Genomic DNA, 60,948 nt, shown 5'->3' on the forward strand with positions numbered 1-60,948 from the left:
TGTAACAAAGGAAATCTTTCTCCCAGTAACTGAATGGTTGATGATGGGCAAAGTGCTGCCACACTGTTAAAATAGCAGCTCTGCTATGATTGAAATAGAAGGGAGAGGAAGGAGCACTGACTTTTTCTCCACAGCCCTGCAAAAAGCCCAACACCATGAATGTTTTCAAGAAAAGATGTGGTTTCACATCTTGCCCCTTTCAGACAGGAGGCTTTTCATGATGCCTTTAGTGATGTTTACAAAAAACATTGAGTTTGGCTACATAATTGTGGATTAGTTAGAAGATAAATAATTCTTGGATTATGCATCTATGATTTTTCACATTTCATTTTCATTTATCGGACTATTTTATCAATGCATTCAAATGAATATATCATGTTATGCCATATATAAATATTTCTTATATAAAATTACTTACTGAACACTATAATAATAAATCCCTCCCATTGTCCATTCCTGGTCTTTACAGGACAACTATGCATTTCTGCCAGCAGTAAAAATAGTTGTAAATCAGGATGCAGGAAGCAAAAGCAGGAAGATGCCTCCATGCCAATGTGTAATTGAACGAGTTATCTGGGTTTCTCATAATCATAACCCAGTTATGGTGTTCACATAAACCAAGCCAAAAACTGGGTTACTGCCTGTCTCTGTATTTCCCTTCACACTGAATAACCAAGATGACTGACTGACTGAATGACTGCAAAGTGGATTGGGAAGACATATGTACAGATTGTTACTGGCTAACTGAGCAGCTGACTGACGGAGCAGCTTATTGACACCGTGTCTCTGTGCTCCCAACGTCTGTTCTGTATTAAACAGAATGATTCATGGCGATGTCAGGTGTATCACAAAAAAGTTGCAGAAAAAGTTTCTCCCTTTAAAAACTTGTAGTCAGGTGTCTGCAGTCAAGCCGCAGCTCCTGCACCTCTTTTATGGTTTATTCATAATGAGACTTCACACCCCCAACTACCAGTGACCGGACTATCTGACGGCTCCGTGAGTGTGTGTTTGCCGTTGTCTGTCTGTCTGTCTGTCTGCTGTCTCTCAGGCAGTGTGGACGCTGTTGGCTGCTTTCAGATGGCTAGTCCATTCTGATGGAAAGGGGGGGCTTGGGTTTGTACTTGTCACACGCACAAACACACTCACACACATACACACACACACACAAGCTGCTCCGTGGCTGACATTCTCCTTTTTTCACCTCTAATTGGTCCTCTGGGAGTTGTCAGAGGTCTCAGTGGCTGTCTGCAAGGTGACAACACACGAGCGTACACACACACACACACACACACACACACACACACACACACACACATGCTTCCGCAGACACAGCCCCGCATCAGGAGAGGTAGATGGAGGTAACAGCGGAGCAGAGGCGCTGTGATAGTCACCTGAAGGTCATGAACATTTATCACTGTTTGTAAAGTTGAAGGGTGGGGAGATTAGAGAGGAAGCATCATGCTGGCCTCGGCTGCTGCTCCAAACTCAGTGAGACCCTTGTATGAATCCCAGCTTCTTTAATAACAGTCTCACCATGGTTGTGGGCATATCAACTTGTATGCTGCTGAGTTATATGCCTGTTTATTTGAAAAGGCAATGGGGTTCTGGCAGTTTTGTTTTTGCTGCCGCCTATGGAGCCTTGCATGGGACGTGTGGAGCTCTCTGGTGGACGCGCTGACTGTGAGTCTAATTCAAAAGCACAAGTGTAGGTGTAATTAACTAGACTGAGGATGTTATTTCTGTGCACATGTTGGAAGTCATTTCATTACATGGACTCTGTATTTGTTGGTTCATTAGGCAAGTGCTTTGGACATGTGGCATTTAAAATAGGCTATGAAATTACCATCAACATTGTTTTCACTTCTAGTCAGACATTTCTGGGAATGCTTCAACCACAGATTAAGCATGTTTCCCCTGCTTGAAAAATATGGCATTTTAGTACCACTTTATATTTATGTAAACAAACATTCCATTACAAAGTTCTTTACAAGCATTTATTGGCTCTTTATTAATAATCATAAAAAACGTATATATATTCTGCATGAACATATTCTCCGACCACTAGACCAGTAAGTAGGCCTATTCGTTTTCCCTCAAAACCTCTTAATTACTACTTATTGGTATGATAGGAAGTTGTACACACATTAGTCAATAAGCAATATGCTTTGCTCAGTATGGTCCTTATAAGGTTGAGCATTCATTCTCCATTTATAATACTTAGTAATTATGGTCTATTGTATTGTTATAAAACAGAAAATTGCAAATGTTATTAATATGATATATTAATTATATACACTCTAAATCTTTATTACTCTTGAATCAATATTTATCCATCAAAGAATTCCAGAAATCTCTGTTTGTCTGTCTGTCTGTTTGTGGAACTGTTTATCTTTTCTGCTTCACACTTGACATGTGTATTATTAAGGGCTCGAGGAAGTTTTGAGTTTGGTGAAATTTGGACACTTGACACTTTCAATATTAACCGTTGAATAAACAGACAAGCAGTGCTCTCTGTAGCAGCGCCCGAGAGTCATCATCATCAGTGAAGTTATGGATCACAACAAAAGTGCATTCTTGATAATGAACCTGTGCACGACAACAGCAACTACAACTGATTCGGAATTCTGCGTACTGAGTCGAGCTTCGGTGAAGATTGAATAAACAGGTGAACATATCTTTGTGCAGCAGCTGTGGGTGCGGGAACAGGGTTCTATGGACTGAGTCTATAAACAGGTCTTTATTTGCTCAGGCTTAATGACTATAAGTCACTTTCACAGTTTCACAAATAACCAGCATCACTACAGGCCAAGGAAAAAACACTTATTTATTTTCCATCCCCCATTTGTATATACAGTAACCTCATATCCACAGTCATGGAGAAGCCTAAACATCCCTCCACTCCGCCCTTTCTTCTGTAATCTTAGCACCACTAATCATTGTATCCCCATCATTTGTTTACATTCAGTTCCTGCAATGGTCGCATTTGTACAGTTAAGCCATTTGAGCAGATGGCGCTCAAGATCAGCTTCTGATTGAATGAAACAACTGCCGAGATACGGATATTTGTACAGCAACACCCTGTCAACAAGTTCGAAAGCTCCTCTAGACTGAAGAGGAAGCGTGGCAGATTATTTGGAAACTTTCCAATCTAGTAACCGGTGTGATGATCACACACAATTAGCCTGCTGGGGAATGAGCAGGGCTGCAGGATATAATGTTTGATGTAGCTGCACTTCAGCCCACAGACTGCACTTGTGTCAATTACTGCTTCCCACTATATAGAAGCATGAATATTTCTGAAACCTCTTCAGGTTACACTGAGCCATATCACCACACTCATAACCTTAGAAAACATTCGTCATTATTTACCTTCTAATAGATCTAGAGAGATAAAATCCTTTGAAATCATTGGATGCATACATTGGTTACCTTAAGAGAGGGGTACATTCAGACTGTGGTATGCCCTATGTGAGTAACTTTAGTTCTTTGCCATACTTGACTGTCTGAGGTATTATATTAGCTTGAAGACTTCAAACGGTTCGGTGGAGAAACTGTACGTCAAGGCTTTGATGTCTGTGGCTTTTTGACTGCTATAACATAAGTACCAAACAAATCTATTGTATTGAGAAGAATGTTTTAGGGTGATTGTTTATGTTATTTAGAAGTCAATAAATCAATTTCCATGATTTTTTTTATTGAAAAATAATTATCTGCAGACGTGAGAGTTAATTTGTGGTGATTCTGGACTGAGGCAGTACATCTGTGATTTTTTAAAGAGCATTTTTGGGGCTTTCCACAAACTCAACACACACTAGAATAACAAGGCGATGGATGGAGGGGTTCTCTTTGAACCGGAAAAGTTGAAGGCTCCAGCCTCTTTCCCTGATTGATAATGGAAGTGGTGAGGCTCGTTAAAAACGGAGTGAAGGCAGAATCAATTAGTCTCCTGTGTGCTCTTCATCGGATTCAATTAAAGCCTTTCTATAAAGCACTGACTTAATGGGACTAATGCAGTACAGACACAGAGCAAGCTGGAGCCAAGGACAAAGAAGCCAGGGAAAGAATGAGCAAAAATGCTTTGCCATTCATCAGTTAAAGGTTAAAGAGCAGCAATGACTGACTACTGTTTGATCATGTTGAACAAAATGTCTTTATAATGTGAACATGAGAGTCATGTTGGTGCAGCAGTTGACTGGAAGAAGGTGGTTGTGTTGGAACATAGGACTGGCCCTCCTTTGGCCATGCTATGGAATGCATCCCCGCAGTCACGCAGTGAGATGACTGCTTGTTGAAAACCATCGTTGCATGTCAGGGTTGCTCCCTAGTGCTGGGAAGATGAACTGATGTGGTGAATCCAGTAAACAATAAGTGTGTGTCACCACTTTTTATATATTTGTTTTAATCAGTGCACTCGAGATCATGTTTTTTTTCTCCTTGATGAGCAGCTTTAAAGAAATGCATTCTCACTCTGCATTGTCCCAGAGTCTCTCAGAATCCTGAAAGTATGAATTGATCTGGTGTGAACAAAGTGTTGCCATGCAGTGTCAACAGATTGGAACGGGTCATATTTGTATCAAAAGAGGCACAGATAAAAAAAGAATATTATTTTTGCTTGTTGCTGCAAGACATTGACAGAGCTCTGTGTGGGAAGATTAAAGCACATTTCCTTTCAGTGTTGTAATTGCTGTGTAAGAGTTTCCTCCATATCCTTCTTATTGATCCAGTGCAGTATTTTAGTCCACACAGCCTCTTTTGGATGGTGTTTTTTGGATGCTACAGCGATTGAGTCAGTGTTCAATTTGATTTGTGAAGAAAATGTGTTTTTTAAACCAAGAACCTTTGTCGCTGAAATGATGCAGCAGCAGAGAGAGGCACATTTGTAAATAGTGAAGGAGCTGTGCTGTTGAATATTGACATACTGAATCTAAACTAGTGGTTTCCGTTATCCTCACAGCTACCACCTTTTCACAACAGTATCGCGTAAAGCCTGCCCAAGACTGGAGGACTTAGATATTTTAGGATATAAAAATTCTGATATTGATATATTGGCGTATATTCTTTCAGGGCAAGCTATGTGATAGCCCAATTCCTAAATCACCCCTAGTATCTCTTTCAACTTCATGTTCTCTAATAAAACCATTTGAATCCATGCATATGGGTGATTGTGGCTATGGAGGTAGAAGTGTCCTTTGGCAAGACACTAAATTCAACAGTTGACACTTAAACTGGGAGGCGTTGGATAAGGACAAGTACAAAATAAATTCTACTACCCACATTAAGTTCAAAATCAGCTTGAATCATTCAAATGGAATTTCTGCTAGTTCCTGCTATACTTTCAAGGCTATTTCTTTTTCAAATATTATGATTTTCAGAAATAAATCTTAAATGGAAAACCTTTTAACCAACTTCAAAAAATCTAAGTCACAGGCACTTTTATGAAAAAATAAACTGTGAAAAAAACTGAATCTCATCAAACAGAATTAATCGATTCATGATGCACATGCACTAGTTACAGGTTACATAAAGAATACCTACGATTTTGAGATAATGAACTTCATTGCAATCAACAACCTTAATGGAAGCATCTGAAAGAACATTGCGATTGCTTTACTAAAGTCAAGCAATCATCTGTATCTCTCGTCTGTCCTCCTTGCTGCTCAGGTCTGAATGGTTCCATTATATACTGTCCTCACACTGCTTTTCTATGAAATGTGGATTTCATGTCTGTTCCTCTCGTTCTCTTACAGCTTCTTTCTCCAGTCAGTCAAAACCTGAAGGACTATGACCGGTACCTGCAGCTGCCTACTCGAGGTGATCCAGCTGGGCAGATAGAGCAGTTGTGACCTGTAGATCCTACACTTCCTCCTGGAAAATGAGGACTATCGTACTGGGCCTCACATGGCTCTGTCTTTGCCTGTCTCTGGATGCGTTGTCTTTGAGGGGACGGAAGACAGACGCAGTTGATGGAGATGGAACTCAGGCAGCAATCACAGGAGAGAGGCCACTAAGAAGAGTGAGACGAGGCTGGATGTGGAACCAGTTTTTCCTGCAGGAAGAGTACACTGGCAGTGATTACCAGTACATTGGCAAGGTAAGAGCTGTGCCACTGCCTCCATGTTTGTGGTTACACAAGAATGTTGACATTGTCCTGTATGCTGTCATATGAAATTCACTTGATTTGTTGGAAAGAGATCCATTAGTCATGGTTGTCCTGTTTCAATTAATTACTGGATTTGTTTGTTTGTATTCTTGCTCAAAGTGATTACTCTGCACATTTTGCTCATGACTTGCATGCATAATGAACGTGCTTGATGATCATGACAGGAGTGTTATAAGTTGGTGCACACATGTGCTACTCGATATAGTTTTAATTTGAAAAATTACATTAAAAAATTAACTGTTTGGTTTGGGTTCTGTACATTCAAGTACATTTGGTACGCTTTTAGTATTGCAAAAAGTCAACAAGGATCCTTTGAATTATAGAATTGTAGAGGCATTCAATACAATGCAACTTTATAAATCCTGAAGGCCATTTGGTTTAGAGAAGAATAAACAAGATACAAACATGCACTGACAAACATACGCTAACAACAATAACACATCAAAAAAATAAGCAAAATATATTCCTATGTATTCTTGAGTCATGTTTGACCATTAAAAGTTAGATTTTGATTGGGTACAATGACTTTTCATACCTTGATTTTTGACCTATTTTCAATCTGTAACTAATTAAGCCAGTTCAACTTTTACTGCAGGATCATCTCTCGTTCATGATTGGAGCAAAAAAGTCATGTGGCACACATTTTAAGTTACTTTTGGAAGAAGACAAAAAACATCTGTAAGCAATAAAACTTATAATATATCCTTACTTGTTTCATTACTCTCTTAGCTTTTGCTTACCCAGCATCACAGGTCTATAATGACACATTGCGTATTAGCTATGATGATGATTACTTTAGTAAGTTATTTCTGATTGACAATACAGAGTCAGTCTGGTTGTAATTCTTCAATTTTCATACTACTGGTACACCATGTTATAGCATTACCTTCTAGCACTTGTGGCAGAACTCGCCTATTTCCAGCAAAAATAACATCTCCTTGGTTTGACACAGCTCTAATTCACATTTTTTTACAAACACTTGCTATGAAGCGCTGCTTGACGTGACGAGTCCAGAGGTCAGCTTTTTCAGAAGGTACTCTGTTGTTTTGGTTTCATGGCCTGCAGCTTTACTTTTGAGTCGAGTCTCAGTGCTGCTGTCAGCCTGATGTACCCACTGTTTGCTAGCTGCAAAACACCAGATAGAAGAGATATATTTGTAGCAAGTACAAGGTGAACATCATTGAAAAAAAACCCAGAGATTTATGAATAGTTGTCTCACAAGAACATGACCTCAGGTAAACAAAAGACACATTTGTGTAATACTACGTAAATTTGTCCAGTTACATGGTGGTTCGCACCGATGCAAATGCTGAAATTAAACTGGATTCCAAAACACCTGGACCTGAACCCTGTGTTGTAAGAGAGAGACCTGCTGATACACAAATGTTCTCGGCACAGACTTGTGTAGTTGCTGTGGAGAGCAGTGAGAACACGGCTGCTGTAGCTCTTTTTCCGCTCGACTGTCACTGCTAGAGGCTTTCACAGCGCTCTAAGATTGTTACACTGTGATATTTCTGCTCATCCAAACTGTAAAGACTTGTGTTGATGTTTGCTCAGCGACTGCACTTTGCAGTACACACTGAGTGCAGAGAGGTGGGGAAGGCTGACAGGGGAAAATGGCAGGATAGGCAAAAAGACAGGATGAGCCGTGTGGAGTGAATATATCAGGAAAGTGTTTTCTCATAAGATGCAGAGAAATGTCTGTGTGCCATCCTGTTAATGGCCAAAAGTCTGAGAGTCTAAGAAATGGCCCGATCATATTTTTATCCCAGTGTCAGTTTGTGATGTTTTAGTGTTAACACAAATATAAAAATAAAGAGTTCACCAACCAATAACCTGAGTTTTCAATAAACAAAACAACAAAGTGCTTTGAGATATATCCATTTGATTTTCATTTTACTTTTATGGTGCCAAAATCATAACATACATAGAATACATTGATGAAAAAAGAAAAACTTAAAAAATCCTCTTCATTTTACAAACCACCACATTGGACATTAAAAAAAATTTGAAATGCAAAAGAGGAAGAAGATATACCGATGATATTGTTACACTTTTTCTCTTTCTGTTCATGCTTTATTAAGTTAGGGAAGTGGAAAAGTGCTAAAAGTGAATCAGTTCATGCAGCTCCAGCATCTGTGGGCTGGGCACGTGTTCGTCACAGCGACCAAAAGGGCTACAATAAATGAGAGGAGAAACATGAAAAATTCATACAGGGCACGAGGTCTCACTGCCTCAACATTTCACTGTGAGACTTTGTTGTAGTTTCATTTCATTTTTTGAATTACATAACTAAGTTTGAAGAAAATAAAGATTAAATTAAAATCAATTGAGAAAAATACTTTTTGCATATACTTTGCATATCCCATAATTGATCAAAGCTGCTGCTTCCAGACGAGTTTCTCATATTCTAGATGTGGGTGTTCCGCTTTGTTTAATGTAAAGTTTCTTCGGCAGTGTCATGATGTTAATTAATGACTATCATGAAAAAAGCCTGGTATCTATCAACATCGCATGTAGTGTTTACCATTAGTTAACTTGAGTGACCTATGTGTGTTTCTGTTATCGCGGTAGATTGAATTGTGAGAAACACTGCAGTGATTAAGTGAATACAATACACATGCCGAACTTCATACTGAAACCATATGGAGAGAAAAACATATCTATAAAACCAGTCTTTCTCTAGATCCTCTGGCCAAAGAAGTGTTTCATCCATTCATTCATAAGTAACGCCCTGAGTGAGGCTGTGCATGAAACATGCTGTTTGATGATGGTTTATTGCACTTGTAATGAGGTGTATAATGTTCACTTACCTTGTGCAGAGATAGAAGGGCTACGTATGGATTTTTCATCTAACTGGCTGCTCTGTTTAATATCTAGAGGAGATAGTGGGCCCATTAGTGAAGTTAGAACATAGTGATGATTGTTGGTGCCGTTCTGTTTGATCAGCAGCCAGATGCCGGGAGGTGTTGTGCTGCTCTGTATGAAGCCCGCTGTCTGACAGCACAAAAACAAAGTAAGCTTTGAAACAAACAAGAGTTTGCTGCGATTGAGGTGAACACAGAACGAAGCGAGACAGAGTCAGCAAACTCTCCCTTCGTGCTGGGGTGTTGCCTTCACTGCAAGGGTTCTGCCTGGTGGCTCAGATATGCTTTAGTGACGACAGAGACAGATTAGCAGGGACTGGAGACTGTTCTGCAGAGGCAACAATAAGGCAAGGCAAATATTAACATGTTTTTACCCCTGATACCATTCAAGAATCATAAAATACAGAATATTAATGCAATCCTGATCCAAAATGTTAATATTCAGGGATACAGCCAAACAGCAAGCATCACCTTTAGATACTCTCTGCCTGCTGAGGACTAAGCTGCCTTCATCACAGCCCAATCCGCCTTGTAGCCAAACCCCAGTATTCAGAACAGGAAGCCCAAAATAGTTTGTTGTGATGTGGCCCAGTTGTATGTTATTGATTATGTTGCACTCATCCAGTTAATTACTGGGGGTCAGAACACAAGGTCACAGGTTAGCCACACTCAAATCCATCACAGTTTACAAACCCAATTCCTGCTTCAACTTTGACCTATTGTACTTACCATAATTGTGGATGGGCAATTCTCCAGTGGGACTTCTACTGACCTTTAGGTTCTGCTCACTTTCAGTTTCACCTCCAGACAAAGTTATTTAGATAACATGGGTGAACAGATCATCTGACGGCTTATCTTTCTTGACCTGTTGGGCTTTGGTTCACAGATGTCACAAGGGAAATTTGTATTATAGATCAAATCACCAGAGTGATGCAACTAAGACACCAGTTGGTACAAACCAGAATTGTCTTCTACCTGGTTCCCCAAATGATCACGACTGAAAATCAGACCTGTAAAATAAACACACAAACTAAAATAAGTGATCATGGGTTAAGCATAATTTGCAGACCTATAATCACATAGTTGAAACATTGACAGACTGACAGAAACATTGTGGAGGATTTAGAAGTTTTGAGATGCATCAGTAGTTGACACAAATAGAATCTTTGTGAATGAATCCCCCCATAAGCTCAAACACCACTGATATATGGAGCGACCCCTGCAAGCTACTTGAGGCAGCCGACTCCAGCTGCGCTGCTCCAATCATGTGACATACATCATGTGACATACCTCACTCTCCTCAACCATCTATAATACACACACCCCTTACCAGGTGTTCTATTTAAGCAGAGATACATTTCCCATCATCCCCTTTTCCCACACTTTTGCTGCTGCAGTATTGCTACCAGTTGATTCAGCCCCTCCACCACCCCAGCATCCACCTGTTGGCTCTGACGGGGGGTGACAAGTATTTGCTCATCAATCCCAGCATTCCTGTGTAATCATATTGGGGAGTGATTAAGTTGGAGCCTAGACACCAAACACTAAACCTGTTCTACTGCTGCAATAAATGTTTGAACGTGAGTTGTCTGACTGAACTATGGAACCACCAATCTCACACTAAGTAAACCACATTAGCTCCAGTGGAATTTTCTCTAATAGAGTCAACAACACTGACCCTCTTAAAGAAAACATACAAACTACTACATTTTCCCAGATTGTTCACACAGTGTCATTTGTTTTAGGATCAAATCAAAAGTGTTTAACTGAATAGTATAACAGTCGTATTTGTGTGAATTTATGTGTAAGTACTACAACCCTCAGAAAACCGTTGTCCCTGAGGTGTTTGGATATGGATTTGATGAAGCATGAGTTACATCCATTTATGGATATTGTTGTTATTATTATTGTTGTTCGTGAATATTAACTCCTTTAGAAGAATATTACCCACACATTTACACAAAGATTACACAACATCGTACACAGTAAGTGTATCTTTTTCCACCCACTGCTGCACAGTAAAGTCAGAAACAGCAATGAGCAGTCTACCAAATAAATGAGGTGCCATTGTCTGCATGAATATGATTGTGAGAAATCTCAAGAGACAGCAGTATGGTGCAGGTTTGGTAGCGGAGACAATGATCTGGGACACATAAGGACTCCGGAAAGCATGCTCTGCTCCGAAAATGTGCTGTGGTGAAATGTCCGCAGGCTTCGTCAGCTCGTGTTAGGTAAAAGCATGGAGGTGTTGCAGCCCTGCAGACTGACAGATCAAATCAGACTGAACACTGCTGGAGAGAACAGGCAGCAAGGATCAAAAGGAGAGAGGCAGGCAGGAAGGGCAAGACAGTCAGAGAGTGAGGGGGGAGAGTGGAAAAGAAAGGGAAGCAATGGGAACGAGGAAAGAAAGGAAGAAACAGAGGAAATGTGGGTTTTGTAACGTGGAAAATATTCACTAAAACGGTGTAGTTAAAGGAAACGTGAAGACAATGAGGACAGGTAGAACAAAAGAACAGCAAAGAGACAAGACAACAAAAGTCAGCTACACAGAGAGGAGGAGGGGAGGGGCAGCAGGAAGAGAAAGGAAACAGAAGTGCAGAGAGAAAAAGGTGGAGCACTGCAGGTCGATTAAAGGAAGTGAACACATGACAGGAGCTCACTGCTGGAACCATGTTCCTCACATCACTGTTATACAGCAAATACTGAGGTTGTTGGATGATTCAGGCGCTACTTGGTGAATGCAATAGGCTTTGACTGATGTGCTGTGTGAGCTGTGCTCTTTGATAGAAAGTTGTGTGGTTAGGTGACATGTTGTCCAGATGATACAAGAGCAGTGTCACCTTATATCAAGGTCAAGCTGTGGCGTGGACAATATACATAAAATTGTTCTTTTTTTTCTGTAGCCCGGCTCTAAAAGTGTAGATGTTTATTGTTGTTTACATGATGCTAAATGGACCATTATTACGTATAGTTGTAATATGGGTGGATGTTGGGCCATTCTACCGAATTGGTGCAAAGTATGGTCCCCCAACAAGAAAAACTATTAACAAAACAATTAAAGTATTCAGACATAGATATTTACTAAGAATATGTTATGGTCTATTTAAACCCAAGACATTAAATGAGATAGGGATAAGCTAAATATATACAAAATCATCATTTATAGGGTACTTTCTATTGGGAAGTAGCTGTCCCCCACCCTGACATCTAAATTTCAATATCTGTAAATAACACTTTTTACATTTTTTTGATTTTTTTCAATGATCTTATTTCAAAGATCTTTATGATTAAGTTTAAACAGAACTTGGAAGATTTAGATTTATGGTGGGTTTAATTTTTAAATTAAAAAACTATACTCAAAAAATCATGTCCCCAGTTTTCATGTCAATACCGAAAGAGTTTTAGTCCATTGGCTGAGCCTGGTTTTTAGCCACACCCCTGCATTTTTGACCAGGCAGTGACACTGCATCCCTGTCCCTCATGGCTGAATGGTAAGCAGCTAAATCCCATAGTTTTGATATAAATGTGTTCCAAAGTCTGAAAATCAGCGTGTAACCTTAAGAATTGTCACTACCGAACACATATTCTCTTCAATTAAGTAAACCTTTTTGGGGTTTTATGCAAAGTATTATGTTTTTATGTGTGTACACCTCTTCAAAGATGTGTATACTAGCCATGTGCTTGCTAGCATTCTTTAGTTATGCTCAAAGTTAGCTATAATTGTCACTACCGAAACAGTCACTACCGAAACATACCGTCACTACCGAAACATAAAGTTCCAACTTCAGGCCTAGTTTAACTGCACATTATTCAACAGTCTGAAGCTGATCTCACTGCTGCAATTTGCCAACTGATGAGATGCTAGTTCTGCACAAATACTTTAATGCTGCAAACTGCTCACAGGACCATTTTGACATATCCATTATACAATTTTTCCAATTCTATGATCAAAATTCACGCACAACATTGGGCGAAACCACCAGAAAACGTCACACAGAGGCATATCCAGATCACCCCAAGAGTGTTCACCGCAGTATGTGAAAAGTTAAAATTTGTGAATGGATTTGTGATGGTGTCTGACACTAAACCCCCTTAAACATACAGTACAACATAATATCAGTTATTTTTCAATGTTTTCTTCTATTTTACTGAACCCAATTGGGTAATGTTTGTACTTTAAATGGTTTAAATTGTTATGTCCTCAAGAATCAAATTATTCTATTGACCACAAAACATTTGTGTTTTTAATATTCCCAACCTATAGCATGTTATGAGTTAAGATTAAGCAATAAGGTTGAGGAAATATGATACAACCCTGCAAACAAAATACTGTGGTCACTACAAAAACAGTGCAGTCACTACCAAAACACTGGATGTTTTGTAAAAAATAAAGTATATTGAGTTATCAACTAAAATGTCATGGTACTGATTGGTTTAATGTATGTTCAATTTCATCAATCATCAACTCTGGAATCAATATGGTCAGTATAAAAATTTCATTTTTATTGATTCAATTGTGAAAACCTTCAAGAAATATTTTTAAAAATACTCTTCAGCGAAAGGAAGGAAACACAATTTTAACAGTTTAATGATAATACTTTTTTTCTATAGTTTATTACTATGTTTCGGTAGTGACAATTTTTGGGAGAGGAAAAACATTCCAACACAGTCTGTAAATACAACATAAAAATTGACGGTTCTTTTACTAGATATGTGTACTTTATATATGGTACAATATATATACGGAAAAAGTTTTGGGAATAAAACATACAAAATTTCAAAATATTTCCAACCTGACTTTGCACCAATTCGGTAGAATGGCCTTAGGTAAAGTGGCTTGGGATGCTGACAGTGTTGATTATCTGGTGGTTCCTCACGACATTTTGAAACTGTGCTAACAGCTTTAAAAAAACGACATTTAACAAAATCACAGGCAACATTTTTTTCCAAAAACTCTCCCTGCTCCTTGCGATAATCCACAGAGGAAGAACACAGTGTGAACCTTAAGAGAGGCTGTTTTCTACATGTGAAAGTATCTCTATGAAAACTGAACTCAGTACCCTGATGGTGTAATGATATCCATCTGATTCCATCTGATTTAATTCTGTAAAAAAAGGAGTATTGGTATCCTGTTAACATGTAAACATGTGATTGTATTGTGTAAATAATCCACCACCTGTAAAGTTGTTTCTTTCCATTGTGATGGCGTAACTTTACACTCCATCCACTCTATCCCCCATTGTTTCTCTCTCTCTCTTTCTCTGTCTCTTCGATCTAGAGAGAGAGAGAGAGAGAGAGAAAGAGAGAGAGAGAGAAAAATATAAATATATTTATTTTTCTCTTTTTCTTTTTCACATTGAATGTCCATTCGTAGGCCTGAAAGTTTTATCTATAACCAGAAAAAAACTAAAATCAAGCAAACAAAAGAAACTGCTCTGTTTGACTATGATCTCCTTCCCTCTGCCTCCCTCTCAGCGGGCCCCTACACACAAACAGCGCAGTCGGAGTGTTGGTTATAGGAGATGGAGAGACATAAAACGATACACACGTTTAACTCATCTTTTAAACTGACCATCTGCATTCATCAAGATCATCATCTAACTACACAACCCTAGTAGTCGTTAATATTTTAGAATTTTTCTATAGCGTAATAATATGCCAAATTGACCCCATAACTGTTATTATTCAAAAAAATCTGTTGGCTGAGAAAATCGTTGGGTACAACTCTGGTATTGTGACAGTGAAACCTAAAATCTTTGTTTCAAACACCTGGATAAACATGTCCCGGTTTTGAGAGACCAGAGAAAGCAGCTTGGAGGCCTTCAGTAGAAACTGGGATACGGGTCGTGGTGGCCCCATTTTCTATCGACTGTCCCTTGACTCCTGTCAAGTAAAGGTAGAAAAGTCCCAATAACACTATTACTGTCACACTGCTCTTCCATTACTGGTTATAAGATGGAGAGGCTCAACCCAGCAGAGTCCCCACAGCCAGAGACTGCACTGAGTTTGTCCCCAGCTGCTGAGACCACTCAGCAGTGAGCAGTTGGTAAACAAATGACACTGATCTGAGATGACATGAGATTTGCTGGGTTTGCAGGAGACAGAGACACACCTGCACCTCTGCACACATCCAACAGCATCATTAGCATCATGTATTCAGGATTCTTTGAACGTCATGTCATTCATATGACATACCTCTCACCTCTGCTGCCCTGGGATTCCACCTGAAGTTGGACGGTTGGGTATCTCCCACTAGAGAAACAGCAAAGGGAAATAGGCATATGAAAATCGAGATCAGTCACATTACTACCATTGTCCTGATTGCTGTAAAAAGTTGGTGGTGTTAAAATGGCATACAGTGTTTATACGACACTCGCTGCATCTGCTCAGCAATCATCCGCTCAACAATTCCCTCAGCTCCCAAATTCAGAATAGGAAATAACAACTCAATTTTCCAAAATAATCCCTGTCAGATTTGGAGAGAAAAAAGGACATGAGCAACTAGAAAATCCAATCGAATTTGAACGTCTGACTCAGTGGGGAAGTCCTACACCAAATAACCATTGGTGCTCATCTCAACGTAAAGGTCCAGTGGCTCTGATTAAAAAATCAGACAGAGTTGCCATTTAATTAATCTGTCCGAGCCAACTTTTTGTTTAGATTTTTTCTTTTTCTTTTTCGGCCCACTATTCTGCCATTGTCCTATTCAGTCTACATGTAAAACTCTATTAGTGGTTGCTGCCTGTCTCTATTTTCATGATAATTTTCTGTCGCCGTCTCTCTGGCTTTGGCCCCATGTGAAGTGTAGCTGCTCTAAATGTTTTCATTGCAAATCACTGGCTTGTGAAGACACAGAACATTATCTATGTGTTTAACTCAGTGACACATTTTTTCCTGTTCATGCACCAGAACCAGGCAGATGAAGTGTGACCCATCCCTCCACACTGTTGATTTGAAGCGTTGTCTTATGCGTGTGCGTGCGCGTGTGTGTGTGTGTGCTTATGTAGGGGGTGGGGATGGAGAGGGAGTTATCAGCAGTGAGGCAGGAAGAACCTGAGGGAAAAATTGCTTTTTTGCTGTCTTTGAAAAGTAGTGCAAGTGTAGAGGAGTCTAATTATCCCCTCAGTCGCATCGGAGTCTTGCAAATGTCTTTTCAGAGCGTTCTAGATGTTCCCAGAGTCACACAGCAGCCACCAAAACAGCATGTCCACTCTAACCCCAGACTTAAGTTTTATTAAAAAACATTATTCTCCACTAGCGAAACCATTTTAATTCGGTTCAGTGCAGAGATGCAGTATTTTTCTCATTTCTTCAACTGCGGCACTGCATTCAGATAAGGTTTTAATGATGCTTATATAGACAGGTGACAAATGAAAGAGAGACTCTTCAGCTTCAGCTGAACAACAGTGTAACTGCAACAATAATTCATAATCAAGGCAAAGGCCAAAATGCTTTATTGAACTGCCAGATTTCTGAGCAGGGTTCAGTGGGACATTGAGTGTGAGATGTTTAAGTATATATAGATATATATACACATCTTAAAAGATTTGACATGTGGGTAGCTTCTCAGAATCAAGGACATGGCCATGTGCTCACCAGGTATGATAAACATTTGGGTCAATGCTACAGCATAACTGCTAATGGTAAATGCTCTGTATTTATATAGCACTTTTCTAGTGTTGATGACCTCTCAGAGAAAGTTTTTTGCCATTCACACATTCACACATTCATACACTGCATTGTATATTCGTATATATTTACTATAATTTTCACCTTTTCTATGAGAACATCGTGGGGAATGGGGGAAGACTAGGATCGAACAGCTGACCGTCTGGTAAGAGGACTACCGGCTCTACCCCCTGAGCCACAGTCTAATGCCTTTCGTGCTTTAGCCCTGGCACGAATCTGATCCTTCTCATCCCTGTCCTACTGTGTGGACTGATGTGTCTTTTCAGACTTGATGAATATACTGATGTGGTATCTTCCTACATTGACTTCTCTGAAAATGTGATTATATACAGCAAGTCATGGTTCAGTAAAGAGATAAAACAGTAATGGGAAAAATAAGCACAATGCCTTTAAGGATAAAGAAAGGGAGCTGTACAAGGCAGACGAATCAGATTTTGAGAGAGCTGGCGAATTATTTTTAGAAGGTTAGAAATCAAACTTATGACAGCAAGGGTGTATGGCAAGGCCTTGAACAAATCACTAACTATAAAACCAATGTGGCAGTAGTTGGTGATGACCAAAAGCTGCCTGACAGTCTTAATGACTTCTCTTGTCGCTTTGATAACAATCAAAGCCTCATGAGACAGCAATAGTAGACACTCCCCCAACTCCCGTCTTTGTAATAGAGGAGCATGAGGTGAGCAAACTGCTGTGAAGCCAGAAAAGCAGAAAAGCAGCAGGCCCTGATCTTGTATCCTGTCTTGATGAAATTTTAGGCTGATGAACTTGCTACTTTCTTCACTCATATCTTTAACAGGTCTCTGTTGGAATTCAAAGCTCCAGCATGTATTAATAAGTTGTCATGATCGCTCTGCCCAAGATGTCCAACATCACTAAGTTTAATGATTACAGCTCAAGCACCTGCAATAACAAAAGTCTTTAAGGAAACTACTTAGTACAGGATGCTTTTTCCCTTTGTCTCCATTCCATCCCGCAGCATGATGAGGCTCTTGCCACTAATGCACAAGTTCTTTGTTCCATCAGTACTGGTGCCCCATGGGGTTTCATTCTGTCACCTCTTCAATATGCATCATATACCAACTCAATGAGACTTTGTTCAAATGTTCCTATTAGCTGACGACACAACATTTGACAGTAATAAGGTCTTTCTTCTGAACTGAAGAACTTGTGGTAAATTTTCGACTCATGAACACCACTCAATAGTCTGGAGGTGACCTTCAGCTTTGGGTTTCTTGGAACAGTGATCTTGGATGACATCTCGGTATGTGTTATCAAAAAAGCCCAGAGAAGACACTTTTTCCGTACTATCTCAAAAAGTTGGGGTGTCCAGAAAAAACCTTTGCTACATCTGTGTGGTATGGCATCTCGACAGCAGAGGCTGCAGCTGCACGGAACAGTCTGCTCTGCCTCAAAAATCATCAGCCGCAAACTCACCCCCATCCCTGACATCATAAAGATCCGCATCTGGCGCAGAGGTCTAAAAATACTACAGGACTGCATGCACCCTGACAACCCGCTCTTAATAAGTCTCCCCTCAGGGAAAAGACTTGGGGGCATCAAAACTAAGACATGTCTTCTCCTCACCAGTACTTACTACAGAACCAGCATGTTACTAAATCCCAATTCTGCATCAGCACTTCACGGAGGACAAAGCACTTATAACTACTAAAACACCTGGCATTTAATTTTGTATTATATACAACATATGCAGCTGTTTATAATGTTTCATGCAGCAGGATTATCTGTTTTTATTTCTTATTAGCATAATGCTGGTATTGTTGTACTGTCCGGTTGACAGCACACTGAGGCAACTGTATTGCAATGAAGCCTTGAAAAGGTATTTTTAATTTTGATTGTTTGCATGTGTATTGAAACATGTGTTTCCCAACATCTCAGATATTCTGTTGGTTTCCCTTGTTATTTGTGACCCATCTGTTGGGCACTTAAGCATAAATCGATTAAGTGTCAGCAAAAGAACAGGCAGGGCAGCACAAACATCCAATGCCCAGAAAGACAGTACCTTCAGTATGTTTTAACACAATATAATAAATACATTATTATTATTATTACATATATTTGTATTAATTTTAATAATAATAATAGTAATAATAATGTGTTGGGAACAGAAAGTTCTTCAGAGAAAACCTGCTTTCAGGCACATTTCAGAGGGTTTCTGCATTGTTATAACATCAATAGCCTATGCAGACCTTGGATTTTTTTTCTTTTGCTTCAGAGGCACAGGACTTCTGTAGGGACAGAGATACTAAGTTGAAAGGAAAATCCTCTCATTGACAACCCAGCAAAACTCCAACAGGCCAAGTCTGCAGATTTAGATTTTTCTTAGGAGGAAGAAGAAGAGGCTGTGAGTCAGCACTCTTGTTTCCCATCAAGGTTCATTGGTATGGGCAGTGAAGTGAGTTTGTGAAGTAAAGGCCAGAAAGCTCAGAGAGTGACCCAGTCATTGAGTTCTTGGTTGCTGGGGAGGCAGAGAAGAGCTTGCTTATTTCTATTTTTATGTCCCACATAATGAGCTGCAGGTTCCTTAACATACAAGGACAATGAAATGATGTAAAGCGGGTCTGGTGTTTTACATCATTTATTGCTTTCTTATAATAATATAAAAATGTGATATGTAATGATATAATAGCTTCATCTCACACACATACACACACACACACACACACGTGTTCACATGCGATCAAAGGCTTCAGCCTCACACCTGACCTAAAGCAGTAAAGCAGGGTAGAAGGGATGAAAGGTGAACAGTGATCCCCTTGAGGTCGGCAGATACAGACAAAGACAAGAGTGAGAGAGAGAGCGAGAGAGCGAGAGAGAGAGAGAGAGAGAGAGAGAGAGAGAGAGAGAGAGAGAGAGAGAGAGAGAGAGAGAGAGAGAGAGAGAGAGAGAGAGAGAGAGAGAGAGAGAGAGAGAGAGAGAGAGAGAGAGAGAGAGAGGTTACTGCTGCAGGTATGAGAGTAAAAGATCTCACAGCAGATCCGATAGATGTTTACTCCTTCAGGCACAACACGAAAACTGGCTTTCTGCTGCCTGCTGTTCGTTTTCGACCACGGTTTCCCCCCCTTCAGAAGATTCTTGTGTTGATTCTGAAGCTGACTCTTGGTCTTTATTCATGTGTTTGTCTTTGCTCTTCTTTGCTTGATCTTATATAAACCTGTCACCATCACTCGCTGGCTTTTTTAACTTTGCAGAACTTTTACATACACAAAAGGTGAGTATAACAGAGGCAAGAAAGACTGAACAAACTATATGTCTCCTTTCAAAGTCTCTCAAACTAAATTAATTAATCACCCTCCGCGCCAAACTTTTAAGAGTGCTGTCAAAAATTATAATGCTTTTAGCAAGATGATACAGCTGCTAATATTCCAGAATATAACTGGCATCAAACCCCATGCAAACACACAATGCAACAATGTCTTAGTCTGTCTGACTCCTGTAACTTGTCTGTAGCACTCGGCCTCAGTCCCACTTGATCCTACTGAGGACAGTCATCTTTACAAAGCCTTCTAAATATGTAGTTTTATTTGTTTATGGCTCATTTAAGTCCTAGTGCAGGATGTGCATTTGCTGGGGACTATTTTCAGTAATAGATTAATCCACACTTGCTTTTGTCTGTGGTTGGCTGAGTAACCAGCTTCAACTTAAAGAAAAAATCATTAAACCAAACCACACTTTTTGTTCAGCCAATAAATAAAAATGTCATGTTACTTGGATCAAGTTCAGTCTACATGTCCACAATATTGTTTCCAGTCATTAGTAGATGCATTTGAAGATAGTTAGGATACATTTAGATGTGCACAGGTTGCAGAAAGTCTCTGTATCTTACAATTACTTTGAATTATGTTCAGTTATGTAGCTTAAATATGTGTGTGTGTCTCTGTGCAGCTCCAGTCAGACCAGGACAACGGCAACGGTTTAGTCAAATATGTGCTGTCTGGTGAGGGGGCTGGCGCCCTCTTTGTCATCGACGAGAATAATGGGGACCTGCACGCCACCCGCCGCCTGGATCGTGAGGAAAAGGCTTTTTATATCCTCAAAGCCACAGTGGTCAACAAGCACACAGGTCTGAAGCTGGAGCCAGAGACAGAGTTCATCGTCAAACTCCACGACATCAACGATAATGAGCCTCACTTCAGCAAAGAGGTTTACACCGGCAGCGTACCTGAGCGGTCTGACATAGGTACGGGCTCTCAAAAGGAATAGCACTCTTTTGACTTGGTGTTCCTCTAATTTTGAAATAATGTGCAAATTTCTAAATAGGGATAACCCGGATTGTGTACTATTTGTCTATAATAACCATGTGGATGTGTATCCCTCAGGTACATCTGTCATGCAGGTGACAGCTACAGATGCTGATGACAGTATGTATGGGAACAGTGCCAAACTGGTCTACAGCATCAGCCAGGGACACCCATACTTTTCTGTGGACCCAAACACAGGTAATAATGATGGAATCCATATCGTGAACCAGTAAAATGTTCTTATAGTGTTTGTCCTTTTAAAAAGCGTATTTACCTAAGAACAAATAAATATAAAATAAAATAAATACTGAGCCCCACCTCTAACACTGTGGTTATAGGTTGTTGCAAGTTTCCTTCAGCTCTTTGCCCCCTTAATGTATCTGCTTTTGTTTCATTCATGCCCTAATCATTGGATTGAATCATCCAATAAATAAATATTGTCCATATTTAGTTAAAGGTTTGAGGTTCTACATCACTGGATCAAAAAGAATACACGTTTCTGCACTGGTGCTTAAGTAAAGTAAAATGTTTAATACTGAAAAGAAAAAGAAAGAATCAAACTCAAATTTAAAGCTTGAAGTTGTTAAGCCAGTGAAACATTTTAATGTGAAGAATCAGCAACCGAGACACACAGACATGAAACTAAAGATCAGCCATTCCGTCTGACTCCGTTGAGATATTAACATTTGAAGGGGAGTCTTCCTTCAACAGTGTTTAGCACCAGTCTGCTAGCTTGACAAAGCAGAATAAAACAGCAGCAAAATAGCAAATTCTAAAAGCAGGGTCACAGGGTCTATGAGCTAAAAGAAACTAATAATAGGTGAACTGCCCACACTCAAATATTGCATCTCATTTTCCATTGGATTGCTGACTTTAAATCTCTCCCTCGAAAGTGGCACTTTTGAGTCTCACTCCTCCATATTTATTTTATTGGAATCAATTAATGAGATCCTTTTCCACCACTGTCTGTACTCAGAGCAGAATTTAAAGTGTGTGAGTGTGAAAGAAGTAGCATGAATAGGAGGCTCTTCTTTGTTGCAGCTCCGTATCTCAGTGTAAGACAGTACAACTGTTTTCCGTCTACATGAAAAGCTGTTAGAAAAACTAGTAAGGAAAAAAAAGTAAATACACAAGACACCTTCACCCTGCACATTTATGTTATCACTACACTGAAAAAGGAAGAAAAGAGAAAAGGGATTTGTTGTAATGTCTGCTCAGCTCAGCCCTTCACTGATCTTATATACTTTCTATGTAAATAAAAAAAGTCAGCCGTCCATTTAGACAATCGGCACAGTAATCTCCCTCTGTCTGCTCATCTGACAAACAAATAAAGGAGTCAGGGCCATGGTCAGATTACTGCTGGCTGTGGATTACACAGCAATGATGGACCATGGTCTCTAATGCAGAAAGAACAAAGTATAGAGAGAACAAAAGTATTGACGCAGATGATGAGCATGAACATTTACTGCAAAAACAAAGACAGTCCTTATCCTGTGGCTACTCAAAGGCTGCCTGTATTTTGGGATTTAAATATTTGCAACATTAAGCAGCAATGTTAAATGATAAAAAGTATTTGATAAAATTACACTGTACTACATGAATGCATCATCCATCGTATCTTATTGTATTTCCTTTTAATCTCCTGTGTGTGTAAAATGGAATGGTGCACCATTAACAGTTTATTAATTTCACGAGACGCTTACTGATGGAGAAGATGAAGACGATGGGAAGAGCAAAGCTAAAGCTTGTCTGATGTGTTTTGCTCAGGTGTGATCCGGACAGCCTTGGGTCCCGGTGACATGGACCGCGAGCAGAGGGAGCACTACCAGGTGGTGATCGAAGCCAAAGACATGGCCGGGCAGAGAGGAGGGCTCACAGGGACCACAGTGGTTAACATCACACTCACTGATGTCAACGACAACCCGCCCCGCTTCACTCAGAGTAAGTTAACAGCACTGAAGGAGGACAAATGATGAAATACTGAGTCACACATGCACACACATTAATAATGGAGTTCAGAGGCAGAAAAGGGGGCATCATAACTGCTGTTTTTTTTCATACCTTGTTAGATATGAACAACTTTCCCACAGGAATCAAACAACGTTTCAGTAAACCTTCAACTGCTGTTAACGTTCAATTGATCGACACTTAACTCGGCTGTGAAGAGAACAAGCTGTGGGAACACCAGTCACAGGATGGCAGAAATGTTACAGAGTTTATATCCACAAATCAAGTTTCCCCCCCAGGAATCAATAAGGTGTGTCGCATTCAAATGGCAGCACAAGCTACATTATATTAAAAATGAGCACTAGAGGCAAAGTCACAAAAAAATAACCATAAACAGGCTGTTTCTAAGAATATTCGATATCCTACCATTTCCTGAGAAAATGTTATGGATTTTACAAGAGCAGCACAATGTGCAGACACTAATGGAAATCTTGGCCAGTGTGTGTGGAGTGACAGATGCTTTTAATCACACACAGTACTCACTACTAAGTGGAGCAAACGGTGTTAAGATAATGGTGCATGAGGGAGCTTCTCTGATATTATTGATTCAGAACTTTGCAGATTCTGACAGCTGCAGAGTGTTTAAGATCGTGTTGAAATGGAACAGGCTGCTTCGCTTTCAAGCCCCCCCAAAACAAACACAGCAACAGTCGGCTGCATATTTCAGCAGGGAGGCTGAGGTTGAGCAAGGAAAGTTGCCCTATGCCGCCCCCCAAAAGCCCACCATCTCTGAAGTAATTACTGAGAACTGAGTTAAGTTATGCAGTGTAAGCAGACAAAGCGTTTTGGCTTTTAGACCTGCAGGTGTAAGGGTTAGGATTCTGTGAGCAGATGAGTGTCAGCAACAGCAGAAGCCAGTAGAGAGATAATGCAGCTGCTGTTTGCCAATAAATATGATTTTTTAACTAGACAATGAGATCATATTAGGTGCTGTAGATAGCAGCACCATGTGGTGTGTGGTTCAGAGTATCAGGGGTAGGCAGGAGCGGCTGCCTCCAATTAAAAATACAACCCCTCTGTGTCTGAAGCAATGTCAGGGCTATGTCAGATAGACCAGGCAGTCCGGAATAGTGATTCAAAGGCAACACACAGGCTGATAACTGTCATTCAAACGTCACCACGTCCGCAGGCCAGGAGGAGCCCCAAGCTGCAAGGTGTCGTCAGAAATATGAGATGAGACTAACACAGGCTGTGTCCCGCTTCAAGGGCTGAGGTCTATGGACACCTTCGTTGACAGATCTGACATGAGCCAGTTTGGTTTAGGTTATATTTCGGTAGTCTCTTTCCTATTTTCGTCAGCAGCATGTCCCACTCTTACCGTTGCATTCAGCTACTTTGAGCCGCTGCACTGACTGCAGGTAGGACTCCTGCTTAGCTAACTCTTCAGCTTCATCTTTGGCGGGTTATGACTCCTGGGATAGGTTATCCTGAAAGGGGTTCCACCTGTTGGATCCCTTGTTGCCCGGGATTGGATGCAGTTGAAGGAGCCTTTGAAATGGGACAGCCTAGTCACGCCCTGTGATGAAATCAATCTTCAAATGCAGCCTCTGAAGCATGTGGCTCCTGAATTGGGACACAGAGCAACAGTGGCACCCAGTTTAAGTTTGGCATTCAAGCTGCGATGGTTTTAATTTTGAGCATGTACCACTGGTCCATGGATTAAAGGTCAGAGGGAGAGTCCAAGATCCAAAGGTACAAGTATGTTCCGAGATAATGATAGAAAAAAAAACAATGGTGGAAGAGGTAGGTGATCTGTGGAGATGAAGATGATTGGGGTCAGGACATCCAGTTGGTCAAGAAGATCTAGAGGTGACCCAGCAGTGAGAAGGTCAAGGAGTAAGGATCAGTAATTTACAGAGGTTTTCCTTACTAGTTCCCTGTTGAGCTGCTTCAATCATGGATCACAACCCACATCACTCAAAATAAAAACACAATGTCAATGCTGCATTCAGCATGAACTGAAAGTTTCTGCTACAGACATACCAGTCGACCTAATGTTGCCTTTAACCAACACTTTAAGTCCTGTCCATCACAGCAGGAGCACCATTCACTCCCAACATGCTAATCTAATCACCCATTTCCGCTGGAGAATTCAGACAGCTTTTCTCTGTAAAATTATTCTCTGGATATGTGTGTCTTTCCACGGGAATTCATCAAAGTAACACTAATTTGTTCTGAAAGCCTTCATAATTAATTTAACCTAATTCATCCTTAATCACAGAAACAGTCTCACTGTAAATATGTGGGCTTCGTACCAAACTCTCTAAAGACCTTTGCTGTGTTAGTTTCAGACAGGCCCTGCATATTATTAATATAATTTACATACATATATATATATATATATATAATTTCAACAGCCAGTGTGTGTGGCTGCTCATACAGCATTTTTGCTATGTTAAAGTATATCCTGCCGACTTTGTTTTCAGAACAATCAGTCAATCATTTTATTCTAAATGACTATATTCAGATTACTTGTTTTGTCTAACAATCAGTTCTGAAGTTAAATATATTCAGTCTACAGTCATAGAACACCGAAAAAAGCAGCAACAGCTCACATTTGACAGGTTGGAGGAAGCAACATTTTTTTTTTAAATATTAGTTATTGCAAAAAATGAACATTCTGTAACTTCTTTTAGAAGTAAAAAGTCTCTTCATATCCTCCACTGATGTAAGAAACAAAAAGAACATGCATCAAAAGACATGATTTAGTGTAGGTGGGCTGGGGCGCAGAAGGTAAAGCGGGTATTCTACTAACTACAGGTTCGATCCCTGTCTCCCCCTTTCTGCGTACAAGATACCAAAGTCCAAATTACCCCTGACCACTATGCCCCTAGTGTGTGGTGGGAGTATGAATAAGAAAATTGCTGCAAATAGATATGCTGTATGATTATTTGTGTGCATTTGTGAATGGCAAAACCATACTGTAATGCTCTTTCTGTATAGAAACACGGACCCTTTACAATACAAATCAGAGTTTGACAAAACAAGACCCATTGAGGCAGCATTGCAACCTCCACGTCCCGAATACTGTGCCCTTCAATGGGTTCTCTAGTGTATATCAAAAAGAAAGGGCGGAGTGACATGAAGTTTAATCCCTAGTACAGCCCTTAAAGACACTGCAACATTTCTAAGAGGCAACTAATATCTTTCATGAGTGTACCTTGTAAATCTAATGCAGACTGTCTCTTTACAATAAGCAGAGACAACCATGACGGTGTCATCCCTCCACAGCCACACCACACATTATAAAGCTCATGACAAGTAGATTGGATTTGGCAAATGATCGGGTTTAAGTTGTCATGGTTAAATGGATGCTTTTGGGAGAAAACAATGAAAAGTGGCAATTATGTAATGATTTGTGTAGACACACATGTCCATTAAAAGTGCAATCTCTCCTTCAGATAAAAAATTATATTTGAATAGGCCTACTAATTCTGGCAATGATTCCCATGGCAACAGATCCACTGTGGTCAGCACTTGTGCATATAAATACATTTATGGATGTAGAATAGTCCATTAATTACAGCTGGTGTTGAGAGTGAAAGCAGATTAACCTGTCCAACATTACAATAATGTTAAAGGGTTTTTCAGCAAAATGACAATTTAATTTAATGAACCTTTATTTGAATATATACTCATGCATTTATCTCACAGTAACAGGTGTCAGTGAAATGACTTTTGGCTGAACAAACAATCCGGAGGATTGTCCGGAGCAACAACAGCAGTGTCTCTGGCCCCAAAAAATATATTCCTGCTGAATTTTGTAAATGTCATTGTTCACTGCTGTGTGTCAAGACAGGACCAGGGTAAAGCAGGCAGCTGCCCCCAAGGGCAACAAGCCCTCTGGGGTCTCAAAGGATCCCTGTGTGGAATATTTGGCATTATCCTCCACGAAAGCACAGTATATCCTGAAGCGACAATGGCCTTGGGGTGGGCTCTGCATTTTTAAATAATGTTAAGGGTATCTTTAGTTTTTCATACTTTTGTGTTTTGAGTGGAGGTAATTCAGTTCATATGCTTCATTAAAAATAACATTATTCTCATGCAATATTTAAATTGCATATACTTATACTTATAACCTCACAGTATATAAGCAATACTTTTATATATGCGGAAGCAGCCACAAAAAGATTCATGCTTAATCATCTCAAAGGGATGATGATGTGATTGAGAACTCCTATCTGAAAACTGTGATGAAAGTATTCTCAGCTGCCGTTTTTCAAGATTAAAAACTTCAGAACTCATCTTTTTTATCCGACAGTGACAAAATATACATAAATATATAGTTAAATAGAGGTTCAAGGCGACCTCATTCCATAGGTTGTGACCATCGCTCACCAACATGGCAGTGACTGTCAGAAGCATTACGTGTGTGGTGCAGTGCAGTTTAATTCAGTGCTAATCTCACGTTAGTAGAAGCTTTACAACAGTTGAAGTTTGTACGTAGCAACAGCTGGGGAAAATGTGTCAGCTCATCAAGAAGCTGTACCCGTGTGCACGTGGCAGTGCTTGTGTGTGCGTGTGGGTGTGTGTGTGTGTGTGTGTCTGTGTGGGTGTGTGTGTGTGTCCAGCGGCAGTGTTTCATAGTTGTGTTTGCCTCGATCAGATTGTCCATGCTCCAATCCCAGTGAATTGACACAAAGGCGTAACATCCTGACCTTGGTTCTCTGGATCTGGGACTTTCTGTCTTTACTCATTGTCAAGGTGTTTTTCCCTCTGCATCTCTATCTCAGCCGTGGTCAATCACGGTCACTGTATCAGAGCATCAGAGCCTCCTTCCTCCTGTCAACACTACTGCCTATTCACCCATTGCTGAGATCACCCAAGGATATGTCCAACAGACTGCATGCGGCTTTATCATTTTGTTTAAGTCACACACACACACACACACACACACACACACACACACACACACACACACACACACACACACACACACGCACACACACGCACACACACACACACACACACACACACACACACACACACACACACAAACATACACACACATACACACACACACACACACACACAAACATACACACACATACACACACACACACACACACACACACACACACACACACACACACACACACAAGATGAGGAGCAGCCATTCATTACTATATATGACACTGTATGTTTACTGTCTGCAAACCCACAGGTCAGAACCTGGTTCTCACAAAGGTAGAACTCCAACGCAGTCATACACACACGTCAATTCATTTCACTTCATACTGTGACTCCAATCAGTGTTGTCGGAGTCGGAGCCGAGAGGAAACACAATCTCCAATCAGCCGGAAAGAAAGCTGAGTGGAGATGAATTCTGCCTCTGCTCCCTTTACTTCTGTCTCTTATGGGTTTCACCAAGCCCCCACTTGTGTGTCTTAGTGTTCTGTTAACACATAAATAAACCGATTGACCACCACAGGTACTGGAGTTGCACAAGTAAAATTGCTTTTGTGGTTATATTCTGTCAGTATGGGTATATGTAATTTGTAGGTTTTAAGTACACCATTTACAGAGCACCAATCACATCAGAGACAGTAACATAAGACACTGTTGGATGGGTTCTTTACGGTCTTGTGTTACATCTGCTTGCCACATTGCATTTTAATCTTAAGTCAATCAAATCAAAGCTTTGAATAAGCTGCTGATTGGCTGCTTGTTGCATCTGAACTTTAACATATGTGACCCCATTCACATGAGAAAGCATTTCATTCAGAAGGGACTAAAAATCTTACAGAATAGACTAGTGTACTTCAGAGCTGTTGATATAATAACAATTTATTATATTTATTTTCTTGTTTATTTACATATTTATTTATATTCAGTTTTATTTGTTCAATATTAAGTATATTCTAAAGATAAAACAAAAACTATTTTGTGTTTTTGTAATTACCTATTTTCTCACACATTCACCCTCACATTGTCAGTGTATAGAGAAAATATCTTCACAGATTTTACTGTCCTCAGTCGGCACACCTTGTCATATCACTGCCAGTGTTATGCTCATTGCCCTCTGTGGAAGACACTGTTGTGTGTTCGTCGTTGGTTTGGTTTTGCTCAGTGTGTTTGGCTTAATTTGGCTTGTTTGGCTTGTTGGTCAGTGGTTGCTAATTGGTTTAGTGGACCAATTACACTCACTGAAGTGAACCATAGTTTAACAGAGTCCACTGCTGTGGGACCATAATTTCTCACTGCTGATATTTTCAAGAAATGAATATACACACATGATCTGAATAGGGAGTTTCATAATAAAGTTTATTCACAGGCTTTATCACTGCTTTCCTTGGACAGTGGCACCATCTGAGTCTGCATTCTCCTCAGACTGCAACAGACTGTCACCAGAATAACCCCACAGCAAGTGGACATGCTGCCGTCTCTGAATAAAAATCAGTGCCCAAGCTGTCCATAAGCCTGGCCTGTTTCTTTTATTATCCGCTCTGAATAATGCAACTACAAGTTGCATTTTTGTTTATAGACGTTATTTATTGTTTTTCTATAGTGAAGGTGCCAGTCATACACAGCACACTCAGAGGTCGAGGAGGATTGAACATCTGTTCATTAACCTTTACTATAAGAAAATGTTGTATTGGTATTTTCTTAAATGTGTTGCAGACACTGGTCCACTCTAAATATACTATTTTAATTTTGTTGGCTTTTGATGTAAAAAAAGATTTTGAATGAACATCCCTAAATCTGAGAGCCAATGCAGCTGCAGTGGAGCCATTGTGTTTCCCCCTACCCTGAAATTAAGTGTATTATTTATCATCCTTTATCTCATCCTCTCTCTTTGGCTACACTCACGCAAACACACCTAAATATACCCAAACAGTGGCGGATTGAGTTCTGTCTTACTGCCAGAGTGTATGACACCTGCTGTGTCTCAGTAGTATATAATTACTAACTTGAGTGGTTTATGCACCACAACATCTCTGAGATGAAACACATGCACACACAGACAGACAGACAGACAGACAGACAGACAGACAGACAGACAGACAGACAGACAGACAGACAGACAGACAGACAGACAGACAGACAGACAGACAGACAGACAGACAGACAGACAGACAGACAGACAGACAGACAGACAGACAGACAGACAGACAGACAGACAGACAGACAGACAGACAGACACACGCACGCACACACACACACACACACACACACACACACACACACATACACACACTCAGTAAAGGAAATATGTTGATATATGTTAGGAAATGCATCAGGTTCAAGCAGCACAGTGGAAAATCATTTGCATTCATTTAGGTGTGTTTGTGTTCCTGGACTTTGTTTCGTGAGTTATTTGGTACAAACTGAATCTACTGTGGTTTCACAGTAAGGGTCAATCTGAGTAACAGCCAGCTCTCCTCAGCAACAAACTGAAAGCAAAATACAGTGTTAGCACTTACTGCAGAGAACAAAAGGAAGCATCATACTCACAAAAAATACATTGAAATGCTGTTTTTTTTATGATTGTCAGCAGTTTGGCAGAGAGACATTATTCCCGCACCTGGCTTCCATCATCAGTTACATTATTGTTTTGTCTTTTTTGGGGCTTCTTTTGTTCTTGCAGTCTACCCAACTAACAACAAAGACAGAGTTTTTCTATTGAGCATTTATGCTGTGATATGTTTTTTATTTATTTATTTTTTTTAAAAGACACACTTTCTCCTTGTCTTTGTTTGAGAATATGTGATGTATTTCATTTTCTGTCTGTGGTTTTAATCACTCTGACTCACCCTTATGAAAGGGTTGATTAACAGGGTTCTTGATCAATACCTGTCGTCCACTTAATGGCTTAGGTGGTGATGTTGTGACTGTATGTAAAGTCAGGTTTGTTTGTGCAGCTCGTTATTCCAGTAACAGTATGAAAGGGTCTCATGGGGCCACATTAGACAAGAAACACAAACACCAGCTAAAGTGGATGGTGAACATTTTCAAAGAAAAAAAACACACGCTTTTCCAGTGTTAAAAGGTTGAAATAAGCAAATGACAAGGTATAGGTTAATTGAAACAATTTAATGTCGCTAAACAGCACAGATATGAAACCAGCAAAGGTAAGAACCAGAGTCTTAAAACAGGAACAAATTCTTTACTCAGACTTTTAACCTGGACCTTTTACTCCTATCAGGAGAAATAAGATAAATTAGGCATAGGTAATGCAGAAGACTTTACAATAATGAGCTATCACCAGCGTGACAGAATTCACACTGGTGGTAGCTCTCTGCTACAGTGAGATCTGGAAACTGTATGCTTGTATTAAATGCACAGTAAAATCACCATCTACTAATGTTGTGCCAAATTCTGCCTGTTAGCAGACAATGGAAAAGCTTTTATGGGTGTTTTTACAGGCCACCAACACGGGTAGTGTGAGAGAAAGAGAGAGAGGCAGAGAGAGAGCCCCACCCTAAAGCTTCCTGTAATTTCAATTGGATAAAATGCAATCCTCGTTAAGTACTACAGACTTTTAGGGGGATGAAAAGACTTCCATGAACTTGTAGCCTGGTCTCTGCGGAACATTTAGTTCCTGCAAAGGTTCCTAAAGTTCGTGGAGAAGGTTCCTGTGGTGGAAACACAGTTTATGATGAAGCTGGATGAAAACAGCTGTCCACAGCACATAGAGATCCCGACTCTTGTCACTGCATGTTTGTCATGTCATCACCCAGATAGACTTTATAAAAGTATGGCAGACTGTTGTCTGAGTCTCTTTCTCCCGCAACCACATCCAACAGTGATATAATGGTGTCATGGATTACACCTCTACATCTACAATCTCTTCGGTTGTTTGTGTGATGTAGTTGGATTAGGTCTTGAGTTTATCTTGTTAGTCATTGATTGGTATCTTGTTTTTACTGGTTTCATTTGTGTAGCATTCTGGGGAAATTCCAGTATTTTTCAGGTTTTAGGAGCATTCTGTGGGCTTGTATGCAGTGCCGTCAGAATATGTGTCCCAGTTGGGTTTTTTATGGCAGTTTGTGGCGCTGCCTGTGGGTTGTTAACAGTCAGCTCTGTGTGCTGTACACAAACCAGCTACACAATGGTACCAAAAGGTTTATGGATATGCAAAAATAATACAACTAACCTTTCCAGTAAGGTGGTTGAAGGAATGTAAGAGAGTGGCCTTGTTTGCATGGTCGAGCAAGTCCAACAGCGGTGAAAGTCTTTTCACAAAAATAATATCTCAAATGGATCCCTGCGCAATGAATCGAATATACTCGAATATTCATTTCCATTAGCCATATATGAAGCATAGTAGGGGCAAAGACCAGAAATGTTGTGCCCATAAAGGCAGTGACTGAACACAGTTTTTATGAGTCCATATTGCAGTACATTAGTTTCCCACCGTGGACATTCAACTGGACAGCCAGCCGATTTAGAAGTTCACATTCACGTGTTATGAAGGCTATGAAACGACCTTTGACAGAGATTCAGGATGCTGGCAGCTGCAGATGTGGCAGTGTTTTTCCATCTCCCCTGATGAAATGTGTATTCTGAGCACATCCTGCTCAGGAGCAGCAGCTGTAAAGTAGCATTTTGAATTTATATATTAAATATTACCTATCTATCTGATATGGCTCAATGGGTAGAGTAGATAGTTCCGCTTCCCCTACCTTTATACATGAAGTTTATGAGTGTACTAACAGAATCACATTTTACAGATTATACTGACAGCTTGCTATTCAACAGCATGTTTGTGGACCAGCTCTCACAGACATTAGTGTCATGATGGACAATTATTCACTATACACTTTCAAGCTTTTAATTGTTCATACATTTACAGATACCTCTGACTGGTAGATAGTGAACTCAGACCATAAATGTATTATAATCTGAGAGGTGATCCGCCCAGAGTGATTTAGCTTCTCTGTTAATTCACGTGTTTAAAGACCTTTGACGGAAATTCAAAGCTCTTTTTGATTCTACTCATTTACATGTGTCTGGTGAGTGGTCTGCATTTATATGCTTTTCTAGCTGGGGATCAAACCAGTGTTTCCGGTTAGTGGATATTGATGCTATAGAGGACACCCATCAGGTGAGGAGGTGTTTGATTGGTGTTTACAGTGAATGTGCGTCATGGCCCTGCAGCAGAGTTCACAGTAACTTGCAGCTCAACAGTACACGACTTCTCACCACTGACTTTGCCAATGCAAATTAATTGGACAGAGTAGGTCCTTGTGCACTGGCCGCTAATGGGTAAAATGTATAGTCATGAGGAGGGAATACAAAATTTGAGAAATCTTTATCATTGGAAACAAAGTGAATAAATGATAATGAGGGCAGACTCGTCAAACTGTTTCACAATAAGGGAACACATAGTTGTAACGTTTTTTAATTTTCTTTATTTCATGGGGCCTTTAAATAATTGTATGTGATCCACACTGTCACACAGACTTTGTTGCAGGATGGTAAAATAAAGACTAAAGCATACAGTGACGATGCATTAAATCACCCTGTGGGCTAATTGTTCTGCGGCCATAATACGTAACTACTAACATTAATATGGGAGTAATGAATCAAGGTAAATACTTACTGTTAATGCATTGATTGATTGACATTTCAACCCACACATAAAAAACACTTGACGTTTATGTGAATTACAGTTATTACAGTCATAACTCACACACAATAACATGTCAACATTAGACAAAAAATAAATTGAAACTGTGAAATGTCAATGACATAAAGATTGAAGTGTACCTTAGTCTCCTCACATGGATTTACATGACGGTGCAGACACCATACAGCTGACAGTCAGGGATGTTTTCTGTGTTTTCAGGTATTTACCAATTCAGAGTTCCCGAGTCATCGAAATCTGGCATCCCAGTTGGGAGAATTCAAGCCACCGACAGAGACACCGGGAAAAACGCAGAGATGTATTTCACCATCGTCAGTGGAGACGGCATGGACATGTTTGAGATCTCCACTGACAAAATCACCCAGGAGGGAGTGATCACTGTCAGCAAGGTGAGAGGGAGCATGACCAAAATGTGGACCCAGACCACTTATCGCATTTGTAGCACTTATCTGAAAACCAGGTTTTTAAAATTACTTTTGAGTGTAAGGCACAAAAGATATTTCAATCAGGTGAGACCAATTGAAGATGAACAAAATGCATTGTCATTGAAAAACCAATTCCATTGGATTACTATAAACATTCAACAGTCAGCTGATTAAGTGGGGGTGGGGCAAGTGAAAGATAATTGCGAATGAATAACACCATCATATCCCAGTTTCCTTTGGCATATGTGGCAAAGTCTGTCACATCAGTGTCCCAGTGTCATTGCTGTTACTTTTAGATGGAAACTGAAAGCCATAAAGCTGTCACTAAGACTAAAAATGTCTTAGTCAGAAAACAAATAATAATAATTAATACTGTGCATAATTAATGATTGCTGAATTATTTGTGTTAGTAATTTCATGGGCTGGATTTTTGTAGTATGGCATATTTGATAATAATAATAAAAAAACATCAATGTAGCATTTAAATATGGATTTGAACAAAAATAAGCTTAGACGCATACACACACATGCACACATACACACAGTCCTATATTAAATCAGTATAAATAATAAATTAATAAAATGTTTGCATGGCTCTTTTCCTATTTTGGTTGGGGGCTGAAAAGTTTGGAACCCCCTGTTGTGTTAGATCGTTGTAAAAGTAAAATAAAAAGCTGAATAAACTTCAGTAGCTGCACACCGAATGGAGCAGAATGAAAAATCACGAGTGTGCATCTATTGTTGATTATAGATAAATCTGCTGCTTTTCTGATGCTCATGTTCAAATAAGGCAGGATTTTAATTATCTTGATATTTTTCTCACGGCATTGGTTGAATCAAATTAATTTGAAAGTAGTGATTCAGCAGATCCCACACTTTCTACTCATACGGATCCTGCCCACGTAGTCTGTTTTACATGTACTGTTAAATATGCAAAGCCCCGGCATGCTTGACAGATGAAAGAAACCAAATTAAACTTCTTCATCTTTACCTTCACAACCCTGTGCAGCAGACACTAATGCACCGGACTGGAGCTTTTTATGCTGCTGAGTTTTGAAAATGATTCACAGTGTCCTCACCAAGAGTGTGTTTACTGAAGTTCCTCACAATTGATATTTAGAAATTATTTTGTTCCTCTTGCTGACACAACCTCAGAAAGTCTGCAGGCTTTAACAAAGAAGTAATGATGTTCTGTCAGCAGGATGCGAGATGAGAACAATATCCAGGATTTCTTCAAGGAAGCAGAGGCAGTGCATGTCGAGCTGTTCAAGTGAATCTGAAGCTTTGTTCTTCTTTGAAACAACAACCATGCAGCGTTGCCACAGTCGACGTCAAGGAGCAGATTTCTCCAATATAATTTGCACTTTTGAAAAACTATTATAATTTGTCATCAGATTGAATCTGTTGGCTGCTTTCATCACAATTTTATTAATGTTAAATGTTCCACTCTAACAACATGTGCTGTTCTCATTTTGTTATCATTCAGACAGACTGTGTCAGATGTGCTCTAACATTCCATAAATCCTGCCTCTGATGCTCAACTTTTCAGATATCAATTTAGATCATATATTGAATCAAATAGTTTTTAAACTATTCTATATAAGCAAAAAATTATATAATAACAATTCAGTCTTTTTCAGTCCAGTCTGATTCATTATTTAACATGTTTTATTATGATATCACACTCATAAAAACAGGTCTAGACTGGCTACAAACATAAAAAAATCACACTAATTAACAGTTTCATAGCAATGGATCAAATTACTAAGTTCTGTGAAAGGTGTCTCTTGTAGTGATGAGCCCACAGAGAATCAGGTACAGTTCTGTATCGTCATCAGCATGTTAGCATAGTCTATAACATATAGACAGGAGGTTCAGATTCAACTTTGCCGTTCACTGTTGATGTTCCTGTTACTTCCTATTACTGTAAACAGCCCTCTTACAACCCTCCTGTGTTGGCGGTGTTCATCTCTTTCCTCTGCAGCCTCTGGACTTTGAGAAGAAGCCATCATACACTGTAGAGATCCAGGTCCAGAACACCCAGGTGGACCCTCGCTTCATGTCCACAGGCTCCAAAGACATGGCAACGGTTCGTATTGGCGTGGAGGACGTGGACGAGCCGCCACTGTTCGACAAGGCCAGCTATCTGATGGAGCTGAAGGAAGATGCTGAGGTGGGCGTGGCCGTGGGCTCGGTCAGCGCCATGGACCCCGATGGAGCTCGCAGCATGGTTAAGTAAGGCCAAACCTCAGAACTCTATTTTAGCTTTTTTTTTCATGCCTCATTGACTTTTAGATGTGCTGTCCTTTTGAATTTTTCAAAGACATTTGCAGTCTCACTGCACATTCCCTTGACTGCAGATTAGATGTAGCCTTCAGCAAGTGTCGCATTATAAGACGCCTTTTAATGCATTCGGTTTAACACGAATTTGGGTAAAAGGCAGGTGATATTTTTTTCCTGGAAGACAAAAACCAATATGACCCCTTCCTACTCGGCCTCTGATTGACTTACTCTGATATTCTGATCATTACTAGGCAGAGTAATGCGGGTTATGCTTTCACTCTTCGGGGATTGACTTGCTATCAACATCAGGAGGTAGGGAAATCTGAACAGATGAGGTGAATCCATGAAGTGTTACTTAGTCCGGATGGGATGTTTCTGTTTTAACCACATTTGTGACTGAGATGAATTGGGCTGTGAATTATTTTTTTATCCATTTGAAGATCCAACTGAAAATAAATGTCAGTCCTTTAATATTTGCTCAGTAAATAACTCATTCTGTACTCCAGATGGGAAGCTGATAGCCAATCAAATCAAGTGTATTTGCTTAAAGCTGTATTGTCAATGTTCCAGATCATGGTCACACTTTCCAACAACAGCAGGAAATCAAACACAAGAGCTACACATTTGAACAGAGGAACCTCCATTTTATCTGCCAATAGCTGGTAGGCGACAAACAGTTAGCAAGTCAGGTTTGTATGTTTGGTCAGTCCTGCCTCTACCGGGTCTCAGCCTGCCGCTGCAGCCGTCTGTAGAACCCACTCAGACACCTGAGAGAATTTTGATTTTATAAAATTGTGAAGGCCAACAATTCCCAAAATGAGAAAACTTTCTTTTAACAGGAAGAGCCTCTGGAAGAAGCAGAGTTGGGGCGAGCGGAGAAAAAAGGGGGAGAGTCAGAGGAGTGGCGGTTTGAAAAGAGGGGAGAGAATAGAGATAGAGGGGAGGCAGGAGAAGTTCTGTAACTTACATATTTGAGCTATGTGACATAAGACTTTTCCTCCAAACCTCCCTGTGTTTATCCATCTCAGTAAGATAAATAAGGAAGAGTACATCTGCAAATCACTTTGTCTCAGTTAAGGCCGTGTATCACTGAAACTTGGAAGACCATTTCCGCAGCGCAGGGCTATCATTTTTGAAAGTTTACATATCTCTGCTTTTTGCTGTTCTTTTTTAGAAATCTCAGCTAAACTATACTGTAGTTGGATAAAGTTTTACTTCAAATGGTCTTGGATTCTCTAAAGGCCTACAAGGGTTCTGATAAGAGTGTGAAAACTGTGTAAACAGAGGAGAAATGTGGAGCAGGCTAAAAGATAGGAGGTACAGTGATCACTGTTAAGATTATAAACCAAGTTGTCTGTGGAATATACAGATGTGTGTAAAAACTGCTGAGTATATACACAACTGAGACCTGCAACTACAGGCTGTATTCAAACGCAGCTGCCTCCCTGCAGCTCTTTTCATTATTGATGCTTGGCATTAGGGTAGTTGGAGCTCTGTGGCTCTCCTGTTAGTAATTGTCCATTTCTCAAATGGCATCAGTGCATCCTGGGAATTTTCTGATGTTTACAAAATAAAAAGCCTAAGGCCCCTTAGTAATTTGCTCTGCTGCTGCGGGTATTGATCAGGAGTTACAAGACTGTTAAGATAAGTTGAAACTTTCCTGATCTCTGAAGGCAATTTGTGCTGTTGCCGAAAAGAAAAAGTAATAGGACACAGCTATGAAAAAAATATGGATCTAGAAAATGGAGCAGTGTAAATAAAGAGGGGATGAGGATAAAATAATCATAGAGTTGGATTGTGCACACAATTCAAACACCAAGCAACTACATCAGCATGTTGAAAAAACTTTTCTTGTCCACAAAGCCAGTAACATCATGCTACTCAATGCTAACAACACAAGCTATCATATAAAAGGCCAGACTCCACTGATTCTAACCGGAGCCTATCTTTATTATCTTTCTATGACCAAAGCTCACTGACCCAGCAGCGAAAGAAGAGAAAATAAAGCGACATACATAAATGATGTCTTCACGATGTTGTTTTGACACAATAAGTTAGTCCAAAACTAAACAGTGGCTGTGTGAAAATGAAAGTGTCCATTCAGCAGCAGAGCAGACAAGTAAAGTATCTACGCAATTGACAGACATAACATAAAGAGGATTCGGTGTCAAAAGGCATCTAAAAGGTTCTAGATGTTGTAAACTAGCCAACATGGGCAACACAACGACGACAACAGGGGCACAGACAAAGAGGTTCATGTCTTTGAAAGAAAACAAGCTAGCGAGAATGGTGTCACCACACAACAAACAACAAATGCCTACTTAGATCATATATTACAAGTCTTAAACTATTTATGATTAGTATGAAACTTAATCTCGGCCACATTTTAAATTATGTCGTCCTGTGACACACAGTGACCACTGAGCAGTAGCCTCCATAGTTTTATGAATTAATGCAAGCTTTGATGCACAAAATCTGAATTGAGGATTATTTGTTAACGAGTCTCGAGTAATTTGTTTCAGCCCTATAGTGTGTTGTGTAGTGCAGTGAAGTGTAGTGAAGTGTGGTGTGGTGCGGTGTGGTGCAAGTTGAGTAAAAAAAGGAAGTAATCATGATGTATGTATGTCAGCATAATGAAGTGGAAGCTGCCGGCTGGAACTCCATCTTTATTTCTCGACATTCAAAGCCACCGAAGTGATGAGGAACATATTCCAATTAAAACAAGCATGGGTCCATCGAGTGCTCTTAAAATGATGTGTCACAAGAGGACACACATACAGACACACACTTAAACCCAATTCCAATTATGTCTGTGTTGTGCATTTGCGTATGTGACTACATCATCTATTCACACTGTGTCAGTGAACTGTTATTTTACTACTGAGTGCTTCCTAATTATGACCAAGCTCGGATGTACTCAGACAATGTTTTCTTTCATATATCTCCATATGGGAAACAATAATTAAGATTGAATGGTACACAATTAACTGCTGATAGCTGTTTGATGATATGTTTTTGAGTGCTTTGTGAAACTAGCCTTGATCCAGGCACTGACGATGTTCACATGGAGTACAATGTGAAGTTCCTGTTCACAGAGCAGTATGCCACCACTTTGACAGGCAGGCAGAAAAAGACAGAGGCAAAGGCGTCTCAGTTCTATTATCTATGGAGTGCTGTGAAGCTGTGAATAGCTGCATTCAGCAACTAGTTCAAAAATAGAGAACGCTCTGAGAGCAGTCCAGAGTCAGTGGCAGGGATTTTCAAGTAGCTGTGATGTTTTGAACAGGCTATAGTGAGATTAAATAAGAGGGGGGAGGACAGAATGCTGCAACTCACAATGCAACAAATATATGATTCCAGCTGTTAGAACTCCAAGCTCGGCGGCTTTTTTCTTGACCAAACTTGCATATTTTAGATTTCACTTCAGAATTTCAAAAAGTACAGAAATTCCAGCCACTTTCAGATTAAAAGGCAATGCAGAGTTGTTTTTTTCCTAGGTACTATTCTAGACAGGGGAGTCTGCTGTGAGCAACAAATCCCAGATTTAGAAGTTTTAACAGAATCTAAACACTGCTCAGCTCTCTGTGGTATTATGAGGAAGTATTTTACAATTCTGTAAAGTTATTACTGCGATAATTATTTGACCTTTTGACAATCTTGCTAATGACTTTAGAATTCGGCTCCTCATGTTAAATATATCAACCATAAATGTGCCTTTGCAAATTGTACCCGATACCACATTGTGCTCTGACTTTTTTCTAAACTTTGAGAGGAACTTGCCGTAATTTCCCTCCAGGGTCTCTCTGTTTTCTCTTTGACGATACAATTTCAACTTTCTCAAAACACAACTTCACCTCAATTTGTGTCACCTATAGAAGAGTTAAAATCTTATAAAGGAAAAAGAAAAAGCAAGTAATCTGATCATCTGCACCACATTGTACAAACTCATAGATCTCAACACTATAAATGTCTGAAACATTATTTCCTGAGAAACGAGACGAACAAGTGGGAAAATGCCCGATCTCGCAAAGTAAGAAAAGTGATTAAAAAAAATTAAGGGTCAAACCCCCTTTTTAGTGGATCTTTATCAATATAATGTGTTCTTCTTTGGCTTCTCTGGCAATTTGGCCATGTTAATGAAAGCTCCTCTGCTGTTACATGTTGTTATTAGGCAAAGTTCGTGAGCCTACATGTAAACTATAATTAATAGAGATTCATATCAGTTTAATTCATTTCAATTTTACGTAAAGGTACATCATAGAGTAAAGGCCAATTTATGTCTTTCTATTATGGACAGATAAGACCGCCCTATCCGTCGTGGAACGCCCTCTCCGAGCGCCTCGGAGAGCTTTTCGTACACCTCTGATTCGTGTTTATGTCGGAGAGCCCACGGACAGACCTTGGCTGTGATTGGTCCGCGAACGACATCATTTCCCTACGACGTCATTTCCGGAGTTCACATTTCTGGACCTTAAACGTCCTGCTTGACAATAAACCCAAACACAACTACGATTCTACGATTAATGTGACGTGTGTGTTAAGCCAGCGGAGTTGTCCGGCTGACGGTGGCTCGTTAGAGCACTGACGGCATGCGTGCATGGTCACATACGGTTATAACGAGCTTTCAAAACGGCGCTAGCGGGCTAGGCTAGCGGGCTAGCCACCATGCTAACTGCGGTGGTAACAGAGCAAAAACCCGCCGTCACGACTTTAATTCCACTTCTATCATGACACTGTTTCTATAATACCGCCAGGTTAGAAGCAAACACTGGATAGTAGTAGTTAGTGCCGGGAGTCCCTGCTGACTGTGTGTGGAAGCTGGGAGGGGAGCTAGCTTCAAGCTACACGGAGCTTCAAGCTGTGGAATCAGCAACACAGTTCGGAAACAAGACCGGGGAACCGCTGCGCTAAGAAACGATTACATCAGCATTTCGACCCGCTGGGTGTCACTTTATTTAGTTCTGTTAGTTGCCATGGTTCAGTGTGTGGGAGGCAAGCTAACAGAGGTAAACAGACACACGTGGACTTCTTCTTCCCAAATGGGGTAGGCTTCTCTGAGCTCGTCTTCCGTTGCGCCACCTATGGGTTTGGCGGTGAATTTTTTTTGACGTACAGTGGACGGAGAGGTAAAAATCAAAAAGACTATTTGCCCTCCGTGGAGCCCTCTCCGAGAAACGGATACGTAGAAGCATACTGGAGCCTTAAGACTGAGACCTTATCATATTGTAGAGAGAAACCTAACAGTTCCCATGGGGATCAACTAAGGCAAAACAAATATCTCCTTGTGAAAAAGCAGAGTCATACACAAACAAAGATTTCAAGAGAGCTCTTGGTGATAAGGGCCGATGCCGGTGTCGATGTGCTTTAAACTAAAACAAGTGATCTCCTCAGGGGAATTAATACGTTCCATCCGGCCCTGTCTGCTGCACCCCCCTCACATGAATCCTCCGTAGAATTTGTTCCTGTTGTGAACGCATCTGAGTGAAGAATGTCCCGCTGTGTTGTTCATGTGTGAAAGCGAACTTGTGGACAAAGTCTCATCCCATTTCTCCCGAAGCCATGTCTGAAAATGGTTTTAAACAGCTTTACAGGCTCAACCTTATCTACAGCAACTTCAAAGCCCAGAAAATCTCTTTCGCTTTGCCTATATCGTCATTCACTTGCCTCCATCATAGATTGAGAGAAATCAATTATCCTCCTTCCTGCAGTTACCACCTGGTAAGGCTCCACCTATACAAAGGTTACTGCAGTTCATCCCACCCACTGGCTTAACTTAGCCCTTTCCTACCCTCTCGCTCTCTTGTTTGTTACAGGTACTCCATCGATCGTCGCACCGACATGGACCGCCTGTTCAACGTCCATCCAGGGAACGGGTCTGTGTTCCTGCTCAAACGCCTGGACAGGGAGGAGACTGCCTGGCATAACATCTCAGTCATTGCCACTGAGTTCAGTAAGTGCGGCACGTGCAGGATGAGTTGTAGATATGATGTGATTTGTTGATGGGGAGTATAAATTAATGAAGCCAGACACATTTATCACGGAGGCAACTCAGTGGCAAGGGGTGTAACACTAATTACAGCATCCAGGACTGGTTGAGTGGGAAACAGTAAAGCATCTGTTCATCTCAAATAACAAAATCTTATTTAGCCAAGTAGAGTTTCACTTTTTTAAGATAGCCTCCTCAGGGATGCCAGCTACCACTCCAATAAAATGGAAGTAATGGAATTTCATTGATGCTCCTCAGACAAACTGAAAAAAAGTATAATACAAAAAACAATATCCTGGTCACATTGGATAATCATCAGACCTGAGAAGTCATGAGTCATTTCTACAGAAATAATTATTTATGAAATCATTTAAAAGTGTCAGTTTGCAATGGTGTGAGGAGCCCCACTTACTTTTCCTGACACCATGAGGAGGGAGTGATTATTTCCCGATTCCTATTCATAGAAGCAAGTATTATTTATATCTGGTAAGCATACGAAGGAATAATCAGTCAGTCACACCTCTGAGGGACCTTGAGACACTGTCACTTACAGTTCTTCCACCTGATTATCCCTCCACAGCCAATATAAAGAAAGAGAACATCTGTTGAAACAGAAGAAGCCCTGTTGTTTTCAGTCACGCTGTGCTGCTGAGTATTAAGTCACTCTTGGACTCTGATGAATTTGTGGTAATCAATGAGAAAGCCTATAACAAAGTAAATAATGGCAGGAAGCCTTTCTTTTTTTTCTTTTTTTTTACCAGTTTCAGGTTTCATTAACATCAAATACCGCAGCTTCCGCAAACAATTTCACTCAGACACAAGTGTGAAATGGAAGTCTGATTGGTTTCCTTGCTTCAACTGAGACACGCTGTGAAAATTACAGGACTCTAGAAACCATTGGCTCAGACATGGGCTGAAGTAATATGGCCAGTTTTATGAATTTGATCTTGAAACCTTTTTTTCCCCTCTTTCATGTTTTAATTTTTCATCTTTTATGTTCACATGACTGAAGTTACTGAGACAACATGTGAACGGGAGGGAGAACAGGGAAAACGTGAAATAAAAAATTGAATGCAATATAGCCTGCGCGTAGCTGTGTAGCCTACACAGAGCCCTACGCCCTACCCGGACGTGCATCTCCTGAAACATTGAACTACACATCAAGGCTACGCAAAAGAGTGATTAGTCCGCTTGGTAACATCGCATATCCTGCGGACACACCGCCATTTTTTTATTGGAACAAACGTCTTTCTTTTCTTCATTACATTTCTTTAAAAAAGGTATTTATCTTCAACATCTATCAGCTCCAACTCCAACACGATCCGATTAGTAACCTTCGCCATTGTTCTGAGCTAAACAGAAACTCGTGTTTGTTAATAAGCGCACCACAAAATAGAAGACACTCAGCAACAGCATAGAAACTCTACCACCCCTATCATTTGGGTGGTGTAATTGCAGCCCGACTCACACACAGACTTGTGCTTAGGCTAAGTGCGTACCTACGGCGTAGCTTTGGCGCGGGAGCATGAATCAGCCTTAACTCTGTAACTTCATCCATCATAAGAGGTTGACCAGCAGACACAAACAGAAAAACAGCTGATGTTATACTGTGGAGCTCACAGTGTGAATGTGTTTCCTCAGCATAAAGTCGTTTCTCTGTTTGCCTTTAGATAATCCCCGTCAGAGCAGCCATGTTCCCGTCTACATCCGCCTGCTGGACGTCAACGACAACGCTCCCACCTTCGCCACCGTTTATGAAACCTTCGTCTGTGAGAGAACCAAGGCTGCTCAGGTAAAAGTCTTATCACTTCACATCTATGAAAAAAACCCCATACTGTATCATTATAGACAAGGGAAATGTATGGTTTATTAAACCAACTACATCCAGATTGGTTGTCCTTCTAACCAGCTAAAGCTTGGGGTAAACGTACTAGAATATTTTGAACTTGGTGCTGCCTGAAAAGATGGACACTGGTTCCTTTTGCATGATGACCTCATCAATCTTCACACCCAGCTACACCTGCATTGAATTGAAGAGCACAGTGTTGAATAGATATTAATCTGACACACTGAAACAATGTTGCACTTAAATGGCACTTACATGTAGCACATTGTATTTTGGCTTTTTTAAAGCGATTTGTACTTACTTGACTCTTGCTGTTCTGGCTCTGTACCCTCATGGTTGAATGCCCTTATTGTAAGTCGCCCTGGATAAAAGCTTCAGTCAGATGAAATGTAATGTAATGTACAACAGCTGGAACTTAAGTACATCTTTTTTTCAGGACACACAAAATATGATGTTGATAAGCTTAAATCGATCTTGTGACACACATGATCGCTGATTCTGACTCCTGCAGATGGCATGAAGCAATCAGCAGTAGGATTTTAACCAGAGAAAGCTCAGCATCCTGTCCGTCTTTGTAAAATCATACAGGACGCTTACAACCACAGTCTACGTCCACAGTAACATGTTTTACTTTGAAAAACTATCACTTTTGCTACATTTGTGTCTGACATCCATACTACCAGAGTGTTCCAGACCCTAATATGGAGGCTTTTGGAACCACTGCTAGTTGGGAAACTCTGGTGACACACACGTTCTCTTCCTATTTGACTTTTATCAGTCAGACTCAACTACCAGCTGTGAATGTAAACACATTCAGTAACAGTTCCACCTTGTCATCGGCCCTAGAGAAGAAATCTCTGATCTCTCTTTTCATCATTGCTGCTCATTGATTGTATTCGTTTTCTGTAACTGATCAACCATCTGCAGAGTGGGCAATTTGCTTGCTCTTACACAAAAACATATCAGTGTGGACGTCACCACAGAGTCGTATTAGGGACTTGTGCTGCTTCGCCTTGCTCAGTTTTTTCCTGAGACACTGGCTTACAGAGAGCACATTAACCAAACAGCCAGGTTTTGCTTTCATTAAGTTTCTCTCAGAATTAACATAAATTAGTAGCGTCATGCCACCAGCTACATGTGTTACTTGTTACAGTCAGAGCTACTGAGAATTCTGTTACCCGAGAGTTTTGTATATTTCGCTTTTCAAATTAGGAAGGAAAAAAAGGTTCATTAAAAAATACTTATCCCTACAGCATAGCATATCCAAGTGTTATACCAAAATAGATTGCAGCCCAATAACAGCCTCAATGTCTTTTGTCTGTGCTTCTTGTGGCAAACAGTAACTGGGTTTTTTAAAGGCATCCTTTTTTAAACACTGGTAATTTCCTCAGAAATGAGGAAGTGTGATGGCTGAGGGTTTGTTGAGAAGCTGCTAATTACTGCTTCACCTCACCCAGCAGAGGAGACATGAGGAACAGGATATAACTGCACTATAAGGAAAGAAATACATGGGATTTTTAAATTCACATAATAACAATACAGGGGAAATTGGATATAGTGATCACAGATATAGTGAGGAACCGTGTACATGAATCAAAAAGCTTGGGGCAGAATCTTTCATGTGAAAATGCTGAGAACGCTCGGGTTTGGCCAAAAAAGAAACAAAGCATGCAACTTGAGTGCAAGAGCAAGTATAACCTGGGGAAAAAAAGGTTGTAGCTTATTTTTAGGCAAAGACTGTAAACACTTTGTGTGTAGATTTTTTTTTTTTTTTTTATCTTTTGATTCGATGTATGCTGTTTTTATTTCCCTGTGATCATTGAAAGTGCAGTTGTGGCTCCATACCCACTCATTAAGATAAGAGCCTGGTCTTGTTGGTCCTGAAGAACTGCCCAGGGATGTTGCCAAGATGGTGGTGACACCTACCATTACAGACTTTGCTGTAACACACACCCCCAGTCTGCTTTCATTGACATGACTCCTGATGTGCGATGCCTGAATGATAGTCAGTGCGGACAAGAACAATACAATGATTTGTGGGTTATTGGTTAAAATGGATTCAGATTCAGAGACATATTTGAAATTAGACTTATATAAACAAAAACAGGTAATTCTATAAGGTATACTCCACTTCCTTTTGCTATCGTTACGTAAGACTGTCAGAAATACAGGGGCTTGAGGTCGAGGTTGAGCGTGGCTCTTACAATTTACAATCCTAAAGAGAGGTGCATGTGCCGTGGGAGGAGATTTGATCTGTTATCGAATTCTGAGTTATTGAAGTTAATTGAATGTTTTCTGTTTTGTTTTCTATCAGTTGTCATAACATTCCATTCACCAAGGTCACTGCTGAGACAGAACAAGAAAATGAGATAGCGATCAACCGCTCAGTCACGTTCACATTACCACAGAGATCTGTGGAGTGTTCAGGTGAGGGCTGGTGCAGTATGAAGGAAGTGGGATGTAATGTATTGATTGTGCCGCACAGACCATGTGTTTATGTTTAAAGCACATCAGCATCAGTCCTAACACCGAAAGATCTTTTGACATCATGAGATATTTGTATTGTTTTGCTTTATTAATTTTTGCGTCTGTCGCATGTTTCATACTTCATCAACATGCCCACTTGCTAATGGTGAATCCTCTTGAGAATCTCCTGCTGTTTCTCTCATGGGCTCATTTAGACATTTGTGGATTTTGAATAGGGGGCTGGTTGGAGAAACTCCGCTGAGTGTCCATTTCAATAGGACATTTGTGTTCTCACATACAGCCCCTCTGGAAATGTCACTGATTATCTGGAGTTTAGTGCATTTCTGAAAGCAGCATTAGTAATGTTTTTCAAATGCCCCCATGTTAGCTAAAGTAGTTCATAAGAATAAATGAAAATATCAGTTGTTTGCGTCCCTCACGGTTTGCGGCTCACCTTCCCGCTTCAGCTCTGACCTACATGTACTGGTTTCACTTTCCTCGTGCACAGGAATATTCCAAGTTTGTTCACTTTCAGTTGGACCTCTACATCAAGTAGATGAGATAATATGGACGAACAGTTTACAAGTTGTTTGATCGTGGTTGGTGTGTCAGATTATGTTGTAGCATTGTGATTACGCCCTTTTTCCAAGATCTCAGCAATGCTCCCACACAAAAACTCAGAACACACCAGGATATAAGATCAAAGTATTTTCACAAAGAGTTCACATTGTACAGGTGCTGGTTCAGGGCAGGAGTTATCCGGCCTGACAGCAGTAGAATCGCACATCGTGCAGTCCTTGTATGCTTGTGAAGGATTCAGCTGATTACTGGCTGAGAATGGTAACCAGGTTACGAACTGAGTAGGTTGATCGATGATCAGATCAGCAGAGCAAGGAAACCGGACTACAGGCAAACTAACCAGGAGGCCGCTGGAACCTGAAGCAGCCAAAGATACCGGATGTCTAAATAAAACGTACCATTCTTAATCTGGGTATTTTATTGGCATGAAAGGAGTCAAATATATTGACCTTGCTCATAAAATACTTTTAGTATGTATTGACCTTGCTCATAAAATACTCATTATGTTCAAGTCTTTTTTGCAGAGTTATGCAGAAAATTAAATACAAATGCACTTCATGACCTTAGTGGTAGGTTGTTATGAAATGTAACATTAAGAAACATTTAGTTCTGTGTACTCTTCCTTAACACGGCAAATATATTGTGTTGAACTGCTGTTTTTCATTGATTCATATTAGTGGCATTCTCTGATATTTTATCAGCGTGGAAAACTAAACTTGAATGACCTCCAGCACAGAAGGGAAACTGGGTCTACAGCCTTCACACAGCAGGTGGTACTGTAGTTATTGTGCACTGATGCTTTTATGAATCACTTATGGGACATGCCAAGTCCAAGAGGCTAAACTGAGCTGATAATCCCCTTTTATAAACAGGGAAACATAGCATTTGCCTGGAATCAGTCATTACTACCACACTGACCCTTGTACTGGGTTCCACAAATGTAGGCCAACATGTCTCCTGGTTTTATTACTGTTCATATCAAGAGTTTTAGACTTTTTGATATGCTTTTTTGTTAAAAATGGCAGTATTGATATACAGTAGATAATTTGAATTCCCCTGCACCTTAATAATGAACTGCCTTTACAGTCTAAGAGACAATCACTGCGGTTACATGTGTCCGATTGAAACCCGATTTCTGGCGTTGTCGGGTTTTTATCGAAGATCCATTTCATGTAACTCCACAAATCTAGATTTCTTGTGTCCGACTGAAGTCGGATAACCACCCCCAGATAAGTATATCGGATTTGGCTGTATATCGGACAACGCGCGCATGTAACTCTGGAAGCTATACAACAACTGGAGATGACGTCATTGCGCATGCTTGAGATCGTGCCCCCCCCCCTTCCTCCCTGGCCGTGACCCGGACCATTCTAATCAAATGCGCCGTTCGCATTCGCAGTACTCCTAGAGTAAACATGCACAACATCATGTAGACTGAGGGACGTAGCTTCACCTTGCTCTCCGTTCGTCATCTTTCTCGCATGCTGAGTTGAAGGCTGTTGTTGTTTTTTGTTGGTAGTCACCACTAGCTGTAATGAAAACAGCGCCACCTATCGTAGCGGGGTATGAAATGCTTTCGAACAAGAGTCGGATTTCTCAGTGCCATGTACCCTGAGATAGAGCAGTTAACCCCCATGGATAGAGAAACCGGGCTTCAGCCGAAATCGGGTTTATGCCATCATGTAAACGTAGTGACTGACTTTGTCAGACCTCTGTAGCACTGAAAGCACCACCTATTTTATCCATGAGATATCTGAATTTGAATTATTTGAATCATGTGATTAAAGTGCTGAAGCCTATACATGTTCCACATAAACACATACACAGGACTCTAAAACCAAGTCATCTGCAGCTGAGAAGCTGATTGGTTGTGGTTCTTCTCTTGTGTTTGCTGATGAGCTACTTTGTTATGGACCCTGGTGGGAGCTTTAATATATCTAGTATTGTAGGTAGGGTTTACACACACACACACACACACACACACACACACACACACACACACACACACACACACACACACACACACAAACTCTAACATAGTCGAGACAGAGGACATTAAACTGACTTCCATTTGTTTCTTAGAGACTCCAACAATAACCATAACTACAGCTTGTGTAACCATGAACCTTAAAACATGTGTTCACCTTAAAATATTAAAATGATTTATGTTATGAGAATATCAGTCCCCATAATGTGACTGTGTACACAGATGTAGGTCCCCACTATATTGTTTAATATCACACACTCAAACGGACACATGCGCACACATGCATAAAAGCATACACACGACAAACAAATCAGTAGAAAAAAACAAAAACAAACAACACGTTAAATATATGACGACAAAACACAATTAGGTGCAACTACACAGCTGATTACCACACATGCGCACACCCAACATCATCTTGATGTTCTTCACTATGGTGGCTTGTTGCCACTAATCTCCGCACATCCCTGTCATCCTGCCATCCGTTCATCCTTTAATTCCTCTGCCCTTTCATCTGTCCATCAATGTGAATCATCAGTATTTGTTCGCTAAATATTCTCCGCAGCTTCCCTCTGGTTACGGATTTGTTCAGTGTATTTGTGTATGTGCAGTGTGTGTTATTGGCAAAGATCTTTCTTAAAGCCTTTAATCCCTTGGCTAGTTTCTCATTTTCAATTAAATAAGACAGTAGTTAAAAGAGTGTTAAAAAACCTATATGATCATCAGCTGAGAAATGACGCATGCAGCTCTGCAGTCTTCTAAAGTCGTTATGATGGAAGTTTTAACAGTAGCCTGGTTACACATCCAGCCGACACTAAGCAGCATCAGCATTGTTACATTGCAATCCAGTTTGTGTCCATCTGAAAAATACCCAGCTCTTTAGGTGCTAAATACTCCACTATGTTCACAGCTCACAGACAAGATTTGTTAGAGCTTAGATTGTGAGCGGGAAAACCCAAACAGTTCAAAGCTTAGAGAGGCTAAAAAAGCCATGAACAAGTGTGTCGTTGGTGATGAGTCTGTCACTCCACGTAACGGGTATCTGCTGGTCAGTGAAACAGTAACATTAGGTAAAATAATACTTTATTAGTTCCACAATGGGGACATTTGCAGTATTACAGCAGCAAGAGTCGAAAAGATATCAGCAAGTAATAAGTAACATGCAATACTTAAGTGTAAGGAATATTTGGGCGTACTGCAGACAGCGGTGTCCGACACACAGTCTCACGTCCTCACATACTGGGGTCTGTTGGTCAGGTAGTCCGATATGCAGATGTGAGGTGGAGGTCCACTCCAGCATGCTCCAGTTGTCCCTCAGGGATGCTGTTGAATGGTGTTGAAAGCGCTGAAGAAATCAGAGAACATGGTCCTCACAGTGCTCCCAGGCTTCTCCAGATGAGAAAGAGCTCTGTGCTGTAGGTAGATGAAGGCGTCATCCACCCGGACGCTGGGGGTTTTGGCACCAGCACCATGAATGAGGTCCTCCATAGCTGTGGTATTCTCCCCAGCACCATGCTCAATTTGAAGACCCTCTCCATAATCCCCCACAGCTGGTCAGCGCAGGATTTGAGGAGCTGATGCCGTGGGGACCCGCCACATTTCTTATCTTCATCTTCCTGAGCTCTTTTCTCACCTGGTTTGTTGTGAGAGACAGACTGGAGCAGTGGGGGGGGGGTGCTGGATGGAGTGTGAGGGGGGGCTGGGATGCTGGTGATGGGCGACTGAGAGCTGAGTGCTGTGGGAAGGGGTTTAGAAGAGGAGGTGGTTTAGTGTACTGGGGGAGCTGACGAGGGGGGTGGCAGCTGGGTTGGCTCTTCCGGTCCCCTGCAGACTGGGACTCATCCTTCTTGTGGCCACAGATGGTTCTGAGGCCTCTCCAGACACCGCGCATGTTGTTCTGCTGCAGCTGCTCCTCCATCTTCCTGCTGTAGCTGTTCTTCCCCTCGCTGATCCTCCTCCAGTTAATTCTGAACAGGCAGTTGGAGATGCAATAGTATAAAATCATGTAGTTATAATATTAAGATTATTTTTTGTATATACTTAACTCCAGTTATAGATTGAAACCAATCTTTGCTTGTCTTTGGATTTAAATTCAGAGTTTGACAAGTCGTTGTAGTTTGTTGTCGGCCTTTAAAACATATCCATCATGTTGAATTACATTACATGTCATGTAGCTGACGCTTTTATCGAAAGTGACTTACAATTAGTGCATTCAGCATCTATGAGGAGGCATAAAACATATATTTGAAAGCCCTAGTGTTTATTTTATAATTGAAGCTCATTTTACCCATGTACCCATGCTTTGTAAATTTGAATTCATCCAACACCCAGAAATCCACTGAGGATTTCACAGCTGTCAGGGTTTGTTTCTTTGAAATTAAGGCTTACTTAAAACTTACCTTTGGAGTATGACGCTCTCACCCTGTGTAGCTGTTCAAAGCTTGTAGCATACTTCTTCACAGAGAACAGCAGCTGTGCTCAGCTGGAATTTAGTCAGCTACAATGGGTACCACTGGTGACACGTTAACACCTCCCCGACTACTACATTAGCATAACCCACTGCCAAGGTGTTGTTTAGTCCCACTTTAACTAAAGAAAATTATGTTGGAGAGCATCTAATTTAGAAGAATGAGAACATCTTTATGAATATTAAACTGAACATTGACTCAGTTGAATTGGTTGTTGTCATTTATGATATCTGTCACAATATGCAATCTGTTAATTCTATATCAGTGTAATATATCTTTTTATGAGCTGAGCTGATGACAGAGATATTCATGGTTGATTTGGCACAGACATGTGATGCTGATAATATCCCAGCTTCTCTGTTGGCAGCTTTACATCACAGCAGTGTTTACTGGCACTGTGAAAGGAATCTCTATCCCGCCAGTCTTTTTCACTCATTGACTGCTCTTAATTCACTTAACTCCACCGGGGTGTTCATGTCAATGTATGTTGTTGTGTCCGACAGCGGATCCAGACAGTGAGCGCTGTTGATGCTGACGAGCCGTCGACAGGACACAAGTTTTTCTTCAGTTTGGCTCCTGAGGTGATGCACCGCAGCAACTTCACTGTTCGAGACAATGGAGGTAGGTCACACTTTATTACTGCAATAGATTAACTGTATACATTTTACAGATGAAGAAGACATTATACGAGGGAATTTACTAAATATCAACTTCTTCAGCCTTGGAATAGTGTTTTTCTCAATTAACTCTCAACGCTGTGGAGAGTAAATTCTTCCTGATCATCAAAGATGCTGGAAATCCCAGAATGATATATTGTCTCTGGCAACAGAGAAGCATAGTAACACAAAGTTGCTCTTTATTACAGTATCAGTAAGACATAGCTTTTTTTCTGTTATGTGATTAGCTTTTTGTGTGTAGCCAAATATATATGTATGATATGTGATTTTTTATTGTGAGCCTTTTTGTTTGTACTGAGATAAGTGAATTTATTGTTGCTGTCGTTCCTTTTCCCCATCTCGTACAACAGATTTGTCCTGATTCTTTCACTAATGCCTTGTTACACATTTCCCTTTCCAACCTGGTAATAAAGTGATTTTTATTCACACCTCTGCTGTGTGACAGTGTCTAACACACTGTGCGCAGCAGGTGTGCTGGAGTGATCTTCTAACAGGACTTTTTCTTGCTCAGATAACACTGCCAGCATCCTGACACGTCGAGCCAGTTATAGCCGCCTTCACCAGAGCATCTACCTGGTTCCTGTGGTGATCACTGACGGCGAGTACCCCATGCAGAGCAGCACCGGGACCCTCACTGTGAGGGTGTGCACCTGCGACCGCGATGGCAACATGGAGCTGTGTAATCCTGAGGCTCTGAGCAGCTCTCCAGGCCTCAGCACTGGTGCACTCATCGCCATCCTCCTGTGTGCCATCATACTGCTGAGTGAGTATGGGAAAGTGTGTGTGTGTGTGTGTTTGTGTGTGTGTGTGTGTGTGTGTGTGTGTGTGTGTGAGTGTTTGTGTATGTTTGTGTTCGTCCGTGTCTCCCACAGTGTTCACCTCAGCCAATACATCTTTATTGAAATGATTGAACTAAAAAAGATGGACTGTATTTGTATAGTAATGTTAAAACATGCAGAAAGTAAGGTAACAAGGCAAGAGAGTTAGCTGCCCACTGTGACTGAATTAATGTAAGAAATACAGCAGCAGAACCACATTGGCAGAGAAACGGTTATTAATGTGGCTCAGCCAATAACTGATTTGCCCAAATAAGGTCAGCATTGCACCTGATGTCTACCAAGATTGAATCTCTGTCTCCATCAGCAGATAGAATTTGCTTTTCTATCTCAGAAAGACAAGATATGATTGAGCTATCCTGTCATTTTTTAAGTAAAAAATAAAGGAAAGTCGTTATCGTGCCCGACAGGTCAGTATTACACACAATATTAATGTAACACAAAAATAAAAGCATTGTTTCACTTATAGACAACATTATGCCGGTGACATATAGTCATACATTTACAAAATAAAAGACGCTGAAGGTTTTGCTGCCATGGCCCCTTCTTCCTGAGAAGTCCTATTAAAGTCCTCCAATCTGCACAGCTCATCTCAGCCAGTCATTCCATTGCAGTACCCACACAATGTTACATAACTAATTAAAATCTCAATGTGGTTGAATTTTCTCCGTTTTAAGGTGCAATTGTTAACAGCAAGAATGAAATGTAAAGCCAAAATGGCTCCTTTTCAAAGATTGCTTTTAAAAAAAATTTAATTCCAAGAAATTAAAAAGAAAAGGAAAATATTTTTCTACACAATTAGCAAATAGCAGAAAAACCTTGAATGACAGATATGAAATGAAACGTGCACATACAGCGTGCAGCATGTTTGATCATGCTTGCACCAACCCAGTGCAGTGGTTCCATTTGTGCAGCATTGTTAAAACGATCATTGAAGCCTTTCTCATTTCATGTAATGGAAAACAATGTCAGTTTAGAGCTGCAAGCGGCTGCTGTTCGTCACAATCAAACCTTCTATGGAAATGAGTGCATCTCATCTGCCACCACATCCCCACTTACCCTCTTATTCATGCAGTGGTCACGGTCCAGGGGGCTGCTGGGAAAATGAATACATATTTATGCCTCTGAAGGTGCAGTCATTGCAGACTTAGTGGACACACACACACACACACACACACACACACACACGCACACGCATACACACACACACACACACACACACACACACACAGCAAGACACAGGGATGTATGACGACACACAGACACAGGAGTTAGGCAGTGCTTAAATGCAGTGTCCACACTCCCCTTACATGAGTGCAGAGAGATGAGAGCAGCCGGCCATCAACTGGCTCCACTGTCCCACTTAACGAACTCATGGCAACCTGGCTAAGGCGATACTAAAAGCTGTCATGCCAATGCCTTGATCTGGTTATTTTAGTCAAACAAATATTCATCAGAATCAGTGATGTTGTAATGAGTATGAGTGTTCCTGGAATTCACCTGTAAATTGGGAGATAATGATACAATATGACAACATGTGACACTATACAACACTTCAGGACACAATACAAATGATACAAAACAGTACTGCACTACAGATCAATCAGTTAATCAATCAATCAATCAATCAATCAATCAATCAAATCGTATTTTTATAACCCAAATTCTCAAATCACTATTTACCTCATTTAACAATCTGTACAAGGTGTAGCCTCAACTAGATGGATACCTCTCCCAGGATGGACAGAAGTGCAATACATTTGTGTGAAGAGCACGTCAACAAAATAATAATTACAACATGCATCAGGATACCATACAATTATACAAATTGTACAATATTACATGATAATACCATAAAAAACATATGATACAGTGTAACAATGGTACCACAGCAAACAAGTCAATATGATACAACACTATAGCAGTAAATGAATACAGTATGATATGACACTGAATGATAAATCATGATAAAACATCAATGCCATACAATATCATGCAGAACAATACAATATAGTCACATTTTAAGACAACAGCTCAGCTAAGCTGTAGCTCGCTTGGAACAAAACAATATAGTACCAACCAATATGAGGTGACCCTGAATCACCTCCCTAGCATCACACGTCCGCCAGAACTGCTTATAACAACATAATTCACACATGTGTCCCATAAAATTAATTTTTCATATAAGGACTCAGATGTGGACGTAGAATAATAGCCAACAGCTCCATGGAGAGCTGAGGGCCAAGTACATTGAAGATTGGTACTTTCATTCACTGACGGCCCTTTTAGTTCTCTCATCTGGACTGAAGGGACATTACAGCAGAGTGCAGAGTCATAACACTCAGTGTGAGGACTCTATCTGCAGCGTGGACACAAGTACATCAGCTCTTCAACTAATCGGGATACAGGGCGGCTGTGGCTGAGGGGTAGAGTGGTCGTCCTTCAACCTGAAGGTCGGCGGTTCGATTCCCAGTCTGAACCATCTGCATGCCGAAGTGTCCTTGGGCAAGATGCTGAACCCTGAGCGGCCCACCATAGAATAACAAAGTGCTGCAAGTAGATGCACTGTATGAATGTGTGTATGAATGGGTGAATGTGAAACTGTACTGTAAAGCGCTTTGAGTGGTCTTCATCAGACTAGAAAAGCGCTATATAAATACAAAACCATTTACCATTTACCATTTAATCGTCCTCCTCTGAGAACATGTGACAGCACATGTTGTTCAAACTAGTGCAGAAGTCAGGTTTTGATACCAGAGCGAATGGTTCACTTCAGTCCAGTTCCTTTGAGAAATCACATCGTGTGATAAGTGAAATTATATTTAACATGTTAATCAAAACATAGCCTTAAGCTGGAGTACTTTAATAGTGTATTGATCATCACCTCAGCAATCACATCCCCCTGTACATCATGTACTGTAACAACCTTCTTTATCCATACAAATCTTTCTACTTCCTGTTAATTCTCTCAATAGGCTCACACAAATCACAGCCTGTCTGCTCTTTTGGAGATGCTCCATGCATTGATTTGTGGTGCTGCTCTGTATGCATTGTTGCTTACTTCTCTTCCCTGACCTTAGCTACGCCTCTGCACTTTCTTGTTGCCACTCTTGCTCGCACTTGATTCACATTCAAGCTAGCTTGCATGAGCTTAGCCAATCAAATGTTCTGCATGATTATTTATGGCTGAGCCCTCTCTGAAATCAAAGGCTGCTGTCCTTTGTGTCTGCCTGTAGCAGGCCTTAGCAGCCCTGGTGTTTTCATTTTAGGGTTTTATGTGTCTGCACCTTGTTTAGAGACCCACGTGTTGGTCTGTATCGAGATTAGCTGTGATGCACATCTTCCCACTAAACCCTACTCTTTTATTTGATCATCTTTACACTATTGTGTTTCCTGTGACTAGCTGGAGATTAAAAGATTGTTCCGGTTTATTACAAAGTGATGCGAGGCTGCTGAGCTCCTCCAGGCAGCCAACTCCAGTGTGTTGCTATTCTCCCATGGAATAAATCCAACACACCCTTTTAATGTTCTCAAGCTGTCAGTTCTGCTCATGTAGCATTTCAAAAGCTCCATCTCCACCCCAGCATTCACCTGTAGGCTCTAAGTCTTATTATCGTCACTCCACGCTCCCTGGTGTGCTAAGCTTGCTGCTACCTTGTGGGTGAGTGATGAGGTCAGAGCTTAGACATCAAATATCACCTTTGTGTATATTCTACAATCACAAAACCCCTCAGGTTTAGGAAAATAACCATTTAGTTGTGTACTGGCAACATGAGAGTATAAAAATACCTGGAAACAAACAGAGCTCAAGTTTATGAAAGGCAAGAGGCAGTCGGCCCAGACGCAGGGATTAAGAAATACCAATACCTGTCCGTTTGAAGAGCTTGCATAGTTAGGTAGAGAGCCATCGACTTATATTTTCTAATACTTCTGTCATGCTTCTGTGTATTCAGCTGCCTGTTTGGTTTGTTGACCACAACATCATTCACTCCACCCAGCAATGCCACTCATGCAATTAAGTGTTTGGCTCATTTGCAGTTGTCTGCTTCATGACCTGACTTGTTCCTCAGCAATTAACTTGTTGAGTTCATGTTGTCATATCCAATAAAAACACAGTTCCCTAAATAATGTTGTGTATTATCTGCCCTCTGTGGCTGTAGATTCTGCTATAGGATCAGTTTCCTTTGAACTTCTCTAATCCTGGACCTATCTGCTTATGTCTCTTGCAGTGATCGTGGTTCTATTCACAGCATTAAAACGCCAAAGAAAGCAGGAACCGCTCATCATCTCCAAGGAGGACGTCCGGGACAACGTGGTGAGCTATAATGATGAAGGCGGTGGCGAGGAGGACACCCAAGCTTTTGATATCGGAGCACTGCGACACCCGGATGCTGCCGCTGCCTTAGAGGAGTCTGCCAAGCAGAGGCGTGACATCATCCCCACTGACACCCTGCTCTACCCACCAAGCCGCCGACACGCCCCCACTGCTCCTGGCCTCATCATGCCACCGGTCTGCTCGGCGTCACGGGACAACGGGGACGTACGCGAGTTCATCAACCAGAGAGTTCTGGAGAACGACTGCAACCCAACAGCACCACCGTACGACTCGCTGGCCACCTACGCCTACGAGGGCGCCGGCTCGGTGGCTGAGTCGCTGAGCTCACTGGGCTCTGTGTCATCTGAGGCTGAGCAGGACTACCACTACCTTAGTGACTGGGGGCCTAGGTTCAGGAAGCTAGCTGACCTGTATGGGGCAGAGGACAGCGACTTCTCCTAACGAAGATACCATGGAACCACACACACTCTCTCTCTCATATACAAACACACACACACAAGCACACACACACACATAAACACACACACACATGCTTTCATTTCAAAAACTTTCAGTAACATTTTGATCTGTGCAGGGCTGAGGACAGCTGTGTCTCACTACAAACTCAGTAAAAGAGATTGTAACTGAAAACATGAAAATACAAAAACATGAAAAAAAAACCTGATGTACTGGCAGATGTTTATTCCATTTAATGGAATACGGTAATCCAGAGCCCCACCTGATCTCTGACCTGACTTCACTGCACATGGAACTCACCAAGTCTGTTTCAAAAGGAGACAAAAGTCCCTAAATATCTATATTTGGGAACTGTGAGGTAAATCAACCAGTGCAGGGGTGGATCCAAAGATCTTCAATTTCACCAGAGTGGACCTCTTGAGTGATTCATTTCAGGCCTGAATGGAGTTGAAAATCAAAATTGGACAGTATTTTGTATAGAGAATTGGACTTTAAGCTTTTGCGTTAATCTCTCCTGGGTTACTGAATAACTGTTTTACAGAGTGTTTCTTGTGGCTTTTAATGCAGGATTCAAGATGGACTGAATCAAGTGTGCGGAACCAGGTCGCTCAACAAAACAAATAAAAATGTAGTTATTTCAGGACTGGACCACACTCCCCACTGCAGATATTAAGTGAAGAGTGTGGGGAAGACACTTTTTTTTTTCTTTCTAACTAAGTGCCCTTTCTGCTGCCCTTCGAGCTGAACTGTAAACGCCTGTACGCTGGCTGACACTGGAGGGGGCTGTAACAACTTTTACATGATTGCTTGTTGTTTTTGCTGTCTTGTACAAAATGAACATTCCAGAGGAGCTTTTCTGAAGGAATCCTCGCTCCTCGAAAGTCGCCTTCTTCGGGACACAGAGTAAAAGACAACTCGTATGAATAAATGCACTGATTTCTTTATGTTTACGCAGGTTTTTAGATTCGTTTTTCTTTGTGTTGCACACAAAAAGAAGATGTATGTTAACAACATCATTCCTAGATTTTTAGCTTCTTGATTAAATGTATATTGTGTCAGAACTGTGGTTGAACCTCATCATACTGGAAGAAAACTAAGTTCTGTTTATCTGTAATTTTACTGGAGGTAAAACAAGAATACAATCCAGATGTCATACAGACAGATGCTCAACAATGGTAAAAACATGTCCATTGGGAAAATGCTTTACATTTAAATGAAGGACACAGAGAAACCCTGTCTTCACAGTATGGCTCTCACTTTTATTTTGAAAATTCAGATGACTGTTGGAGCATGACTTCTCAACAACGACCAGTGAATCTAGCCATTTTTAAGGCTGCACAAATATAAAGCTGCACTAATCACAATCTTTATTACAACAATGGATCAAAAGACTACAGGTAATATGAAGCGGGCGATGAACGCCAACTCTTCTGTTCTCAAGTTTTTGTGTCTTTTAGCTCATTGTTTTGGTTTTCATGCCAACGACTCTGTTCTGGTTTAGCTTAATCAACTCTAATCGTGCTTATCTCCAGCAGCAGGCAGCAGTTAGCAAATTCAGTGTACCTGACCTCTCAGCACCAAAGAGCAGGCAGTCACAACTAGTGACCATCGCTTAGGAGTAGGTGGAGACCAAACCAGAGCCAGAAGCAGAGTGACAGTTAATGCATTCACGAGATGCACCGATTAAGGCCGAATTATAGTCGTTTTTTACGCACGCACGCACGCAGCTTCTACGGACTCGTTTTGGTTTATAGTTCCCCCACAGTTGCGCGTGTTGCCATGCAATTCACCACCAGACCACTAGCCGGAGTAATGTTTTTTGTTGAAGTCGGCTCTTCTTCGTGTGTGGCACACGTTTATTGACATCGCCTTAGAGCCTTTTTCTGGCGGACAAATCCGCCGGTCAGTGACGGGTTATACTAGTGGTCATAGTTTCGGATTTTTTCTGCCAAGTGCTCTTCTATTTGGTCCATATTCGTTCTTCTAAATCTTCCGTGGTTTCCACAGTTTCCGGGCATGAAACCGGAAATGCGACTCCGGACGGGATGTAGTAAGCAGACCAATCACAAGCCTTGCGGGCCGCGTGAGGCTCGCGTCGCTTTGTCGTATAGTTAGAAAAATTGGCTGACGCACGCAAGCCGCAACACGCCCCCCGCAAGTACGCGAGGGGCGTGTTGTGTCTCTCGCGTGCGTGCGTAAAAAGCCGACTATAAATCGGCCTTTAGCCCCAATTGGATGTTACTGTTGCCCCCATCTGCAACAACATAAGCCACATTAGCCACAACAACAATAACATAAGAATCTAAAGCCAGTGTTATGTTAAATCAGTACTTGTATATTTTGGGATGTGGTCTCTTAGTGATGAGACACTGCAGACGATCAGACCAGTGTCAGTGTTACAGTGGAACATCACTCTGGAACTAGAATGTGTTGGTTGTGTTCAGATGAATGAAATAAATAAACAAACACAACAGACAGCCCATAGACAGACGCTAATCAATCCCCTTTCCGTATTGGTTAAAAGTTGACTTTCTGAAAAGTGACAGACCTACTTCACAGCTGCATCTTGAATGTCTTTCAGTCACTGGTAACCTCATTTTCAGCTCGTATTATTTCCTGCCCACACCTGTTTTTCTGGCACGCGCTCGCAGTTTGAGGATGTGATTCAAATGTTTGTTCCCAGGGGTATTCTGGCACAGATTTCATTCGCTGCTCTTGTTTGAGACAAGAGAAATGAAAAAAACTTTGCTTACCTGTATTTTTTTAATTTTTTGTTAGCTTCATTCAGCCCACCCCTGTGTCTCATTCCAGACTTGTGGGGTTTTGTTGTAATGGTGTAGTTAACCAACACTGTAAGGCAGTCATCATTTGCTTTGTTGCTATTGAAGAAAAAGGTTAAAATTCACAACAGTCAACCTCAGTGCCATGTTAAGAAAACATTAGTTTCCCATTGAGGGATGAAACCATGTAGTCAGGATCATTTCATTTCATAGCAGGCGTTTGTATTGTGTTTTGGCTGTTCCAGTAAAA

At 40.8% G+C, this 60,948-nt stretch overlaps 1 protein-coding gene across 2 annotated transcripts; it reads left to right on the forward strand.

Moving 5' to 3' along the window:
* The first annotated feature begins 5,872 nt into the window (after nucleotides 1–5,872).
* On the forward strand, nucleotides 5,873–57,903 carry LOC133018105 (cadherin-6-like). Of its 2 annotated transcripts, none has more exons than XM_061084412.1 (11): nucleotides 5,873–6,091; nucleotides 20,620–20,914; nucleotides 21,054–21,173; nucleotides 22,743–22,916; nucleotides 33,775–33,962; nucleotides 35,983–36,233; nucleotides 42,095–42,240; nucleotides 43,938–44,059; nucleotides 52,117–52,234; nucleotides 52,802–53,053; nucleotides 57,356–57,903. In XM_061084412.1, the coding sequence occupies exons 1-11, from the start codon at nucleotides 5,873–5,875 to the stop codon at nucleotides 57,901–57,903; spliced, it is 2,433 nt and encodes an 810-aa protein (XP_060940395.1). The 2 variants fall into 2 exon arrangements, with proteins under 2 accessions (XP_060940395.1, XP_060940396.1); XM_061084413.1 differs by having other exon boundaries at nucleotides 42,095–42,231.
* Nucleotides 57,904–60,948: the final 3,045 nt, after the last annotated feature.

Source organism: Limanda limanda, chromosome 13 (genome assembly GCF_963576545.1).
Source record: "Limanda limanda chromosome 13, fLimLim1.1, whole genome shotgun sequence".
Classification (NCBI taxonomy): Eukaryota; Metazoa; Chordata; class Actinopteri; order Pleuronectiformes; family Pleuronectidae; genus Limanda; species Limanda limanda.

Coding starts and splice junctions, on each gene's coding strand:
- LOC133018105 (XM_061084412.1), top strand. CDS start 5,873: ATGAGGACTATCGTACTGGGCCTCACATGGCTCTGTCTTTGCCTGTCT. Junction 33,963..35,982: donor GAGTGATCACTGTCAGCAAG/GTGAGAGGGAGC, acceptor TTTCCTCTGCAG/CCTCTGGACTTTGAGAAGAA. Junction 52,235..52,801: donor CACTGTTCGAGACAATGGAG/GTAGGTCACACT, acceptor TTTCTTGCTCAG/ATAACACTGCCAGCATCCTG.